The sequence below is a fragment of the Gadus chalcogrammus genome, chromosome 23 (assembly GCF_026213295.1).
Source record: "Gadus chalcogrammus isolate NIFS_2021 chromosome 23, NIFS_Gcha_1.0, whole genome shotgun sequence".
Classification (NCBI taxonomy): domain Eukaryota; kingdom Metazoa; phylum Chordata; class Actinopteri; order Gadiformes; family Gadidae; genus Gadus; species Gadus chalcogrammus.
Genome location: NC_079434.1, coordinates 2,129,309 through 2,201,397, shown reverse-complemented (window position 1 = coordinate 2,201,397; position 72,089 = coordinate 2,129,309).

Sequence of the window (72,089 nt, the reverse complement as noted above, 5' to 3'; positions counted from 1 at the left end):
TATAGCAGCAATACAGCTCCACAACAATATTCAAAGTACATCAAACAAAATCTTCAGTATAGTAGGTCTTAGTGTCCTGTCTAACAGACTGCTGGAGAGTCTAGTGAACCACAGATTTATATAAAGGATTTGCCTCCAAATCCTTACCATAGGGATGAGATCTGTCTGCATGTGCTCAAGGCTGCAACGGAGGGATTCAGTGCGAACCCTAAAGGGACCGATAGTAGGATAGTGTTTGAACGCAAACAACTATTGCTGGTCTTTTGTGAGATATATCCACAAAGTGTCAGTGTCTCATTGAGGGAGTCTGCACTGAACTCTGGCCTATTGGATGCTGCGGTGAGGGAGAGCAGTCTGTGACAAACCTAACAGCTCTCGGGTTCGGGGTCCAGCCAATGCCAGCATCGGGCCGAGGCGAGTAGGCTACAACAGATCACCATAGCCATAAAGGGAAGGAATGTTTCTCAAACTATTTCTTCATGCCAGCGTAGGAAAAGCAGGATTTGGTTCTAAAACAAAGACAGAGCTTAAGCTTCAGTTTCTTTACTAAGTTTTCAATGTGAAGTTTTAAAGTTAAATGGTATCGATCAAATATCTAGATGTGACAACGGACGGCCCTGCAAGGTTAAAATGTTGGGGAGTGAAGCAAGTGTTTTCCTTGCATCCATTTCGTTTTAGTGAGATACAACACAAGTTACAGATCCAACAACCGTGCTCTAACCATGATTGAGCAAGTGTGGCACCACAGCAGTCTATTACAGTATCGCCGGCATATAGATGAAACATCAGGAACAGTTTGACCCAGGTGGTAAACATTAATAGTAAACAAAATGGACCCAAAGTAGAACCTTAGGGGACCCCTGACACAACAAATTATACACTGGAGGACAACTGATCTCATGGACGTTGAGGTTCAACATCCATATTATTACAGTTGCCCTCTTTTGTAGTTTTAACCTGATAACATTCAAATCAGAGTCTTAGAAATCCATAAAATCTTATATCCCATAAATTACACACACACACACACACACACACACACACACACACACACACACACACACACACACACACACACACACACACACACACACACACACACACACACACACACACACACACACACACACACACACACACACACACACACACACACACACTCCACTAACTGCAAAGGTAAGCTACTATCTAGCAAATACATCAAGAAATTCCGGATGGGGATTGGTAGAGCTTTGGCAGCTGTCAGGCCATTAAACAAGGGACACAAGGACCTTGGACAGCCCTCCTGATGGATTTTCTCTGAGCTGTTGTTCGCTGATTCTATATCTCATTATACCCATCCAGATTGAGCTGGTTTAACCGCTTGCGCTGAAGGAAAGCACCGAGGGCCCTCGACCAACGACGCCTCGGACAACGGAACACGATCCATTTTTGTGGAACCCTGCTGCCACCTAGTGGTGTACATCAGTCGCATTGTACAGTATATTATAAATAGATGAAATCATAATTAATGTATCCAATATAAACAAAAAATAAAACAAACAAACAAAATCATAACATAATTTAGTTATCCTAAAATAGTACAACGTATCATTAGCATTAACCTTTGCCAAGGATGGACATGCCTTGAAAAGTGACAGGTCCAGCAAATCCCAGGGGATCACAGTGGTTAATGGTAATGAAATGACATACTTCACTAATCCCCCTGGGGAAAAACTCATTCTTTGTATGTCATTCATCCTATGCAGGGAGCAGGGGGCTGCACACGGAGTGGCGCCTGCATGATGTGCATCATTGGGTTATGAGCAGATTTGTATCAGCCTTTTTATTATTAAACCTTTATTAAACCTTTACCAGGTAGGCCTAAGTTCCATTGAAACGAAGCTCCAATTCTCGATGTATGGAGTGAAGAAACCTTGAGAAGGTGCACAGAGTGGGGATGCCTCTGTCACGTTAAAATTGTACCTGGGGCGAAAATTGTACCGGCCTACGTCATCGTTTGTTTACATCCTGACAACCTGCCCGGCAACAGACGACGCGATGCAGAAAACATGTTTCCAAACGACGAAATAACATAATACAGATAGCGGATCGCTATCTGTATTATGATAGATAGCGATAACACTTGTTTTTACTTTATATTTGTATTGTATTTAATTGTTTAATCGAAACAATAAAAAAAATTGCCCGCGAAACGGGTGATCGCGTCAAATGACGTAGGAAGGTTCTTGAACATTCTAGACTATGAAACCTGCTAAAAAACACTCCGTTTACTAGCTAAATTCAATTAAACAATTCAATACAATACAAATATAAAGTAAAAACAAGTGTTATCTAGCGATCCGTTATCTGTATTATGTTTCAAGAACCTTCCTACGTCATTTGACGCGTCATTTGACGCGGTCGCCCGTTTCGCGGGCAAAACATTTGTCATTTAAATACAATAAATACAATACAAATATAAAGTAAAAACAAGTGTTATCGCTATCTATCATAATACAGATAGCGATCCGCTATCTGTATTATGTTATTTCGTCGTTTGGAAACATGTTTTTCTGCATCGCTCGTCTGTTGCCGGGCAGGTTGTCAGGATGTAAACAAACGATGACGTAGGCCGGTACAATTTTCGCCCCCGGTAAAATTTTAACGTGACACCTCCTTCTGGGGATGCATTACAGGGGCATAAATAGTGATGCTAGAATAGGATATTTGAGAATCAAGCTCATATACAGTGGAGGCTGCAAGTCGTCTGAAACAGTGCACAATAATAAGGAATCTACAGTAATACAGTAATGTTATACATGATTATTTAAATTAGCGTTATTTTCAGAATCTTCTTCAGTGATTGACAGATGGAATTTTGTAAGTGTGCTGTGTGTAGGTAGCTAGATTATATAGGTATTGGCTCTTTATAAAATCGATCATATTATACGCAGCTAGTCCTCACTCGCTGCGTTTCCATCCCCCTGGTTTTATGCAAAGTATTTAATCAGTAAACGGTGATGGAAACACCAACATTTGCATAAAAATCCTCTAATTCACCGCAGCCAATCAGAATCGAGCATTCTTAAATTAAGTAGAATAAATATATATATATATTGCCTAATTATATATATTGCCTATATATATATATATATATAGGCTATATATATAATTAGGCTATAATTATATTATTTAGCGTGTAATGAGACAATCTATAGCCAAATTGTCGAAGATGCCCGAGAATCTCCGGAAATATCAGCATGGGAAATCGGCGCATCAGACCTGTCACCCATGAAAGACGTCATCTCAGGAATGAGAGAAAGTTTGCGGTGCTGGTTTGTGTCACGTAAGTACAACTAGGTGATTGACTGCTATGTAAAAACGGTTGAATGCTTGAAATACTACGATTATGGAGTTGATAGTGCAAATAATTGTATTGCCGTTGTCAAAGAATATTAACAGGTATTAACAGCTAATAACAGATCACAAAAGCGTTGCTTCATAGGCTAATGTAGCATGCCACCTGTTCCTCGGGTAGGCTAGCTAGTTCGTTAGTAATTGAAATTGAACAATGAGAAAGGCTTAGATAAGTGCCATACACGGCATCATGTTAGTAATTTAAATTGAACAATGAGAAAGGCTTATATAAGTACCATACACAGCATCATATTGCACAATCATTTTAAAACGTAATTTACATAATGTAGTCGGCCATTTGTAAAAAATAGTTCGTTTTTAGTGATTTACTTTTTTTCTCCCTGCAGCTTCAAATAAGCATCATGCATCTTAACTATCTATCTGCCAATCTAATATTTTATATCAATCTATCTATAATCTTTCTTATCTATCTACTATCTGTGTATCTAATCTGTTTTATTTATCTATCTATTCGGTTTGTCTGTGTCTTTGTAAATTAGGTAACCTTTCAATATGCCAGGTAGTACAAGCAAGACATGCCCCTCCTGCCAAACCATTCTGCCTTGCGCCAAAAAAATATGCAGCCACTGCAAGATGGTCCAGCCAGTGAAAAAACGCCTCAAAATTGCATTGAGCAAATTTGAGGCAAAGCGGGAAGAGTGGGCGTCTTCCTGCAAAAAGAACCACAACATGTTACGGTACGGGTTACTGGGACCCAAGTGCAGGACGCAGGGAGGCGGAGACAGGGTAAAGGCAAAGGAATTTATTCGTGGAGCGTTCGGGAAGTCAGGCAGGCGGGGGTCTGGTAACGGCTGGCAATCAGGTGGTCACGGGCTAGACGGTGGACGGGTAGTCAGGCAGGCGGGGGTCAGGAACCGGGAGGGCGATCGTGTTGGAGGGGGCTAGGCGAGGTTCGGGCAGTCAGGCAGGCGAGGGGGTCTGGAGCCGGGAGGGCGATCGTGCAGGTGGGGGCTAGGCGTGGATCGAGTAGACGGGCAGGCGGAGGTCCGGTAGCGGGAGAATTGCTGGAAGTGTATGACGAACTGGCGCCGGTGTAAGTACCATATCGGCTCGGCTTCCAGATCGGCTCGGGGTCCGTCGTCTGCTGATTACGTTACACAATATCATTGGCTGTACGCTTGAATGGGCGTACATTGTGATTGGCTGTACGTCGGACAGTTAGGCATACATTTGGCCTCTTTGGGCTTGTTTTGGCACATGAGAAGCTCCTCTAATGGTGCGGCCACACCAACCGCGTTACTCGCGTTGGACAACGCGAGTACCGCGCCTAACCTGACGCTTGACCAGTTGTGTGGGGTTCAACGCTCCAACGCGTCAACGCGCCAACGCAGCTAGATGAGTCCATTGTCCATGCAAGTGAACGGAGCGTTCCCTCTTTCGTCATAACTATCAAACCAAACATCCTTCACATTCACTGAGCGAACATTATGAAAGTAAAATGCACATTTCTCGCTAGAAATGTTTCCATAAACCCATTTAATGGTGTAACTATGTTACTATTTCCACCCAGAAGAAAAAAGAAAGATGTCGGCCGTATGCTTCTGTGCAAGCTCACTACTCTCTGCCAGTGACGTCGGGTCAAGCTCCACGCTGATTGGCTACCGCGGCTAAGCGTCACGCGTTGGAGCGTTGAAAGTTCAATTTTCTGAACTCCGGGCGTTGGTGCGTTGGGCGCGTTACTGCGTTTACGTGCGTAATTACGTGCAACTGCCGCGCCTAACGCCCCCAACGCAACGCTTCAACGCTTCAACGCGTGTACCGCGGCCTAGACCAATGGTTCCCTATGCAAAAATGCCGATTTTCAACGCCCCTAACGCGAGCAACGCGGTTGGTGTGGCCGTACCTTAAGATGTGTAGGCTCAACAGTAGCCGCGTTTAACTTTACATGGACACATCTGATCCGTATAGATTTATATGCGGAATAGAAAGAAAGATCACTACAGATCACGACAGGCTGTGGTATGTGCTCATTATACCACTGTTAAGGGGCGTTGTTCGGCCCGACGCGCAGTGGAGGGCCGGCGACTATGGCGACACATTAGCGCCATAATTCACTAATGTGATAAAAGATGCATTCGGGCGAATTATATTATTTCACACGCGTAGATATTAACTGCGAGCGCGCAAATTATCTCTGCGCGCGCGCAAATTACCTCTGCGCACGCAATAACAGCCTCTCGCGAATGATGTTCTGCTCTCGCGCGCAAATTTAGTTTTGGCACTATGGGGAGGGAACCAAGGCAGGGCGGGCTTTCCTATGATTGGCCGTTTCTGAAGCGCGATATTTGATTGACAGCCCTCCTCATTCAATTCTGAATTGTACAGTAATGGCTGAAACGATAGTTAGGTACTGTAACTCTAGATTCTATGAGTATAGGCGCAGCCTTTTAAGGCTATCGCTATTGGGTTATCCCTAGGCATGAGCCGTAGCACTGAAAGATTTGCCCACCAACAGCGTGGGCCTCAATTACGTCCGCGTGCGGCGTGCCTCATTTCGCAGATATAGTCGGGCGCCGGCGGACGTTCTGTTCCCAATAAACAGCTTTTCTTCAGCTATTTAAAGGACAATGAGGCCGACACTTAAAAGGCTGCGCCTATAATCATAGAGTCTAGAGTTACAATACGTAACTATCGTTTTCAGCCATTTACTGTACAATTCAGATTGAATGAGAGGAGGGCTGTGGAGGAGGGCTGACGAATCAAATATCGCGCATTCAGCAACGGCCAATCATAGGAAAGGCCCGCCCTCCCTTGGTTCCCGCTCCCCCATAGTGACCAGAAAACTAACTTTGCCGCGAGAGGAGCAGACATCATCGCGGCGATGAGGCTGGTTTAAGCGCACACCCACACACCACGCACACAGCACAACCCACTCAGTAAAACATGCTCTTTATTGATTGTCAATCCGGACCCCTATGTTCAGTTATTTTGGAATCGTTCTTGTTGTTAAATTTGTGTAGGTTAGGCAGGCAAGGCAGTAGGGTTAAACTGGTTAACAGAGTGGGATTTTTGTTCTCATGCAGAAGACCAGCTATGTTTTCCGTTGTCTGCTTTGACAATTCCGAGGAGGTGGAGGTTGTGCCAACGCAATGGTACAATAATGGGGCGTGCAGGTGGCCCCCCCACAAGGCTGAGGGAGTCAATCGGGCCATAAGGCAGCTGGAAGAGCCCCAGGATACCTGGCCTCTATTTGACAATGCCAGGGTTTTTTTTTCTTCAGGTATGTATACTTAAATAATTAACTGATCAGTCATGATATCAATAAATACCATCCTAAATTTGAGTTCTGTTCAACAGATAACTATCTGGAGTGTCGCCAGAAGCTGCCACTGGCTCAAAACCAAACTGATTTGGCATCAGAGGTCGAAGACCCAACAACAGACCGGAGACCCAAAAGAAAAATCAAGTATGACTTTTATGCTTTAAGTGCCTTTTGTTCCAACAAATTGGCAAAGCGTCTCTTTATGAAACTCATTTCATTTGTCTGGTTGTGTATTTGGTCTGTCTCCTAATAAAGGCCAGTAGACTAGGTCCTATCGGACTTTGAAAAGTCCAGAACCCCTGCGTCCTCCAAGAAACAGGCCTTCCGAATCCTCCCAAGGTCCCCTGCTCCTCATGGACCGTCCAACACATCAGGCGTTCATACTAAGCGCAGGCCGCACGCAAAGTGGGCTGTTATGAGCCCTTGAACACCGAGCGAGCCTCAGGTTTGCAGGTAGTCGATTGCAGAAGTACATTTATTTGGCTTTTTTTAGTGGAGATGATAAGCTGATAAAATAAGTACATTGTTTGTTTACTAAAAGCTAGGCAATCAGAATTGAAAAATAAGTTGAAAGTTGAAAATAGGCAATTCCTAATAACAATAATGTTACAGCGCCCACCTCCAGCACTTAATGACCCTGGGGTCAACCCCTTCCCCAAGCAATGCGCGAGTTATGTGGAGGGTGACATGGCAGAAGACAGGTTCAGGAGGCCAGGTTGATGGTAGGGACACTTTATCAGGGCCAGTCTTTGTCAGTCCAGGGACCAGGGAATCAGAAGGGGGAGGCTTGTGTATTCAAAATTGTGTGGTTACAGTAAGAAATTAATGTGTTTACACTCCAGCCTTCCCGATGATATGATGATTATATATTATGGAGGATATTCCTTGTAATAGTAATAGATGGACTAGACACATACATCAAATAAATATGAAGTACATACAACATACATGCGTTGAGGATTTTAAAACTGCACTTTTTATAGGCCTACTACAGTGTTGTATTTTTTTCTTTTTCACTCTTCTTCTTGCGTGACCTGTTGGTTAAACCAACAAATACTGATGACCCCAAAAGACCATGAGTCGCATAGCCAAGACTCCACAGAAAACCCAGGGAGGGCGGAGGGGATGTCCCCACCTCCAGGCAGTACTGCCTATTTGGCCACTATGGGATAACAAGGCTCTGGATGCCCTGAGGCGAGGACCTGGCAAGCCAGCGGGACCTTCGTCAGGAATTGGTGAGCTGCTTTTGATTTCCTTTGTTTCCCATACATAGAACAATGTGTGGCACTGCGCCACAGAATCAACACTGAGCACCTAATGCACCGCTTCTTTTTTTTGCGATATTTAAATATAAATATCGTTCCGTTCATTCATCTCCTCATAGCACTCTTTCTCCCCTGACATTCTCGTTCACACACACACACACCACACACACACACAACACACACACACACACACACACAACACACACACGCACACACACAACACACACACACACACACCCAACACACACACACTACACACACACCGCGCACGAAGCGCGGGTAGGCTACACCAAACAGCAGATTCGCCCGCTCCTCCGCTCAACGCGCCTATCAAAGGAAAACCCAAAAGTTTTGTATGATATAGGCTACCGTGCTGAAAAACACCTGGCCAAAATTATTGTTAACTCAGAAAAAACGATGCGATTAATATGAAACACGGCCGTCAGAACCAGGCCTTCAGGACTACTCATCTACCCCCCCCCCCCCCCGTCAGACTCGCACGGCGTCGTTGTTCTCAAGACTTTCGCGCAGGGGGGCAGTATGGGCCTGAAACCCCCGGGGCTGAAAAGGGGTCCCACTCCGCCTCACTCACCACTACATTGCTTTCTGTCTGGGGAAGCATGTAAGGATAATGCCCGAGGAGGGTGTCCATTATCGGGAATTAATGGACGCCTCTGCGTCGTAACGGTTGCCGCAAATTACGACCATTCATTTATATTTTCAAGCGTTTTACAATCCAAATATGCGTTTTTTCCCAAGCCATAACTTTGTTTCCCTGGTAACGCCTGAGGGGTTGACTAATACCTGGAACAACATTATCCTCCCGGTAAGGTTCTTATTAGCAACGGAAACGTTGTTTCATTGGTTCAGACACGTCATATCGGACCGACCTAGCTACGACTTGGCAACAGGAGGTATTCTAGTCCGCTCAGCTATAAGCCAGAGAGCTAACGTAATACTCTAGGGTCTAAAGCATACCGTGTTGTCTGATTACAGTTTTACTTCATTTTTCACAATTCGTTTTAACTCTCGTTATAAAGACAGGCTGATACGATCGCCAGGTAGCGCATTAATTGAGACTGTGAACAGACAATATGAACGGAACGGACTTGATCAGGTGTCCGTAGTAGCGGGAGTTAATGCACACCCTGACAGCAATCAGATCGAGTTATGCCCCCAGACCGTTGAAATAAGGGTAATGCTGTAATGATAATTATACAAAATAATTGGGATCCTACTTTTCTTTTGGATAAATAATGCACTGGTTCGGTTTTTTATTTGTATTAGTTATCACTCTTGATTTGCAGGGGGAGGCTATGCCAAAGATACTGTGTGGCGCATTTGAAACAGGTCCCATCAAAAAGACTGCCTCGCCAAGAACATCTCATGGCGTGGGATGAATGGCAGAATTTCATTTGAAAATCTAACCCTGAAGGCAGCATGAGGGTATGCATTTTAACCTGTTCATCATGGGTTTTATAAAAGATCCTGTTCTAGTCTCTGATAACTCTTCTCCAAAGGACTCCTGTGTCACATATGCGGATTCTATCCAGGCTGAAACCATCAGTCTGAATCTGTGCTTCAATAGCGACTGTTGAAAATGTTTCTACGGAGATGCAAACCACACAGGGGGTGCGCACACATGCCTCAGCAGCATGACCTATCTCCCACCTGATGAGACTATTGGCAATGATTACAGTGGAACATTTGCATAGGGAAGGAAGATTGGAGCATGTGCATTACAGTATTGCTGTTTAAATCCAGTTATATCTGTTAAATCACAAACACACACATTCTTTGGTGTATGTCTTCCAATGCAGATGCCGTGAGACGCAATCCATCCTGCTCAACCGCCAACGGAATGTGCAGGATGCGGATGCCATTGATAGAGCATGGTTCCCCATGTACTGGGCTGGGGATCGGAGGGGAGGGAGGGAAAAAACGCCAAGCCGGCTCCAAAACCAGGAGCAAAACTGTTTGGATTAACTCTAATAAAATGTATCTACGTTTAACAATATTTTGTTTCATTATTCTGATGCATATATCACATAGAACATCAGAAATTAACAATGGTAACTTTGGGTCACTTTGTGGGTCAGTTATGGGGATCACTTTGGCTGGCAGTTATGGCATCAACTTTGGGTCAGTTATGGGAATCACTTTGGGTCGAGTTATGGGATCAATTTGGGTCAGGTTATGGGATCACTTTGGGTCAGTTATGGGATCACTTTGGGTCAGTTATGGGATCACTTTGGGTCAGTTATGCCGCGTTTCCACTGCAGGGTGCGGAACGGATCGGATCGCAAAGGTGCGATAGGGAGGGGGCGGTATAGCCCAGCTCAGTTCCGAGGGCCTGTTTCCACTGCCGACAGTACCCTTGGTGGTAGGCCGGATGTCGATCGCCGCGGAGCTACGTAAACATCGTTAAACAACGTCTTCCTCCGCCAAGAATGCAGACGAACGTCTCCTATCTCCTTGTATCGCCCAAGCAAGCTTTTTACGCGACATGTTATTGCTAAAGAATAATACCTCGAGGCTACTGTTTGTTTGTTTTTATCCCCCGCGGCACCCGGAATACAGTGACTGATTCTGTCGACCAATCAACAGGAAGGGGGGGTGTGCTAGCTAGAAATTTCACGGGACCCTTTCAGGCGTCTGGTCTCGTTTTTGGGTACCGCAACGGTATGGAGTCCGAGAATGGGGCCGGAACGGGTACCGGCAAAGTCCGGGTCACGCCCACTTTTGGCGGTGAAACGCGACCCATCCCGCACCGCGCTTTGCGATCCGATCCGTTCCGCACCCTGCAGTGGAAACGCGCCATTAGGGATCACTTTGGGTCAGTTGTGGCTTCTTTTTGGCAAGGTTCTGGGGATTTTGGCCACTCTTTGGGATACTTCTGGCTACATTTTGGTATTTCCAAAATTGGTTTTGGCTGGGTTTTGGCCTCCTTTTGTTTTCTTTTGGCACGCCCTAATTTGGCCCACATTTGGGTCCGTACATCATTCCAAAGCTTACCAAAATGGCATGCCAGTTTTGGCCCAAAATACTTTTGCTATCTGGGGATTGGCTGTTTTGTGCTGTAGCTCTGGCTGTAGTCATAGCAACCACAAGGCAACAGTGAGCACATGTGTGAGCGCGAGTAGGTCTATGTCTAGTTTCGGTTTGTGTTGCCAGATTGGGCAATATGTCGCGTTTTTCCAGCCTAACGTGATTCAAAGTAGCCAAATCCAGGCTGAAAAATGTGCCCAATTCTGGCAACACGGACGACTTATCTTAACAGCCAAGATGATTCGAGGGATGTTTGTTTTTAGAAGAAAACTATCCATACAGATAGTTGGGAATGGTCTATGTTCAAAATGAAAGATCATTACAGGCTCTTTAATTTAAGCCATAAAAAACCTTTGTGTGACGTAATCAGCAGACGACGGACCCCGAGCCGATACGGTACTTACACCGGCAGACTGGGGATCCCAGACTGAAATAGGGAACGTGGATTGCGGATTGCCGACAGCTGGGTTGCAGGAAGAGGAATCCGTTATCGCCACTGCCGCCGCTAGAGGGGTGTGTTGGGACCGAGTAGCGGGACGAGGCGTGAGACACAACATGGACTAGTACTAAAGCAGGATGTGGGTCCCCCCGCCCCCCTTCCTGGTATGTAAACAATTTCAGATTTGCTTGAGTATACCTTAACTGTCTGACATCCACTTATTCGCTTGAATAGTGGTATTTTTTATTGCTTACTACAGGCAAAACATTACATACTGTGATGTCAATTACTTACCACTTTTGAAGGTCACTGTGGACTTTAGTGAGTGTTATCTTATGTCATCTTAGATGGACATGGACATAGGAGAGGTGGAGGACAGGGCCGTGCAGGTTGAGGAGGAGGAGGGGGGTGTGGAGGAGGTGGCCTGCAGGTGGAGGAGGTGGGCCGGAAGGTGGAGGAGTGGCCCAGGTGGAGGAGGTTGGATGGTGGGACGGAGGTGGCCCTGCAGGTGGAGGAGGTGGAGGATGGTGGCCCTGCAGGTGGAGGAGGTGGCCTGCAGGTGGAGGAGGGTGGAGGGGGGGGCCGCATGGTGGAGGAGGTGGCCCACCCGGACACGGAAGGACCAGGTATGGATTTTTCAATTAAAGGATGCATGAGAAGGTACTAAGTGTCATACAAATAAACATCATTGCCTGAATGAGTAATATTTTATTTTCCATTCCAACAGCGGTCTCTACTGTGCAGAGGAAGAGGAGGAGCAAAGGTATGTACAGAATGTCTGTACAGATCGAATTGCTAATTGACTACTATTCCTTTCACCATAGCATTTCATTTATTGTAGTTATTTTGGAAAAAGAACAGTAATAAGAATGTTGGTTATGACCATTTGAGTCTTTGTTTGAATACCTGAACATGTCTTTCCTACAGAGCTTCACAGCCAGAAGAAGGGGCTTGCAACACGGAATAAAAACTTTACCGAAGGAGTAAGATGAAATAGTTTTGTAACGATCAGAGCACTGACAAACCCTTTACACAACTTAACAGCATATTGGAATTGTAAATTATTCTCCTGCGTATTCATAGCAGTGATTACAGCATTATTACAGTAGTAATAATTACTGTTATTGATTTTTATGTTTGCGATATTTAATATTTGCCAGTGGATAAGCATAGATGGTTTTGTTGTGAAAAACATGTTTTTTATATTTTCAGATTGCCCCTACAATATTGGTCGAGATGCCTTTGAAATAAGGAGTTACGTGAAGGAGAGGATTAGAAAGGTTTGACAGACCCATAAAGACCCAGCAAAAACACATGCGTGATTAACTGTAGGAATAACATTCTCGCTGATTGATCATGTAAAGCATGAATATTAAGTGCATACTGTAAATGTAATTTACTCATGTATACAAGTAATTTGCATAAATATTTTGGACATAGTTACCCTCAATGCCATTTTTGTCTATCAAACTCATAGGCTAACACTGAATTTATTATCTTACTACTGAATTTACTGTTCCCTTCCTTGATAGGGCATTAAAGAAGTCCTCGTCGATTGGCAGCCTTGCCCAGTTTAGTATGTATTTAATTTGGTTTCTTTCTGTTTCACAGTTTTTTTTTAAACAACTTCATTGCTTTTCCGAGTATTCTTTATTATACCATATTATTTTGCACCAACAGAAAAGTGTGTGTGTGTGTTTGTGCGTGTGTGCATGTGCGTGTGTGTGTGTGTGTGTGTGTGTGTGTGTGTCCAGTCCTCCCATATTAATGTGTAAACCACATAACAAGTACCGTATTTTCCGGACTATAAGTCGCGGTTTTTGTGTAGTTTGGCTTGCCCTGCGACTTATATTTCGAAGCGACTATATGCCAAAATTGTCGCACATAATCTCCGGCCGCAAGATGGCACCGTCATTCATTAGGCCTACACTGAACGCTTGCAAGCCTACTGCAACACCGAATAAATTATTTCTCTGTCGTCATCGTCCTCAATGTCCTCCGGTTCAACCCCAAAGCTAACCCAGCCTTAGCTGCAATTTTGTGCAACATAGGCTGTCACACCTATCACAGCGCATGACTTGGCCGGCGAAAACTGGAGCCCTCCGCTGGACTTGTGAAGGCCATCTCTACGCTCAGGTTTAGGTACCCGCGGCGCATACGCGTCCGGTGGAATCCGGTGTCAACTGAATTCGGTATACTCTCTGACTACGAGGGAACGACACACCTATATTGCTAGTGCAATTTTATTCAGTCTCTCCAGACCCTAAAACGTTCTTGTTTTAAATGTTTAAAAAAATGCGACTTATACACGATGCGACGTATATATGTTTTTTTCCTCGTCATGGAGCATTTTTGACTGATTCGAACTTTTATACTCGGGAGCGACGTATAGTCCGGAAAATACGGTAGTCAACAGAAGACAATGTTTTAATCCCACTGTATATCTCCTTGTTACTTTTAGATGAGTACCCCCGGCCAGCCTTTCGGACTGGGTGTCAGGCTAGGGAATTTAAAAACAGGCATCCTTGGTTAGAGTGGAGGGAAATAAAGTTAGGTAAATGTCAGCCAACATTTTTAAGGTGCAGTAATTTCACACTTTTACACAATTCAATTACTGTATGGTATGTTAGATAACAACAGTAAGAGCTAAAATTAGAGCAATTGAAAGAGTGAAACATTAGCCTCCTGTCATCTCCTTCTCATGCACTGGTTAGCCATGGTTGTAAACAGTTCATTAAATTATTTTGAGTAGATTTGTCCTGCTTAGCATGTGCTATTGCTACTATAGATATACAAAGGACAACTTGTCATTTTTGTGTTCTATTTGTTCATACTGTTATTAAAACTGATAAACCTATTCAGCTTTCCATGATTGTTGATAATCGTCTTAAATCAGCGGGTTGTAGACCCCTGCGTTGGTGTGATATATATATATTTATACAACGGGGGACCTAAATCAAGCGATCTGATTGGTTCCCAACTGTTGTATAATGAGCGTATACATAACTGCTATGACGCCCGATCATTTTGTGAAAGTTTGCATATCACTCCGCGCCTGGAAGTAGAAACAGTTACAAAGTAAAACATATGTTGGATGATGGAGAGCGTGTAAATTTTGTTACTCCGGGAGTGAGCAAGGCGATGGAGAGACTAACGAAAGCTTAGGCACACGGCGACTGAACTGCTCCATAGGATAAATTGCCGGCAAAACGCTCTATCGCAGCCTTCTCTCGGAGGGACGTTAAAGTGTGTTGCATAGCGACCGTCAATGCATAGCGGCAGCCAGGAGGGACTACTTTTTTGTATTCTTTAATAATACGGCTATTTTGACTTTCTTGGTTTCTTTTTAAATGTAGTGTGTCTATGACTTTCGTTTCGCCATAATAGTAATCGTTGTATAAAAGCAATAGATCACTTCAGTCAGTGGCATGTGCTCATTATACCACTGTGAAGGGGGTCGCCGGCCCTCCGCTGTGCGTCGGGGCCGGACAACGCCCCTTAACAGTGGTATAATGAGCACATACCACAGCCTGGCGTGATCTATTGCTTAAATATATGTACACCTCTTTATATTCTGAGAAACACTCCAAGATATAAAATATCCAAAATATATAAAAAATCGCGTGATACCGGGTTGTGTAATCAGAGCAGAATGGCACATTTGTTACCATCATCTCCCATAAGGCATGGTAAGACTTTTCCATGTAGTTCCTGAAGATTAATGTCTTCATGGATTGATACTCCTACCCAGCCAGATTGGAACCACAGCCATTTCTGAAAAGAGTGAAAGGAAAAACTTACCAAACAATCTAGGTTAAGGATCAAAGTAGATGTTTGAAATGTTGCTTTGTGTTATACTTTTTATATCTTCATGATAATTAAAAAATAGTCACTAACCTTGTTAAGACAGAGGACAAGTGGTCTAGCCGGAAGTCCAGCTCCTCTGCACCATCTGTCAGCTGATCTCGTTGCTCTGGCCAGGAATCATGACTGAAAATCTTGAATGACTTCACTGCCTTTGCTGTTGCTGATGTAGACTCTTTATCTATCAAGGAATAGAAAGAAAGAGTTGAGAGAAAGAGAAAGATGAATGTGTCATAATGATAGCTTATTTTATCTTCACAGATTTCTTTTTAATCTATAATTCTGTGCTTTCACTTACGAGGCAGACTGCTGAATCTTTGCTTCAAATGAAGCACAGTGCAGTCTATGGTTGCTCTCACTGCTTGTTGCAGCTTAGGTGTGCTTGCTACGGGGAGTCCTTCCTTTCCCAGCCAAGCAACTTCACCTTTGATGTGGATCCCCTGAGTTCACACTATGTTCAACATTTAGATAAGAAACAATTCAAATAATTGTTTGTTGTCTTCTCTGGGCCTGAAGGTCTGCCAGTAATTCTGCCAGCCTACCATCAGGCTTGCATCTCACTGACACGGCCTCAATAGTTGCAATGAGATTCTCAATCCCATTCACAGCCTGTAAACATTTTCCTTGTGAAACACATAAAGGGGAAAAACTACATATAACTTGATTAAAATTATTTGCAGCCTACTCTGTTTTAATAAGGTTCAACGATATTCTTAACATGTCAACATTGCCTGAGGCAAAATAACATAATTTCTTTGGAGAAGAAGGCTGAATTTGCTTATGACCTCAAACAAGTCAGCCAAGAAGTGACAGAAACCCACAAAGCTTCCATCTTCCATCATCTTCTTGACCTGCAAGACATAACCAATTAGTAACCACTAACCACAAATATTATTTGTTAAGTTATTTGTATGCCTCTTATATATTAAATATATATATGGGAGCCATGGCCAATGACCCTATGTATATCCATCCTTTCCTCCAGGTTTCAGCAAGGTTTACAGGGCCCGGTTCACATGTGGAAGCCAGCGTGTCCCACTGACACTACCCGGTACTTTGACACGCACACCCAACGCCTCTCCAAGTGCTCGTAGTTCTCGCATAGACTTGCAGCTGAAGTGGTATGTCTTCCAAACCATGTTGAGGAGATTGTAGACATGATCCACCATGGAAATCTTCCTGTGCACAGATAGCATTGCCAGCTCCAGTCTACAATTACAATGAATTCAACTTAAATTAAAAATGCATTGTTTAGGCTACGACCCTATCTTTATTCTGAAGGTTCCCATGTAACCTACCTATGTGGCATGCAATGAAATGGGACAATAAAAGCCCCTGCCTCAGCTTGGAGGAGGGCTATTACCCTTCCTTTATGCCCGAGATTGACAGCTGCACCATCAGCTCTCATGGCGACTGTCTTCTCTAATCACCCTGTTTCTGTCCCTAGATGCTGGAGGCCTCTTTGGTAGCATCATATACACCTTAAAGATAAACAGTTCTCATCTATCCCAACGGTTTCCACATGTGCGTGCATGCGTGAAACGAGCACGGAAGCGAGTTTCACGGGAGTGCACCCGCTTGTCGTGCCGTTTGACAGGACGCTGCGCCTCCTCTCTGCCCGCTCGTGTGAAAAGCCCTTCATGGCACCTGAAGTGATTATTTCAACTACAAACATATTCACAGTAAAGACAGCTACAGAAATGAGTGATCTAAACATAATTTGAATGAAAACATACCTTGAGCGTGTGCGTGTTTCACTTCGATGTGGCCAAACGAAATATTCCTTGGTTTCCCTTCGATTAGGATCCTTGCGTATATGATTTTGCATCTCTTGTTGAAACGTTGATGTCCCCATCGATCTTTGTGTAGGTCTTCCCCTTCAGAGTATCCGCAATTACTCCAACGAATTGTGCGCATGCTGTATCGTTGTTGTATGTGTCGTTAAATTTAAGCCATTCTTCCTTTGAAGGTCAAGCTGGCTTTTGAACTTGGTGAAGGGTAGTTCCTCCTTAGCAACGAAGTATGCCGTGTTAAATTTCACCATAATTTCTGCCTCATCTGCGCTATGATTTACAGCCTCTTGTCTTCTAAAAGCAACCGGCAGTTGCGTTGCTTTTTCATTTATTAACTTGTCTCGGCATACTCTATGCTTGAGGCCAAGATTGTGTTTAACTAGCGTATTGTGTTTAAACTGCGAAGTACCTGCAGTGTCGGCAAACTTGGCCTTCCCCGCAGTTCTGGGGTAGAGACTGCATCATTCGCAGTTCATGGAGTTCGTCTCCTTACAGTACCTTAACCAGATGAATTCTCGCAGACAGTCTTCCCTAAAATGTTGGGTTCGGCCCTTTTTAGCCACACGATCCTCTGAATCATCATCCTCCGACTCTGTAGACCAGGGATGGGCAGCTTTGATAAAAGGGAGGGCCACACAAATTTTCACCTCACTACCAGAGGGCCACGTATATCAACATGCACTTTCACCATTATAACCTTGTCACTTAATTGGCCTACTATAGCTAACTAATTTAATAAATAGAACAAATATACTGGCAATCAAAGTTTATTATACCAATTTTCAAACATTACAGACAATTTGGCTCTTTCAGTCAGGAACACATGACCCAAACAAGGCTCACTAGTGGGCCAAAATTTTGAACATTTCTATTTTTCATTAGAAAGATCAACATTTCACCATTTGCATTTACATATTTATTTTTTAAGAACAATCCATATTCCAACAATAACATTTATATTTTTATAAGAAAAATCCACAATTCACCATGGGTGAGTTGTGAACTTTACACATAAAAAAAAATCCACATTCTTTGAGTCATATATTATTTCAGTGCAATGGGGTCTCAAACAATTATCTAATATTGCTTCAAAAACCAAAACATATCTATCTCTAATAGTGCAATTCTTTTTTTTCAAATGATATTTCTAAAATTGTTACCTCTGTAAAATCCTGTCTTAATGAGACACTTGTGGCCTCTCCTGCTGGCGCACAATAGACTGAATGTCAATCTCAATATTGGTGCATCCAATCTGCATGAGCTGGAAGAGTGTCTCATTGGTCAGTCGGTTTCTTTCTTTGGACTTGATGTGCTTCATCATTGAGAAGTTGCTCTCGCAGATGTAAGTGCTCCCAAACATGCTGGCCATCGAAAGTGCAAAATCCCTGAGGATTGGAAATCGGGACTCTGGTAGCAGTCTCCAAAAGGAGATTCCCCTCTCGTTGCGGTTTGCTTGGAAAAACGGGTCTGCCTGTAGTTCGCACAGTTCAAGCTGCAGCTCAGGGGGCTGCTCGCTGACAGCAGCAGAGAGCGGGTCAGTGAACAACGCGATGCGTGGCTGCATGGCGTAGAAATCTTGGAAGCGGCACTTAAACTGCTGCTGCAGTTTTTCGATTTCTGCTTTGTACTTGGTTTGCATGGTTTCCTCGCATTTGGGAGCATCTTTGCGCATCTCTTCACATGAGGGGAAGTGTGCCAAATTCGGACGGTCGGATTGGAAGCCTTCTTTAAACAGGGCTAGTTTAGCATTAAACGCGTTCATGTGTGCATACAGATCCGACACAGTTTGGCCTCTACCCTGCAACTGCAAATTCAGGCGATTGAGATGAGATGTGATGTCTGCAAGGAAGGCCATGTCAAAGAGAAAATCCATGTCCCTGAGTTGACTGCAGTACACACTGGTGTCACATCGAATGCTCTCCTCGAGAAATACAGGGATTTCAGAGCGCAGCGCAAAAAACCTCTCCAAGCATTTCCCGCGGCTCATCCACCTTATCTCCGTATGCATCTGTAAATCCCCGTACGCCGCGCTCACTTCATCCAAAAAGGCTACAAACTTCCGATGATTAAGAGACCTGTTTCCTTACTAAATCCATGACATGGCTGAAGTTCATAGACTTGGCACAGAGGGCCTCCTGCAATATAAAATAAATTGGATACAGCAACATTGTAGTCATTATTTATTTTTAAATCTCACGAAGAAAAACACATTGATAATTAGGCCTGCCTCACAGGCGAACAAACGTTAGTCGACCAGAAAGGACGGGAAGAGAAGTGGAATCTGTCTCAGATTAAAATCGTGACTTTTAAAGCACCAAATGACTTGCTTTAACGAGTTTCGTTAGTTTATAATTTTATGAATGATAAAATATAATTTCCAGGAGGCTGTTCATTCAGAAAATAACGGATCATTAGTAAAAGCGTTTGCCCGGCCGCTCCGTGCCTGCCTCCGCCGCCGACACACACACACACACACACACACACACACACACACACACACACACACACACACACACACACACACACACACACACACACTCTGACAGCACCGCGAACCATTCTTCGATAACCGGAATAAAGTGGCAACGACTAGGAACGTTTTTAGTTGGGGGCAGCCCTATTTATCACCGATAACAATAGCTGAAAATAACGTTACCAACCTGATGTATGATGCAGTGCAGTATTGGACAGTCAACGCCACTCTGTCTGAGAAGCCCGGCGAATCCAGTGCGTCTTCCTTGCATTGATGGCGCACCGTCAGCAACAACAGCTGATAGCTTGTCAAAGCCTCCGTGCTCACTCACAACACTTTCAACAGCGTTGAAAATGTCCTGTCCTTTGGTAGTGTCATGCAAAGACACCAGTTTCAATAACTCCTCATGCACTTCAAATGAACTGTTTACTGCTCGTGTGTAGATGAGGAGCTGGCTTACATCCATCACATCTGTACTCTCATCTAGCGCTAAGGAAAAGTACTTGCAGTCGTTCATGATTTCCCTGAGCTTTCCCTCGACATGATTTTGAATATCAAAAATTCTTCTGGTCACTGTGCGTCGGGACAGAGAGACCCTTTCAAAGTTCTTAGCCATGTTGTCGTCTCCCAAAGCTTTCGCCATCTCAACTGCACATCGCTTCACCATTTCACCATCTGACAGGGGCTTCTTTGCTTTAGCAAGCTCAAGGGAAACAACATAAGATGCTTTCAGTGACGATTCCTGTGTGGTCGTGGCTTTGGTAAAAAAGCTTTGCTGACGGTGTATTTATCGCTTGAGATCAGCAACGATAGCGGCTCTGGCAGCTCCGGTGTACTTGTCATACTTTTCTTTGTGCGTGGCGTTGTAGTGGCGGCTCAAGTTAAAATCCTTCATTGCCGATTTTGTTTCCAAGCACACTCTCTCTTTCGTGTATCGTCTTCATATGTCCAACTTCGTGTCGTGTAGCCACTCCCTCGTCTCAGGTCCCACTTGGAAGAGGCCCTCCTCTGAGGGTGGTCTATGCCGGGGACAGGTGGTGATGATGTGGTCGGCAGTCTGCTCAGGCTCCCCGCACTCACACGCTGCACTGTCTGTTAGGCCCCACTTCTTCATAGACGCTTTGAAGCAGCCAACCCCTGTACGAAGGCGGTTCAGGAGGGTCCATTGCCGGCGAGGTAGATCTTCTCCCTCAACGCCACCTCCAGGATCCTGGATGTAATGGTGTAGGCGTGTCTGTCCTGCTGACTCCCACTCCTGCTTCCATGCCGCTGCCAGCCAGGCTTTGGTTGTCAAATCCTCCGGGATAGAAATAAGCATCTCTTGTGCGGCCTGATTGTATGGGTGGCGGGACTTGAGTCTGCTTGGAGGTGTTGCCATGGTGGTGGTTTCATGGAGGAGGTGCCAGCTGTGTTCCCGGGCTTTCCTTGCCAGGGCGAGGGTAGCGGCCTCTCGCCGTAGGCCGGCTGGCGCTATTCCTGCTAGGACTGGCAGGTAGAACACGGGGGTGGGTTTCAGGCAGCCACTTATGATCCGGAGGGCATTGTTGATGGCCGTATCGACCTTCTTGGCATGTGGGCTTCTACTCCAGGTTGGGGCACAGTACTCAGCTGCAGAGAATACGAGGGCTTGTGTGGAGATACGTAGAACCTTGGCCGAGGCCCCCCAGGTTGTACCAGCTAGACGCCGGATGAGTGAGACCCTTGCTGTTACTTTAGCCCTCACTTCATCCAAATGCTGTTTGTAGGACAGTGTCCTGTCCAAGCGTACGCCCAGGTACTTTGGGGCCTGCTGGAACTCCAGGGGTTTGTTGTCCACTGAGATCTCCAGCTCCCTTCTTGCTTCCCTGTTGCAGAGGTGGAATGCTGCTGATACAGTCTTTCCCTTACTGAGCTGCAGTCGCCAGCTTCGAAGGTAGGCAGCCAGGACGTCCATGTCCTGATTGAGATCCTCCTCAACCGCCTTCCATGTGGGCCGGTGTAGCATGATGGCTAGATCATCCGCGTATCCATACCTTCTAGATGTCGTCACCGGTAGGTCAAAGATGTAGATGTTGAAGAGCATCGGTGAGAGGACAGACCCTTGTGGGACCCCGTTTCTCAGCCTCCTGAGCCTGCTGCGCTGGCCGTCACTGGTCTGGAGAATGAAGCTGCGGTTTGACAGCATCTCCATGATGAAGTTGACCATATGACGGTCCGGGATTGTTCTCAGCAGCTTCAGGTGGAGTCCGCGGTGCCAGACGGTGTCGTAAGCAGCAGTCAGGTCCAGTAGAACCACCCCAGCTTTGGTTTTGGCCTGGAAGCTGTCCTCAAGATCTTGTGTGAGAAGGGTTACCTGGTCCACTGTAGACCTGCCCCGGCGGAAGCCAGCCTGTTCCCTCGGTAGCTGTGAGTCAACTACTGGCTCAATTCGGCTGTGTATCATCCTCTCCAGGATTTTAAAAGGGACGCACAGCAACGAGATTGGTCTGTAGGACTTGGGGTCATCCGCAGGTTTGTTGGGTTTCAAGAGGGCTATGACAGTGGCCCGTCGCCATGCCCTTGGGAGCTTGGACCTCCGGAGGCACGCAGAGAAGAAAGCACACAGCCAGGCGGATGTTATTTCGCTCTGGTGGATCACAAACTCTGGGTGGATGTTGTCGGAGCCTGGTGCCTTGCCTTGTTTGAGTTTGGCCATAGCGTCCTTGAGCTCAGCTGGTGTGAAATCTCCTGACAGGTTGGCATTGACACTGGCCGCCCTAGAGAGACTGGATACCTCGTGGGATGTTGAGCGGGCAAACTCTTTGTCTGCGTCTGGGAAGCGGACATTTTTCAGGAGTTGGGCTGCGATGGCGTTTGCTGTCACAGGGCACTTGGGAGGCGGTGTACTTCTTCCTGAGAGCTGGTTTATGGTCTGCCACGCTTTACGGCTGGAGTGGGTAAAGTCAATCGACTCGACGACCTCTGTCCATCTAGCCCTGCGAGTGGCGTCCAGCTTCTCAAGCAGTGCCGTTGCTGTCGCATCCACTTCAGCTCTTGAGCTAGCCTGCTGGTGGGCTCGCAGGAGGTGGTTGAACTCCTCGTTCCAACCCGGGATGTAGTTTGCATTGTAGCCTCGTGGTATGGTTTTCTTCGCTGCCCCTGTCAGCACTTCACAGTAGGCTGCATATGCAGCATCCACATTAGGAGTGTCTGGGTCCGGGAGGGTGACAGATCTTCTCTCTGTGTCAACAGAAAAAGCATGCCAGTTGGCCTTCCGGAAATTCCATCTTTTGACAGGCTTCCCTGCGACCGGCTGCACCAGTGATGGTATTCTGATGACAGACGGTCGGTGGTGTGATCGGGGGAACCTGTCAATGACCCTTCTCTCTGGCATCGGGTCCTTACTGTGGAACACAGCAAAGGCGAGGTCTGGGTTGGTGAAGGTGTTCCATCTGGAGGAGTAGAAGCTTGGTGGCTCTTTGGGGTCAAACAGGAGATGGGCGTTGGCATTGGAGGCCCACTCGCTCAGCGTCTCCCCATCCGGTGTTGTGTGGGAGTATCCCCAGTCGGTGTGCTGGCAGTTGAAATCCCCGGCGTAGATGGCGGGTGCCGGGGTAATTGGGAGGGCCGATGTGGACAGTACAGATGGTGGGGGCTTGTACACGTTCACAACCGTTGTTGTCTGTATCCTCGTGGACATCCACTCGAGACTAGCGCCTGGAGGGGATTGGCCTGTGGCTGTCCAGCTGAGGTCAGACCTGACAAAGGTGGCCATCCCGTGCTGCCTGCTGAGGATGGAGCCGGCGAGGTGGAACCCGGGCAACCTGAGAAAGTCTGCTTTTCCACAGTGCGTCTCCTGAAGGAGGACGGCCGCGACTTCATGGGAGTCGGCGAGGTGGCGTATGATGTCCAGTTTGGCGGTGGTGAGGCCCTCGACATTTAGCTGGAGCACTGCCAGGCCCTGGCGCTCGATGGTCGGGATGGCTGCCCGCCCTGACGTGAGCTTGCGTCCCCCCGGCCTCTTGCGCCCTGATCTGACAGCGTGACGATTGGGTGGCGACATTAGTTTCATGAGCTGGTCTTGCACCATATCTCATTACTTGCAGGGGAGGCCACGTGGAGGCTGTCGTCTTCTCCTCCAAGCACACTAAACACATGGGTTTTCCTTTGCAATCTGTAAAAAGATAATCTGTTTCCCATCTTGGCTGGAAAACGCGATTTTCTTCTTCTAGTTCTTAGTTCTTTTTTGAGCGCTCATGTTTGTAAAATTCTTTTTTTTTTGTAAATCCCGCTAGAAGAGGAGGTGAGGTTGACGTGGTAATTCCAAGACCATCCACTTGGCTACATACCTTTACATTTTCGGGGAGCGCCATCTAGCGGCTGACATAATTAATTACAGTTTGGTTCAAATGACGACTGAAAAACCAATGATATATACAAATGAACTTGCGGGCCGCAACAATTCGCCAGTTGCCCATCCCTGCTGTAGACTGTGGCACTGGCACACTACTAGCCGCAAGGGCCGCAGGTTGGAAGAACGAATCAATTGTTCGCTTGCTCATTGTTTGAATGGCAGGTATAGATCGTTCTCCTTCTCACAGACCCGCAGCGGTTTCCCTCGCTCGATAATCTCTATGACCCTCCCCCTCCACACATTAGCGCCATTCCCTATCTTTCTCACACTCATTTGCCTGCTACAGATTCCGGATTCATTGATGCGCCCCTTCCACGTTTAACGTGTAAAAAAAAAAAAGGGGCAAATTTGTAGCTGTAAAATTCAGTCGCGCATTCTCAAATTTTGGTCTTTGGTCGCAAAACGCGACCATTGGTCACAGTCTGGAGCCCTGCCTAACTGCTCCTTAGGAGCTGGCTGTCACCTTGCATGCATGGTTGACTCTGCCGTCGGTGTGTCAATGTGTGTATTAACCGATGTAAGTCGCTTTGGATAAAAGCGTCTGCTAAATGCCCTAATAACCTATATTCCAAACCTCTGTAGACACACACACAATCCCTCTGTCTTGGAAAACCTCCTCCATAAAACCACTACCAAAAATCCGATGTCCAAAAGAGCATAAGGATTATAGACCCATAGCCCTCACTTCAGTGATCATGAAATCACTTGAAAGAATACTCCTACAATATCTTGTTAGTTTAACCAAAGAGAAACTTGACCCCTGTCAGTTTGCTTATAAAAGGGCTGCGGTACAGAGGATGCGGTCGCCACACTGGTCCACCTGATTACAAAACATCTAGATCAGTCTAAAGACAACTATGCAAGGGTGTTGTTCTTGGACTTTTCTTCAGCCTTCAACACGATACAGTCTGATATATTGGTGTCAAAGATGGTCCAGTTAGAACTGAATCCATATTTGATTCACTGGTATGCATGTTTCTTAACCAACAGAGTACAGAGAGTAAAGGTGAACAGAACCCTTTCCTCAGCATTAACTACAAATGTTGGCGCTCCACAGGGTTGTGTAAGCTCAGCTGTACTCTTCACTCTTTATACTGACAGTTGTCGTACTGAAGAATGTCTGTCTGAGGGTAGGAGCAAAGGACCAGATCAGTACATTCTAAAGTACTCTGACGACAGTTTTAATTTCTCTTTTAAATAGTTTCAGTGACCCTGGACTGCACCAGCAGAGAGTAAATAAGGTGGTTGAATGGAGTGATAACAACGCTCTCATCATAAACACAAAAAAGACAGAAGAGATTGTTTTTGGTGCACCACTGGAGATATGCAAATCTCCTATTACTATTCATAGTGAACAGATCGATCAGGTATGTTCATACACATACCTAGGAGTAGTAATAGACCATCTTCTTTCCTGGAAAGATCAGATTGAATCAGTGTGTAAGAAAACAAAGCAAAGAATCTACTTCCTTCGCCGTTTAGGATCTTTTGGTGCCAGTAGAAGGATTCTTCTTTTGTTTTTCACTTCTGTCATTATGAGTGTTCTTCAGTACTGCAGTACCACCTGGTATGGATGTCTGTCTGTAGCCCTAAAGTCACAAATGTTACAACAACTAAACATTTGTTCAAAGATTGTTGGACAAAGATTGTTGGACAACCACTTCAGGAGCTGTATACTTCCACGTATGACAACAGCATGCTGAGGTTGGCAAAAAACATCACCTCAAACACTAGTGTTTTGTATAGTGAATACAGGTTATTGCCCTCAGGAAGGAGATACGAGGTACCACTTTTCAAGAAGGTTAGACTAAAAAGTATTTTGTCCATCAATCGACTTTGATGCTAAACCGGAGATAGGCGAAGTGGTGGACAATGTGCTCTCGACTATCTGTACCCATGTATGTCAATTTGTTGTGTTTCAATGTGTCATGTCAATGTGTGTAATTCATGTTTTCTGTTTTTACATGCAACGGCTGCTGGGTCGCAAGATTTCAGAACTGCTGACGAATAAAGTTCATATCATATCATATCATATCAATTGTAATTGTAAATTGTACCTGTTAAAGCGCAACACAAGCTACCTGTAAAAGTGCAAAGAGAGCAGTGAGTCTTCTCGTTCCCGTCCTTACGTCATTTTTTATTCAGGACATGGTTCTCAGCAGCTGGTTGAGGTCCCTGCCGACGCTCGGGGGCTGGGAGGCGGCGGCGCTCTGCCGCAGGCCGGGCCCCATCTGATGGTGGAGGGCTTGGCACAGGCTGGTGGTCGCCCGGTGCACGCTGCCGCTGGACAGGCCCAGCAGGCCCCACAGCAGGGGCAGCGCCTTCTGCTCCACCAGCTGGGGCCGGCGGGGGTACAGCTCCGTCACCAACTCTGGGGGGGAGGAGGAGATGGAGGGAAAGGGGGAGGGAAGGAGACAGAGGGAGAGAAGGAGGAGGAAACCAAGGAAGAGACAAAAGAATGGGAGACAGGAGGAGACAGAGGAAAGGAGGAGACCGAGGAAGAGGAAGAGACGGAGGAGATGGAGGTGGCAGAGCAGAGCGGATCAGATGCCTCTTGATTGGCCACACAATGGTATACGTATGTTTGGTGCTGGTCATAGTAAAAAACATAACAAACAAACATTTTAGCAATTAACAAACCTGCAACCTTCTCGGTCAGATCCACCTTTGCTTGGCCGCTAAGAACCCGTGCCTTGAAGCAGAACGGCTCCAGGAGGCAGGGCCGTGTCTAACGAATGGGCTGACCGGGCTGTAGCCCCAGGCCTCGCCGCTAGGGGGGCCTCCGGTCGCTGAAGGTCAAATGACAAAAATCCATATTTTATTTTTTTTTAAAAACGAGCGAAAATGCCGGGCCAAAGGTGTGAAAGTGGAAGAACCAGAGACGTCGCAGAACCCGACAAAGTCGTTTGTGATTCATAATATCGTCTGGAGGCGCACACAATATGATATAGATATCTATGTATTATATGATATTATTTAGATATAGAGCTCCAGGGCTGTAACGCAAGTGTTGTACACTTCCTTGTTATTTGGATAACCGTTCTGCTGTTGGTGTGATGGCGCATAACGCCGGACTCTCGTCTCTGGTATTTATACAACAAGACTCGTATTGGGGGTTATCTCAGCCAAGGTTGAGAATGAATTGGGGGGAAGGAACTTTGGCTTGGACTCCCTCAAGAACATGAACCACGACATGGAGGAGAAAGGGATTGTTGGCGGCGAATGTCTCCCGCTTGAGCCCCGCTGAGGGACCACCGCCGGAGGCGGAGGTGCATAAGCGCTGCCCGGCAAAGATCCCTTTCTCCTCCTTGTCGTTTATTTAACACAGTTTTTATCTTGATACATTCTGACTTAATGAAATAAAAAAGGGATTACGATATTTTTATTTTTAAATTATTATTTTAAAAAATCTGTCTCAAAATGTATGATTTTCAGTGCACTCTTCTCACCCCTCCCTCCCTCTCACTATCGGAGGTGGGCAACGTCACCTAAGTGTGACCTAGTAATGATTCCATACTTGTGCGCAACATGCCGGTAGTACACAAGCTAAAGTAAAGTTATGGACAAATGGACAAATTAAGGATCATTGAACATATTTATATCATCTGACTGTCACGGATGTTCGCCAACCTTACCGTGGATTTGACAATTTTGGCTCGTCTTGTGGAAGTTTCTCACGGAGATGTGCCATGCAGTGTTAATTTTAGCAGCAAATTCTGATTTTGTCTTAGTCTTATGAATAACACACCATTTAGTTTTAGTCCTATTTTAGTCATCTGAAATCTTTTAGTCTTAGTCTAATTTTAGTCGACTAAATATTAGCAGATTTTAGTCGACTAAATCTACAGTGGACTTAGTCGACTAAAGTTTTTTTTTTTATTTAATGGTATAAATGTTTGAATATGCAATACAGACACAGATTTAACGGTTGTAACACAACATGTATTTTATTCTTAACATCATGACAGAACTCTCCTCCTTCAATATTGCATCAATCTCAAGTTTGATCTTCTATGGACTTTGTGCATCATTAATGCATGAGATGTACAATGAGTTGAATTCTGGGGCTTATTTTTAACAAAATAAAAATTAAATAACTGCTAAGGCTACAATGCCTTAGAATACCTTGAAATGTCTTGCTACTCTGTGCAAAATCAACAAAATTTGAACAGATTAGTGCAATTCTCAAATGTAAAATAAAATATGTATTGGCTGTAACGCCATTGCACACAGTACCAAAGAATACTCCTTCCTTAATCTTCAAGTAAATAAAAACTGCTCTCAGCATTGAAAATAGTTAAATATCACATTAAACTAAAAAAGCACACAACTCTGTACACATCATCTTACTGTGCATTGTGTGCAAGATCAAAGATTTGAAAAGAAACACAAAAAATATGTAAAAGAAAATATGCATTGGTTGTAATGTCATTGCACACAAAATGAAATATTCTTCTGTTAATAAATAAAAAGTGGGATCAATGAGCTCAACTCAAGGCAAGTGAATTACATGCTAAGCTGTAATGCCATTATTGCAAGGAACAAAAAAATCTCTGCTCTCATATTAAACAAAAATGAGTTGAATTCAGGGGATTATTTTTAACAAAATAAAAGTTAAATAACTGCTAAGGCTAAACTGCCTTACAATGTCTTGCTACTCTGTACAAAATCCATACAATTTGAACAGAACAGATCAACTCAGTTACCATGGCGGCGCCCGGTGTGGCTGCGGCCAAGCCGGCTCCCGATAAAAATGTGTGTTTTATGTTAAATGTACCGTCAAAATCGTCTTCAAAAATCGCGTACAACAGGAGTACACTACTGGGACTTAGAAACAACAACAGCACAAAGGATATGTCCGGAGTTAACTTCGCCTCGGATCGCGAAACTCTTCTCGGTCTAGGAATAATGTCCCGTGACAACGGACCCTCCGTGACAGCGGGCTCCCCCGCCCCCACCAGCCGAAACTGGAAGCAGCTGATGCGACAGTGGAGGCCGAGCACAGGACGGAGGATAAGGCGAGGTTGCCGAGCCGGCATCACACACCGCTTGAAAAGAAACCCTCACAAAACAGCACTACCATCCATTCTCCTATCGAACGTCCGCTCGTTAGAAAACAAAATGGATTATCTCAAGCTGGATTTAACCACACATAGAAACGTAAGAGAATGCAACGCGATCATCCTAACCGAGACGTGGCTTCACAACAACGTTCCGGACAGCGTAATTAAACTGGATGGGTTTACAACATTCCGCGCTGACAGAAACCACGCCAGCACGGGTAAATCTCGAGGAGGTGGTGTGTGCATTTATATCAATAACAACTGGTGTACAAACGCAGCAGTCATTACAAGTCACTGCTCAGAGAACATTGAGTTTTTAACCCTCAACTGCCGTCCATTCTACCTGCCGCGTGAATTCAATACCGTCAACATCACAGCTGTTTACCTTCCCCCCAGCGCCAACACAAAGGAGGCACTCTCCATTCTGTACAAGTCTGTGAGTACACTACAAAACACACACCCGGACTCGGTCTGCGTAATCGCTGGCGATTTTAATCAGGCCAAATTGAAAACAGTAATGCCACACTATCACAAGTGTGTGAACTTTGCAACAAGGGGAGAGAACACACTTGACCAGGTCTACATCAACATCAGACAGGCCTTCAGAGCTGTTCCCCACCCCCACCTGGGTTCATCAGACCATCTCTCTGTTATGCTAATCCCAGCCTACAGACCTCTGTTGACGAGAAGCAAGCCAACTGTGAAACAGATCAGGGCCTGGCCAGAGGGCTCCACAGCAGCTCTACAGGACTGTTTTGAATGCACAGACTGGTCGGTTTTCAGGGAGGCGGCCACCACCAACCAGGACGTCAACCTCACCGAATACACAGACTCTGTAACTGGATACATAACAAAATGCATGGAAGATGTAACCGTCACCAAGGACATTACAGTGAGAGCAAACGAAAAACCCTGGTTCACCAGGGAGGTACGTGAGCTCCTGAGGGCACGCAACATTGCTTTCAAGTCTGGGGACAAGGAGGCCCTCAAGTCTGCCAGGGCCAACTTGCACCGGGGCGTGAGAGCAGCCAAGCGTGCATATGGACAAAAAATAAACTCATACTTCACTGACACAAAGGACCCAAGACGCCTGTGGCAAGGCATCCAGTCAGTCATAGACTACAAACCATCCCCCCCACCGTGTGAGGACAACACAGACTTCCTCAACTCACTCAACACCTTCTTCAGCCGGTTTGAAGAAAATAACACCACAACACCCAAAAAAAACCCCGTAAACCCTGACAGCACAACACTTCAACTGGACCCAGCGGACGTAAGGACGACCCTACTCAAGGTGAACCCCAGGAAAGCTGCAGGTCCTGACAACATACCCGGGCGTGTGCTCAGAGACTGTGCAGACTCACTCACCGACGTCCTCACAGACATCTACAACACCTCTCTGAACCAAGCCATCATACCAGCAAGTTTCAAAGCTACCACCATCGTACCACTACCCAAGAAGTCACCGGTATCATCACTGAACGACTACAGACCCATAGCACTCACCCCCATCATGATGAAGTGCTTTGAGAGACTGGTAAAGGCCCACCTAACATCCACCCTCCCCACTACTCTGGATCCATATCAATTTGCCTACCGCCCCAAGCGCTCCACTGATGACGCCATAGCAACAGCACTCCACCTCTGCCTGGCTCATCTGGAGAATAAAAACAGTCACGCACGGATGTTGTTCATAGACTTCAGCTCTGCGTTCAACACCGTCATCCCCCAACATCTTGTGGACAAGCTGAGTAAAATAGGCATCAGCACTTCACTGTGCAACTGGCTGCTGGACTTTCTTACTAACAGACCGCAGACAGTCAGAGTCGGAAACAACTCCTCAGCGACCACCATCATAAACACGGGGGTGCCGCAAGGATGTGTGCTATCCCCCCTGCTGTTCACGCTGATGACCCACGACTGCTGTGCCAAATTTGAAACGAATCACATCATCAAATTTGCAGATGACACAACAGTGGTGGGCCTCATCAAAGACAATGATGACTCAGCATACAGAGAGGAGGTACAGCTACTCATCAACTGGTGTGAGAGGAACAATCTGCTTCTCAACGTCAACAAAACAAAAGAAATTACTGTAGACTTCAGGAAGGAACAACCAACACACATCCCACTCATCATCAACGGCAGTGCAGTAGAGTCTGTGAAAAGCACAAAGTTCCTGGGAGTGCACATCACAAATGACCTCTCATGGACTACCAACACCACCGCGCTGGTCAAGAAGGCGCAGACACGACTCTACTTCCTGAGAAGGATGAGAAGAGCTGACCTCCCCACTTCTGCCCTCACCACCTTCTTCAGAGGTGCTATTGAGAGCATCCTGACCAGCAACGTCTCTGTCTGGCATGGCAGCTGTCTAGCTGCAGACAAGAAGGCACTGCAGAGGGTGGTGAGGACAGCAGAAAAGATCATCAGGTCACCCCTACCAGCCATTCAGAAACTGTACACTTCACACTGTTCCAAGCGGGCAATGAACATCATCAAAGACACAACTCATCCAGCACACAGTCTGTTCTCCCTTCTACCATCAGGGAAGCGGTACCGCAGCCTGCGGTCCCGCACAAGCAGACTGAGTAACAGCTTCTTTCCACAAGCCATCAGACTCATCAACACACTGAAGAAAACCACATGAACTTCACCATGTCACTGGCACTTTACTGTTGCACTTTACTTTACTGTTGCACCTTGTGACCACTGATTGTACTTCTGCTGCTATGTGTGTGTGTGTGTGTGTGTGTGTGTGTGTGAGAGATTATTGTCAATGTCTTATTTAAATGTTATATGTTTTTTTGTTAAATGTTTTTTAACTACACATTGGAGTCTGGCCAAACGCAATTTCAAACTTCTGTGCTAACCCTGTTACATAGATTTTTGACAATAAAGTACACTTGAACTTGAACTTGAACTTGAACTCAACTCAAAACAATTAAATTACATGCTAAGCTGAAATGCCATTATTGCATGGAACAAAAAAGTCTCTGCTCTCATATTAAACAAAAATGAGTTGAATTAAGGGGATTCTTTTTAACAAATAAAAGTTAAACAACTGATAAGGCTACAATGCCTTACAATGTCTTGCTACTCTGTGCAAAATCAACAAAATTTGAACCGAACAGATCAACTCGACTCAAAACAAGTAAATTACATGCTAGGCTGTAATGCCATTATTGCATCTCATTTTAAACCAAAAACAAAGCAAATACCAATCAAGTCGTGCATATATACGACCACAGGAAATGCTGTAAATAACAGAGTTATCAACAGTTTTATTTCTCTTTGTTCATTTTAAGGAAAGCACTTCGCTCCAATGTGACCCTTCCTCGGTTGCGCCGTCCTCTTGTGAGGTCACCTGTGATGCTGAATACCCTCTCTGCAAAAGCTTGAGAAGCTGGCATAGCCAACAAGTCTAACGCAAAAGGCTTTAAACTGTGATAAAAACTGTCACTCTTTTCCAGCCAGAAGTCTGTTCCTGTGTCCTCAGTGATGGGATGTTAAAGTTCTTCCTTATACTTGATGATCTGCTGCCTGATGCTGGTTGGGGAGGTTTTCTGTTTAGGCCTTGTGGTGCGGCATTTTGAGAGGAACCTAAACACTGGCTGCTTTGAGGATGTCGCTGCTTCTGGTTCCTCAATAACCTCTTCTTGTGCATCATGTTCAGACTGGTCCTCCTGTCTTGTGTGTGGGAAAGTGCATTTGACCACATAGTCTTCTGCCTGTTTCAGCAGTTCCTGGATATTTCCATCAGCCACATCAACATTAACAAGGATTTCACAGACAGTTGGGTTGACGAAGCAGGCAGCCGCTGCAAGCGGTGAGAACTTTTCATTGGTTGAATCCAAGAAGCAAGCAAAACGCTGGTTCAGATTTGCTCTCATTTTCCCTGCAAGAGTGGCGAGGTCTCTGTACTGAGTGCTCTCTTCAAAGTCAGTGAGGTGACTTCAAAAAGTCAGTTAGCAGATCAAAGAGGGCAGGAACCACTAGGGACATAGATGTGGTGTCACTCTGGAGGGTTTTAGGGTGTTCCGCAAAAGGCAGCAGTAGGTCATGCAATGACGAAAGCTTTTGCCACTCACTAGTAAGCAAACTGTCCCATCCCATGTCACTTGCGATTTGACAGACTGCATCTTTGACTGTGAGGAGTCGTGTGACCATGTTGAATGAAAAATTTGCCCGATACGCGTCTCTAAGTTCACTTTGTACGGGATCTTGTCGCCCCGTCGCATTTGGTGTGAAACGCACAATGCGCTTCTTCCTCGGCGGCGCCATGTTTGCAGCGTGTGTGTGAAGTCATGACGCATTTGCCGCGACCGAAACCGATAAGCGGGCTTGCAGATGATTCCAAGGAATCGGTTGACTCTGCAACGGTTCTGAACAAGAACCGGTTCTTGATTCCCATCCCAACATATTGGCTGTCCTTATCACCAAATGTGCAGCAAGATTATGGAGGATTATGGAGACATTTGTAAATGCACAACAGCGTTTGCCAATTAGAGGTTTTTGCTGCAGAAATCACAAGGCTGGTTCTGGAGGCATTCCCGAACTATGGTGATGCAGCTATGGCCATGGAACGCTTCAGAGGATTTGTTGCTGGTGTAGACCCCGCTCTTGGAGTGAAATATCATGAGCATGGCTCAACTACACTGGAGGAGGCTTTAGCTGTTGCATGTAAATGGGAACGTGCACAGGAAGCTTTCAAAGTCCTTTCTCCACCGATTTCATCAAATGCTACCACACAGCGTGCGACTCCCACACCACAAGGTGAGCCACTTCTAGCTATGGTTTCCACCGCACATGAAAGCCCTCGTCCGGATCCATCTGCTGGTGTAATGGATATTGTCTCGCAGCTCTCAAAAGATGTTCAAGTCCTCAGACATCAAGTTACTCAACTAAGACAAGACTATAGCCATTCTGCTTGTCACCGTACTCCTTGGGCTGAAACCTCCAAGCGTGAGTACCATCCTCCAGCTGAACCGAGGGGTGAGCGTGGCAGGGACAGACATCGCCGCTCTCCATCTTTTTTTCCTAGACCGTGTTTCCTACTCCTTTGCTGCCGACCATCAGAGATCCGATCGTCATTCCCATCTCGGATGCGTTCCTGGTCGACACGACAGGCGCTACTCGCCTACTCCTCCATCTTCACCACATCGTCGACAGGATCCTTATACTAACAGCAGTCAAGGTTATTCCAGGCACCACAGCCCAGGCGGGCGCTACTCCTCTGCACCTTCATTTTCACCCTATCGTTGACCTGACCCGTATTCTACTGGCGCATCGGGCACTACGGCCCGGACAGGCATCACTCTCTTGACCGCTTGGATTCAAGAAAAATTCACCGCAACGACTTCCGCCAGCACACCTCCTACTCTTCTCCATGTGGTTCAACTGCACCAAGGTATGACTCACACCAGGCCTACTCTGCTAGGGAGGGACACCCATCGCTCAGAGAGAGGAGCCATCATGTGAGCTTTGGTGAAGAGACGCTTATGTGCAGGGAAAGGACTCGTAGCAGATGCTGAGGACCAAGTGTTTGCTGCTACTGGTGATGAGGTCCCACAGCAGGTGATACCATCTGCACGCAAAACCCCCACACGTTATGTGATGACTGTAATTGAGAACATTGCTACAAAGGTATACCTAGACACAGGTTCAGACATATCGCTAATCAGTGAAGCCTTTAGGATGTCTCCCATCTCTGAGAACTAAAGCAATGCAATACTCTCAACTTCTTCCTAGAGCAGTGACTGGTGACTATTTAGACGTTCTTGGCACACTTCCTATCAACATCAGACTAGGTAGTGAGCAATTTACCCACACTGTTCACGTTGTCAGAGACGTTAAACAACCTGCGATCTTAGGTTGGGACTTTCTACTTGTACTTTCCACTTCTACTTGCACATTATGCAGTTGTTGATTTGAGGGGAAGGTGTTTTTAAGGTGGGCAGCTCAACTAGCGTCCCTCTCATGCGTGTTACTGATGCTGCCCCTTTAAGTTGCAACGCTGTTACTTTATCTCCTGTTGTTTTCCCTGCTATGTCACAGATGACTGTTTTGGCGAAGGTGCAGCCCACAATTGGGGTACCAGATCTTGAAGCCGACTACACAGGTATCCTAGAGCCAGGCTCCTGATTTGTCTCAGAGTAATGAACCCGACTACAGCTGATTTACAGGTCCCATGTGACACTAGCTTGGGTGACTTTCACCCTGTGGGCGATACAAGTGAGGATGGCTACTAAATAGCTGAAGCAGATGTAGCCACAGTTACTGCGTTAGTCAACTCCTCCCCTCTGCAGAAATTGCCTGATGTTCAAACAAAGAGCATACAGAACCTCACCTAACATCAGAGCAGAGATAGACCGACAAGTACAGCAGCTCCTTTCTAACGATGTCATTGAAGAAAGTTGTAGCCCCTGGTCGTCCCCTGTTGTATTAGTGAGAAAGAAAGATGGCAGCTATAGGTTCTGTATTGATAGAAAAACTGAATTCAGCCACCATCAAAGACTCTTACCCTCTACCACACCCTGCAGCGGCCCTTGACAGCCTGTCAGGTGCATGCTGGTTCAGCACAATGGACTTAACCAGGGGGTATTGGCAGGTTGAGGTTGAGCCACAAGACATGGAGAAAACGGCATTCAGCACAGGCAGCGCACTGTACCAGTTCAAAGTAATGCCTATGGGCTTAACCAACGCTCCACCCACGTTTCAAAGGCTCATGGAGCTGGTGCTCCATGGCTTACACTGGAAGGAATGCTTGATTTACCTTGATGATGTCTTTGTGTTCAGTCGCTCCTTTGCGGATCATCTACAGAGCCTTGAGGAGGTTTTCAGCCGGTTCCGTGCAGCTGGACTCAAGTTAAAACCCCAAAAGTGCAAACTTGCGAGAACACAAGTGACTTTTCTTGGACATGTCATCTCCCACCATGGGCTCCAACCAGATGGAAAGAATCTTGAAAAGGTGCGTGGATGGCCTACACCCAGAACGACCACACAGGTGAGAGCTTTCATTGTCATGGCAGCCCCCCTTCACTCACTCACACAGAAAGGAGCAATATTCACATGGACTGATGTATGTGAGGATGCATTTCAGTCAATGAAATATGCTCTTACGCCCCCTCCTATTATAGCACACCCCATCTTCACGCAACCTTTCTTGCTGTACACGGATGCCTCACAGGGAGGCATTGGCTCTGTGCTTGCTCAACGGCAAAGCAATAAAGAACGTGTTATAGCATATATTAGCCACACACTCAGACCTCCGGAGAGGAAATGGTCTACCTTTGACCGCGAGCTCTGGGCAGTTGTTTGGTCTGTGAGGCATTTTAAACATTTCCTGTCTGGCAGTTTTTTCACAGTGGTCACAGATCATAAGCCCCTCATGAATCTGAGGAAAGCCCCAGTGGATAATGACCCGACTGGCAGACGTAGCCGCTGGATACTGGAGCTTGATGTGTATGACTACAACTTCCAGCATAGAAAAAGTAAACAACATGCCAACGCAGATGCCATGTCCAGGAGTCCGGGCCCCAAGACACCCAACAAGGCTGTTTAGTGTCTCATCTCTTACATCACCTCGACAGATGTGGATGATAACCCCACCTCAGATATTCCTAAAATCAGTCACACACTGTCTATTGATTCGGAAAAACGAAAGGAACAGCAAAGTGAGGATGAGTGATTTCATGGCTGGCGAGCAATGCTCAGAGACCACCAATAGGTCGCCTGAAATACTCTTCCCCCATACTGAAAGAACTCTGGCATGAGTGTCCCAGATTGACTGTTCGACATGGAATCCTCTGCAGGAAGGTAAAGAAAAGCCCACACACACCTGCAACCTTTCAAGTTGTCCTTTCTGCAACTCTTGTTTCCACAGCATTGTCGGGATTGCATGGCATTAGTGGACATTTGAGTGCAGAGCGCACACTGCAGACAAATGGCACATTTGTTATTGGCCATACATGACCCGTGACATTAACAAGTTTTGTGCCGAGTGCTTACAATGTGTAACACGCAGTTCCCCAGCTCCACAAGATAGTGCCCATTGCAGAGAGACCATTTCAAAAGATTGCTGCAGACATCACTGAGCTACCTATCACTACACAAGGCAACTGGTATGCGCTAGTTGTAATGGACTATTACACACGCTATGCAAACCTTTTTCCACTGAAAGACCAGCGTGCTATAACTGTTTCGAAGTGCATTTTTGAGGACTATATAAGGCAACATGGTTTGCCTGAGTCAATTCATACAGGCCAGGGCCGCCAGGACATCGAAGGATCAGCTTTGTAAATACATATCACAAAGTGGGGGTGAATGGGACCAGTACTTGCCACAGTTTGAGCTTGCCTATAACTCCAGTGTCCGTTCAAGTACAGGTTTCTCTCCGTTCTTCCTTGTGCATGGGAGAGAACCGAACTTGCCTCTGGATGTGATGTTGAACTGCAGTCCAGCTGTGACGACTTCAACACCTGGAACGCCAGCAGCGTATGCCCAAGACCTCAATGCACGCTTGTCACATGCTTTCAGGGATGCGGCCCTAAAATCTGATCTGTCCAAACGGCATCAAAAGACTCAATATGACAAAAAGACTGTGTTCCAACCTCACCAGCCAGGAGACCTTGTTCTGTTGGATGATCCAGCACAAAGGATGAACAAGCTTGCACCCCGAGTGAAGGGCCCTTTTGTGGTCCAAAGGAGAATGGGTAGAGACGGACAACCAGATCTATGAGATCACAGATCCAAGGAGTGAACGCCCACGTTCATGGGTTGTTCACCATAATAGAATAAAATCCTACAAAGGGACTCTTCCAACTACCCCAGTTCACAGTCAGTCACCCTCAAGGCCGGCTGAGACGGGCCCCTCGGAGACATCAGTCCCTCTCCTCACTGCTTTGTCAGGGGCCTTGCCTTTTCACCCCCCTACCCCTCATGTGCTTTCAAGAGCTGGGAGGAAGCTCTTACCTGCTACTGACAGTAATGCCACACAGCGCAGTGCTCCCCCTTCCCCTCATTCCCCCAGTCATCCGCCCCTTTCCCCCTCCGCACCTGATGGACATTCCATGTCTCCTCAGGGGCCTCTGCCTGTCCCGTCCCATGTGGACGCATTGTTTTAATTGTAATTTGCATGGTACTGTTGGGATTGATTATTGTTGTTTGGTACATATGTATTGCGATGACATGATATTGGTTCCGGCCCATCTTTTGTTTTTGGGGGACAGTTGAGGGGGACGTCTTTCCAATTTCCAAATAACGACCGGCTGATATATGGGCACCTACTAAGTAATTCCAGTCAAATTGTATGTTCCACCTTCAAAACGAGAGCTGGTAAATTGTGGAAAATGCATTAATCTGTGATCAGAAAACGCGGTTATATGCTATAGACCCTAGAGTATCTGTGGTATAAAGGCTGCAACGAATTTCGAATTAAAAATATGTACAATGTATCCTTTAAATACGACCATGGAGCAGATGGCCAATGTGAATTATTTACGTGTGGACCGCTAAACAGGTAAAACTTTTCCTTGCTCTCATTGAAGAAATTAGCCTACAGCTATTTTAGATGGAAAACAACGCAATTCCACTTTATATCAGGATCTAAGAGAGCGCATGTTATCAAAAGGATACAACAAGCCCTGAATGTGTATAGTTTTCCGCTCCAACCACTTGATGGAAACGCACCTAATTAAAAAAGATTCGCTTCACCTTTTAGATGGAAACGTGACTAGTGATTGACTTTTTGTAAGCCTGAGGACATCCTTTATTCATGTGAATTTCAGGATGGGCGTATAAAAACCAGGGTCAAATAACACGTCTTTGGTTTATTTAAACTTCCCCAAATGCTGATTATTAAGCCAGTATACTATGTTAGGGCTGAACGATTTGGGGAAATAAATCGAATTGCGTTTCGACCAATATTGATATAGCTATTTAGTGTGTGATTTCTTTTTAAAGTTCCTTATGTTCTGTATTATTCACTAAACAAGCACTAAATCTTGCTATAGTATAAGTCAACTTATAAACTGCTCTTTCCTATAGGCCAGGCCTGTGTGTTGAGATGAATTGATGCATGAATTGATGTAACATCTTTATTTAACTATTGAATTGTAAAAGAAATATGAGTCTTACTGATCTCCAGTCAGTAACAGTAACAAAACACAAAAAAAACATGTAACTGTCACGGTTTGGTAAACAGGAAGCTAGGGTGACTCAAGTGCGAAGCAAAAGCAGGATACGATTTAAGGTATTTATTCCTCAGACAAATAAAGTTCCAGGAAAGCTCAGAAGATCCAAAAACATAAATTTAGTCCAAGAATCCAGAAAGGCAAATCACATTGAAAGTAAATCCAAGGGGTAATCCAAAAGGCAGGGTAAACAGACAGGCAATGGTTGGCAACAAGATCAATCCAGAAAGAGTGAACAAGTCCACAATGTAATCCAAAACTGAGAGTAGACAAACAGTCCAGGGTCAAAGAACAAGAAGGCAATCAGCAAATCGATAGTTACGTATGTAATTACGGTTCCATGAATCCTGGATGATCCATCTCGCTCATGCGCAGGTCGAGTGTTAATACCAACAAAGTCACCTCTGACCCCTGATGAGCTCCAGGGGCACGCCCCTCAGGGCAGCCCATGAGGTTGAGACAGCCTTGGTAGAGTGGCACCTGACCCCGGATAGCAGGGGGTGACCACCTCTTTTATATGCATGGGTTATGACGACCACAACCCAATGAGACGATCGCTGCTTGGAGAGAGCACAGCCCCTCCTAGGACCACCATAGCAGAGGAAGAGCTGGTCCGACCGTCAAATGCCTGCGGTCGTAGCTACGTACGCTCTCAAAGCCCGCACAGGACACAGCAATTTGAACCTGTCCTCCCCTTCTGAGGGGATAAATTGTGCCAGGCGGACAGGTCGGTTGTGGTTTGACGATGACATAAGCTTCGGGAGAAAAGCTGGATTCGGCCACAGGGTAACCCCTGAGCCATCTGAGTTCCACCTCAGACATGAGTCACTCACGGACAGAGCATGAAGCTTCCTGACGCGCTTTGCTGACGCGATGGCGAGGAGAAGGGCAGTTTTAGTAGAGACCCACTTCAGCTCCGCCTGAGCCAGGGGTTCAAAAGGAGGCAAGCATAAAGCATCGAGCACCAGGTGCAGATCCCAGCTTGGCGCCCTTCAGAAAACCGCAACGCGCCCTTCAGAAAAAGGGACACCAATCTGTGGCCCCCCACTGTGTTATTATCCGCCCAAGCATGTCTTGAGGAGATGGCTGCCACGTATACCCTCAGAGTAGCTGGTGACCAGCCACCATCCAGGAGTGACTGGAGGAACTCCAAAATATTTGGAACTGAAGAATGCACAGGGTCCTCAGCCCTGCCTGAACACCATGCTGTAAATAGCTGCCACCTATTGCCATACTGCACCCGGGTAGAAGGCGCCCTGGCGTTCACTATAGTATTGCAGACATTGTCTGACATTGTGAAAGTAACTGTTTTTCATAATTTTAATTGCTGTCTGTATGGAAGTTAATCTGTGCCATCGGATTTTGAAAACTTACTTAACGCCCTATCTGTCTGTAAAATGCTAATCAAATCAAATCATATGTATTTATTAAGCACATTTAATAACAAGGTGGGGGGGGGGAGGATCTTATGTTTAATTTATGTTTTTGTTATAATGCACACAGTTTTTTGTTTTTTTTACTGCAGTACTAAGTATACTAATGCCTGTATGTGAAGTTTGTGTGTGTGTGTGTGTGATTGCAGTGACTTGGCTGGATTTACATGCAACGTAAGTGTAATTGTAGTGGGTCAAGGAGCCCAATTTATTAGGGCACCAATTTGGGGCAATCCGCCGAGGTCACTTTGCCTACGTTTGGTGTGATGCTGGGGCGATCTGTGATGTGATGCTGAAGCCCGCTGCCCACTGTGGAACGAGAGGGCAAAGCCGACAGTATTGCGCAACTGAAGCGGCAGCAGCCTGTAGTTCCAGTGGAAGCACGGCGTACCTCGGGCGGAGGCACCCGACAGCAACCTGCTTTTAATTTGTCATCCTCATATCTGTAGCCTATCATGTCACTCGGTGCAGAATAGTGTTGGCTCTGCGCGCTCGTTGCGCTCTTGTTATGCCACCACCGAGGCATATCAACGGTTTTGCTCCAGCCACTTAACATGCATCCGGTGTCACAATAAGAATACCCTCAATCCGAGTGATCGATGACTATACAAACATTAAGTTTTAAGCTTCGGGATGTTTCGGCGTGTGAACGACTTCATGCCTGCCTACACTTCAAACTCATGCATGTTGCAGAAAATGGGCAACAGCGCCCCCTAGGGTGACACTTTTCGGTGGCTTCTCTCCCCATCAAAAGCTACAGTCAGTGTTTAATGACGTTGATTTACCTTTGAGCATTTCCTATTATAGGCTACTGTGTAAAATGCTGTTTAGAATTAACGTTTGTATCAAGAAGGAAAGAACCAGCGAGTGAGGCTCTTATTCCCACGCTCCTTGCTTGACCGCGATCTAGTATCTAGGATCGATGGCTCTTCCTTGGGCCCCGGTTGTTATCACTGAATTTTCTTACATAGAATTTTGCAGCTGAATTTGGCATGTTGAATTTGGGGACGTCGAAAATATTTACGTTGAATTTTTTAACGTTGATTATTTGATTTAGAATTTTTTAAGATTGAAAAATAAAGGTGGATATGATTTATTGAGTTAAATTCAGAGGCAAAAAATCCAGATGCTTCATTTCAATGCATAAATATTCAGTGCTTAGAATTCAATGGCTTTTTATTTTCAAAATCCGATGGCACAGATTTAATTCCATATGTCTGTATGTTGTAACTTTAACTTATTTTGCTGCCTCTTGGCCAGGACTCCCTTGAAAAAAAGTTGAACACAAAACTTTCCTGGTTAAAGATTACATTTTCTTTTTTATATACTATACCTATACTTTCAAGAAAAGTCTGTGTTTTGCGACGTCTATACAGCGCAAAGCTCAGTCTGCGCCAGTGTTAATTTCGTTAACGAAAAATATGACGAAAAATGTTCGTCAACAACCTTTTTTCCGTGACTAAGACAAGACGTTGACGAGCTAAAAATAGATCTGTGATAATAAAAACGATGACGAAATGTCATTTTGTTTTCGTTGACGAGACGAGACAGGACGTAAATGTTAGTGGTGTGCTATTTGGACATTCAAAATGCACGATATTTTCCAATCAGTACACTCCCGTAAGGTTCAACTGTTCACTCCTCCAGTAAATAGGACGGACCGTAGCTACGACTTGGCAACGGGAGGTATGATCCACTCAGCTATGAGCTAACGTTATGCATTGTACATGATTCGAAATTCTTCCCAGCTTTTATTCCACAGATACTAGGGTCTATAGCATATAACCGCGTTGTCTGATTACAGTTTAATTCATTTTTCACAATTTACCGGCTCTCGTTTTGAAGAAAATCCCCGCGCCATTCGTTTCAATGGGAATCGCCACGGTCTATACTTCAACATAAGGTGGACTTTGAAATTCGTCCCAGCCTTTATACCCAAGATACTATAGGGTTTATAGCATATAACCGCGTTTTCTGATTACAGTTTAATGCATTTTTCACAATTTACCAGCTATCGTTTTGAAGGCTGAACAGACATGAGTACTAAAGTGTGACGTCACGTTTCGAGAGCAACAGATTTTCGGTTCTACACAAACCAAATTAACAAGGGGAAATCATATGCCACACAAACCTTTTATAGAAAAGGAACAATCTTTTTGCGAATTGATTTGTGAGTTTGCTTTACCAATGATGTAAGTAATATTGAGAATAGATTGTCTTCATATTAAAAATAAAACTAAACTAAACTAACGTTTACAAACTTTTCCTTTTAATACCCCAGGGGACTACATGAACGCCTCGACATTTTTCGATTGGTAGTGATTTTCACCTCTTGAAATTGATTTACTTTAATTTTGAAAAAAACAACACATGGAAGCAATGGAGAACGCAATCTCTCATTCGGTTGTTTAGAACTGAAAATCCGGTTGCCAGGACAACGTAACGTTTTCACTTTAGTACTCTATTTGAGTGGAACAACTTAGCAGGTGTCCATATAGCCTATAGGGTTAGCCTAATTGAACTAGTTTAAAAAGAGAAAACATTTTGACTAAAAGTAATGACTAAAAGTTGACTAAAATGTAAGGACTTTTCGTCAACTAAATCTAGACTAAAACTACAAAGGAAAACAATGACTAAAATGTGACTAAATATACTAAGCATTTTCATCAAAAGACTAAGACTAAGACTAAATCTAAAATAGCTGACAAAATTATTAAAACTGGTCTGCGCTAGCCTAGTCTCGCAAAGCCAGACCAAACTACAGCAAGTAGAATGGTCTGGAGCCACGCTACCTCAAGCCGTCTATCCGTGGGGAAACTGGGCGGGCCTGTTTTTATTTCTTTAAACCAATCACAATCGTCTAGGGCGGGGCTAAGCCCGGGAAGCAGCAGTTGTGTCCATGCAAAATAGTGCCGGGGGGGAAATTATTTGGACGGAACTTCTTGACGTTCAGAGGCTGTCAGAAATGGCTCAATCCCAAACGCCACAAAAAACCATTAACGATGTATGTCGCTTATGTGGAGATAATTTTATAGATAAAAAGAACAAACATCGTTTGATTCTTTGTCACGATGATTTCAAGCCACCATACACTTTGGCCCTTGAGGAGCTCACGGGACCTATAAAAACGAACAACGTTTTAACATTTATATGTCGTTCTTGTAGAACACTACTAAAGAAATACCGTAGGAGCTATTGTGAAGTGGAACGGATCGGTTCATTGGTTAAATCCATGTCAAACGCTCATGCCACTGTCAGAGTGAAACGATGCGCCAAATCCACACCAACCGGCGATAGTCGTGACCGCAAACGCATCGTCCCCGGGGAGAATCCTGCCAGACGGAGTCTCCAAGGTAATGTCAAAATAGGCTATGTTGTGGTCCTACCATTGTGATGAAATCAGATAGTCAGTAATCAGTAATTACATTATATTAAAATTAAACAAGATTGGATGTCTAGTTCCACAAACAATTTCGAAAACTTGTCTGTAGGCCTATAGCCATTTACCACCAACTGCTATTCATGTGTCTCTTTGGAAAACAATGTTATACTGTCCAGAGATGTGTCCACGGAAAGAGCCAAACATGCCAACTTTACAGCGCCGTCAAAGTCCTCTTCAAAACTCGCCATACTGCCTAGTTTTCGAGTTTGAGGGGGAGCACAATACGGTAACGCCAGCAACCGGAAGGGGAGGAGTCGCGGCCAAATCGGCCGCTAAGCAATAGACGCTGTCCACTTCCGTTCAGCCAGACTAGCGCTAGCCTAACTGAGGTGAGGGATGTTGTTGGTTTGGTCGTCATATTTGAGCATTTAATTTGTTTTGTAGACGTGAAAATGTGTAATGTGCAACTTAATGTGTTCGAATTAAGGCTTGAACATGCAGCAGCGCTGTCATATCAACCTACACTTTGTAAAGGCACATTTTAAGAATTTTATTATCTACACATGCGTCTGAGTGCTACAGGGTTCCCCATGTGTTTCTTTGATAGGAGGGGAATGCTGACCCGTGTACCGTGTACTAGATGCTTAGTGACAATTTTATTTTGGCTCTTGCAGGTAAGAATGCTTTATCTGTTCTGTATGTCATATCAATTCTGGTCATATCGTTTGTGGGAATGCAGCCAATCAAATTTTTCTTTTTTTTGTTCAATATATATTTCTATATATTAACGCCAGTCTGCACTAACCTAACTGAGTTGGGGAATGCTGACCTGTGTATCAGTGACGTGCGGTGAAGTCAGTAAGTGGGTAGGCACTGAGTTATGAAAGCCAGATTACCTCATTTATTGTTTAGGCTAATAGGCTACGTGACAACAGTAGGCTATGCACAAGCGCGGCGCACAATCCGTTTGAAACGAGCGAACAATTTTCGGTCCCTTTTTCTGCAAGAGTGCATCAAGTGTTGGCATAGGCCTCCCTTTTGCCAGTAGCTCATTTTTGCTAGTAAAGTTGAGTTTAGAGAAATTTCTTAGCTCTAAAATATCGGTAGATGTTGCTGCTGTCATTTTAACTTTTTGAGTTTCGCGGGGATTACGTGTAGCCGGTGTAATGACGTCAGCTGCGCAAATGTCCAGTAATATCTCGATTTCGATTGGTCCATGTTTGATACGTAGCGTAGATGATTACTGGCATAACATATTTACGTACAAAGGCACAGCAGAGTTGTGCCTTTCGGCGTAGATGTTAAAGAATACAGGATCGAAGTGCGCATGCGCCACATTAGTTTTTCGTTGCCGTTCACAATGAATGGACAGTAAAGGCACTGCTTATTCTACCGGTTTTTGTATTTGATGTTGCGTAACTGATACAATTGTCATCGTAACGTCTAAACAATTGGAATAACGTATATATTGCATATATAAAACACAAGAATACTCGGTACAAATACAAATACAAGTTTATTAAATAAAATTATTTAATAAACATTTTTACGTTTGAATTTTGTCAGGGTAGGCTGTGCCTACCTTGCCTACCCTGACTGCACGTCACTGCTGTGTATGGGGTACTAGATGCTCGGTGACACTTTTTTATTGGCTCATGCAGATCTAAATAAATGTGAACAGCCAGCCTCCGTGCTGGTCCTGTCCATCTTCCGCACAGCGCAGACCAATTTATTTGTTACATTGTCATAATAGTGTCATGACAGCCATTATGACTTTGACTATATGATTCTGAGGGCCTTCTTGACACACGGGCCTTAAACGTGTCCTGGATGGAGGGAAGCTCACGTCCGCTGATCCTCTCAGCTGTCCGCACTACCCATTGCAGTGCTTTGTGGTATTGAGCACTGCAGTTCCCATACCAGGCTGTGATGCATCCTGTTAAGATGCTGTCCGTTGTGCCTCTGAAGGAGGCCCCCAGGATCTTATGGCCTAGGCCAAACTTTTTCAGCCGCCTAAGGTGAAATAGGCACCGCTGTGCTTTTTTCACCAGGTGCTGGTGAAAAAAGTCCTCCAGGTGAGGTCTTTGGTGATGTGGACCCCCAGGTAGTTAATGCTGTCTACTAAGGATCGGCCCAGGCCCGGCCCTGGGCATAGGCAGTATAGGCGAATGCTAAGGGCGCATCCATCGGCAGGGGGCGCCAAAAATATGTCTTTATTTTATTTATTTTTTGCATACTGTATTCATCTAACTTTAACTTCAATGTTTATAGTACTTAGTACCAGTAGTTATGTCGAAATAAATATTAGACAACATAACATAACATGTAAAATAAAAGAGCGCCCTAGTTTCCGTGTCCCCCCCCCATATGCCGCTTCTCCACCGCACATGTAGCTCGACTCGACACGACACGACTCGACACGACTCGACACGGCAGCAGCGCGGGTCCTTTTCCACCGCAAATAGTACCTCCGGGACGTGGGCGGGGTCGGCTGCGCGAAAGGGCCGTGACGTATTTTTGTACGCGACGCAAACAACACCTACGTAATCCAAACATGGACAGAACCCACATAACAACAATGGAGAACATCGATGCGATGGTATTCGTGTTCGTATTATTAGCTGGCATGTTGAAGAAGTGGAATATGTTGGCTGCGGCGCTGCTATGGCTGTTACCAGCATGGTTGCCATGTCGCTCTCGTGACTTCGTCACACTCTCTGGCCAATCAGTGGCCGGCCGTCTGCCGACGTCACCTTTTAGCATCGGCTCAGCCGCTTGGAACCTAGAGCGAGGCGGTACTAGAAAAAGCAGCCACTTCAGGTACCAGATACCATGTTTTCGCGGTGGAAACGCAAAAAAGGCGAGCTGAGTCGAGTCGTGTCGAGCTGGTACCATGCAGTGGAAAAGCGGCAATAGACTCTACCTGAATCGGGGGGTTGGGAGGGGCGAGTTACCTTAATTACCCACTTGATACATCATTCTGACCGGAGAGGAGAAAGCTATCTCTTTGCACATCACAATGTCAAAGAAACCTAAACACTCTGGCGCCCAAGGGAGGAAGAGAAAGAAAGGAGAGGAGGAAAATACATTTATCTTTAATGTAGGCCTGGCTGGCTATAGCCAACTGGTCACTTTGTCGGGCTCTTGTTCACCTTTCTATCTTTATTTCTCTGAATCTGAACTCGTATCTATTATTTTTCTTATGAATGCCTTTAGTAAACATCATGCATTTCTTTGCAGTATTTTGTGAATACCTTATTGTATGACTGATTCATTGTCACTTGTTTTGCAAGACTTTTATTACTGCAAAGTGTTTGATTATCAAAAGTTCTAACGTCTGCAGTATCTTGTGCATACCATATTGTATTTATTATTCATTGCTTGTTACTTGGTTTGTAATACGTTTTGTGTGTTTAATTTTCCATCTAAAATAAGAGTCTCAAAGACAAAGCTTTGCATTTTCTTTATGAACATTGGTAGACAGATTTAAAGGTTGCATAGGTGATTTGCTTTTTTGGCCATTTTTGCAAAATTACTTGAAATCCTTATCATAACCCGCTTACAGCCACTGAGTTAGAAGTACTGACATGAAAATTAAACTTGTCAATCATCTGTGGAACGTGCAGGGCTCGAAAAACTCCAGCCAATCATATCCATTGCCACCGAGTTTCATTGGACAGTAAGTACGTCAATCAAACGGTCGTACTGCACTCCCCCTCCCCCCCTCCCCCGCGCCCCGCGCGCGACCCCTTCGTGAAGTACTCGTGACCCAGAGCTCGTGACCCAGAGCAAGCTCACGTTTGTCGAGCACATGTTAGCAGTAGCAAACAATTTCAATGGCAGACAAGACGCCACCATCCCCACCACCACCACCACCTTCAAAGAGAAAGAGAACTATTTTTCAGAGAGTAGTTGATAATAAAAATGCTGAAAAAGAAAAAATGAAAACAAGAGTACTCATAGGCGCTTCGTTCGAACGTTGGCGGAAACTGAAGGACGAGAAGGGCCTTAAAACCGATGCTTGTGTGGCATTTCTTCTGCTGGACAGGTAAGCCGATAATTGCTGAATTATTACATGTCATGGAGTATTTTTGTAATTTACACGCCAGTAAAACCACATGGCTAACGTGTCTTTATGGGATCTAGCTGTTAGCATATGGATCTGGCTTCGATAACACAAACAATTGCAGTGTTGTGGTCCTGGCGATAGGCTTGTAATCTTTTATAGTTCATAAATCTGTATTTCCCTAAATGTATTTCAAATCAAGCGCCTTCGGGCATTTGTGGAACTACCCGTAGTAAGGCTGTCAGTTTATATTAGAATTTCGAATATTCGTTCAAACAGGGGTGGAAATATCCCCAGGGAAACGATACATAGTTGATCATACGACGCTGAAGTTGGCATCCGATTCGCAGTATCCGATTCGGCAGCTGGTCCACTTTAAATCGGTCCTGATTGAAAACCACTACACCTAGACTCTTCAAATCTGGACTAAATTTTCACAGTGAGGCTATACATTATATAAAACATAGTTACAGATTTGTGAAACCTTTTTTCTATTTGTGAAAATGCAATACAGGCTCATTGTAATGCTTTTTAGGGGTCCTGACTGCATTAGAACGGGTCCTGATTGAAAACCACTACACCTAGACTCTTCAAATCTGGACTAAATAATCACAGTGAGGCTATACATTATGTAAAACATAGTTTCAGATTTGTGAAACCTTTACCCTATTTGTGAAAATGCAATAAAGGCACATTTTAATGCTTTTTAGGGGACCAGACCGCATTAGAACTGATCCTGATCAAAAACCACTACACCTAGACTCTTCAAATCTGGACTAAATTATCACAGTGAGGCTATACATTATGTAAAACATATTTTCAGATTTGTGAAACCTTTACCCTATTTGTGAAAATGCAATACAGGCTCATTTAGGGGTCCAGACCGCATTGCATTTTCACAAATAGGGTAAAGGTTTCAAAAATCTGAAACTATGTTTTACATAATGTATAGCCTTTGAATTTGAATCAAAATTAAAAAAAATAGCGAGGAGTACAGTGCTGAGCGGACCATCACGACACGATCCCATTGATGTGAGCGATTCTGTAGAACAGTTCAGTTGTTAGGTAGAACTATGTATGTATGGAGACTAGAGCTTGTGTAGTCTAGTGCTAGTGGAGTTGTTCCACATTGCTCTGAATCGTGCAGTTTTGAATAGAAGAACGCTGCAAATATACACTTCTTTTTTTTGCAGTTATGAGAAAATCAGCTCAACCCCTTGCAAGAGTGGTATGCGACCCCCTCCTCCTGCTCTGTCAACAATTTGCTCTGAGACATCTGACAGGTGAGTGCACTTTCTGACCAGTGAGTCTAGAACACTTGAAACATGATCAGGAAAGTAAAGACTGCTCTTACTAAACTATACTTTGTATACATTATGCCAATGCCTTGAGTTATTATGGCATTGAACTTGTGAGAATGTTGTGAGAGATTTATCTTGCCAGAAAGCTTGCTCTGATTATGTCTGTTGTACATACGTTTTGGTGGTTGGAATGACCATTTCCTCTGGCATCTCATGCCAGGGCAGGTTGTTTCCTGCTGTCTGGCTCATTGTTGCTAGATGGTAGATGATCCAGCAAGAATACACTTCCTCTGCTGATGTCACAGGGAACAGTCATTCCAACACTCTGGTGGATTGACTCATAAACACACTGTGTTGGTTGACAGTCAAAACGGTTAGGCTATTACCAGGAAAGTTTACCTGTATGTCCCAAAAAAAAGACTCAAAAGTGCTTTGGTGTTAATGTTTTGTAGAACACGTCTAGCCATGTGTTTCTGTGGCATTGACATTGTGGTAATACCAGGCCCTCATTTATTGTCAAGTCCATCTAAATGTGCTGCCTACTAGTTCATATAAAAAAAGAAAAAATAACCCATTGCATATTTTTTATATATATATTTTTTTCTGCTGACCAAATAATATATTTTACAGAAAATTCAAACAAATGTGGTCAAAATGGTATTGTTTTCAGGATCTGTTATTTTATTTTTTTTCTATTTTTTTCATAGTGGTGAGAGAGATTTTGTCTCAGAAGGGATTGAAGAGGTGCACGAGAGCTCCTACCACGAGGTTCCTGTTGGGGAGTTTGATACAAGGTAACCTAACACAAAGACATTGTTGACAGTAGTAAGGTTTTCAAATAACTGTAAGCTTAGATATGTTCATTTTATTACATAAAGACTCAACCTTTCCTGGTCATACCTACACAGTTTTTATTGATTAGAAGTGTCATATGATGCTCTGATTATGTCTGCTCTGATTATGTCTGTTGTATATGCGGTTTGTCGGTTAGAATGAATGTTTCCTCTGGCATCTCCTGTCAAAACGGTTAGGGTACTACCAGGAAAGTTTTAGCCTTTATAAGGTAATGTACATTGACACATTTGCCACTAAGGTGATAGCTAATATGATGTCATACCACACCATCCTTATCCCCTTTAGTATGTCGCCGCTGGATCTAAAAACCAATTCAATCAATCCAGAAGAATTCAACGACATTGTCAATTCCACGTAAGTCATAGTCTACTTTTATATATTACTCTTTTAATGCTTGCCCTTTGTTTTCCTGGCTACTGCTTGGTGTTTTCTCCCTGTTGAGGAGGTTCAAACTTATATAGCAAGCACTTTCCCAAAAATATACTAAATTACAGGAAAGAGCAGGACTGAAGTCAAATGGATAGGAACAGGGGAGTACTAAAAAAAGGTGGATTGCTGAAGCACTGTAACCCATTTATTTTACCTGTCCTTACCAGGATTGACTGGGATGATGTCACATGGCAATCAGGAATGGACAGTGCCTCTGTAACAACCTTAGAAGAAGGTGACACTAAGGACCTAGACTCAGACGACGATGATGATGGTGACGATGTAGATTTTGTCCCTCGTATCCGTGTGAGGTACATGTGCATTTCAAAGGACTTTCTAAATGGATATATTTGTCATACATTCAGTATCTAGCACCAATTTATCCTATTTCTACTTTTATCTGATATAGGTATGGTGGCACTCTAGAAACCAACATTTGCTTGGAGGAACTGCCAGCTATTAGCCTTGAGGAGGCGGTACATGGAACAGTGCAACACAACAGTGCAGAAGATGTCGATGTCCCATTGCCAGAATCTCTGAGGGTTGTGGTTGAAGAAGACATCATAGGCCGTGGGGCATCCATCGCTTACCATGACTGTCTGAAGCAGCTTACCGACTACCTTATCATCCCTGTCAGTATGTGCAAAGCAAAGGATCCACAAACCAATACAATTTGCGGTGCAGAAAGACCATACGAAGTCAGTGTCAGAACCAGGGGCACAGCTGCCATCATTGAATGGGTAGGTTATTTTCTTTTTTTTACTGACCCATTTCTGAGTTTCATAAATGACTTTTAGCTAAACTCTGTATATCCATGCTTTCTTGCGTGCGATTTAATGATGTCCTGCAAGCAAATCAGGACACACAAGGTTTCAAATCATTAAACGATAGGGGTGTCTATTCTGATTTGCGGAAGCGTGTTGATCGCATTCATTCACTACAAATGAACAAACACACTATTGAAGCTAAATTTCAAATGAGATTGCGATAGTATGTCCTAAAGTTTATGTTATTGACTGCTTTTGCTCTAATTTTCATTTATTTATTTTTATGCTATCATAGATGTGTCCACGTGGCCACACAGTATGGCGGTGGAGCTCCCAGCCATCTATGAAGTATGGAATGTCAAGTGGAGACTTTATGTTGGCCACCAACATACTCTTATCAGGCAATAACTATTCCAAAATTGAACTGTTGTTCAAGTTTTTGAACATGGGTATGGTCGGTCGATCAACGTTCTTTGCCATACAAAACAACTACTGTGTTGACAGTATTACAGAGTTCTGGAATGAGAAAAGATCTGCCATAATTGCCCAGCTACGTTCAAAAGGGCCAGTTGTTGTCTTGGGTGAGTCACAAAGTAGGTTGTAGTCAGTAAATGTCAGTCATGGACAACAAAGTCAACTGAATTTTTCGCAAGACATGTACTCTGTGTGAACTAGACGTCTATTTACTACTCAATAGTTTGTGGTTTCATGACCTTTTGCATTTTCCTACCCCCTTCAGTGGTTGGCTTGTCCTTTATCTCCCTTTTGTGTGTTTACAATTTTTGCCATTGATATTTGTATTCAAAGGTGATGGCCGCATGGACAGTCCGGGATTTTGCGCACAGTACTGCACGTACACGGCAATGGACAATGACTCAAAAAAAATAATGTCAATTGTCAACCTGGACAAAAGGGAGACAAATAGAAATTCTGTTGCCATGGAGAAGGAGGGCTTCATTCGCACCATAGATGCTCTACGTAAAGATGTGGAAGTTCAGGAAGTGTGCACAGATGGCCACCTAGGGATAAAGGCCCTGTTCAGTAAGTTGAAGTGTTATACACCAATACCCTTTTCTGAAAGTTGCTGGCTACACATAAGACAGTGTTTTTTCAGTGTTAGATTGATTATGTTTTACAGTGGTTGCATTGTAATTTTTCTCTTGTAGGCAAAGGGATGTACAAAGACATCGGGGTGGTGCACTGTCTGGACATCTGGCATGGTTCCAAAAACCTGAGTAAAAAAATTGTAGCGGTAAGTCATTGACCAATAAAAAACTGTATAGAACTACATGTACCAGTAAGTGATGAAATTATCTGTGTTTCTGTATTGCTTCTATGTCCAGGCAGGGCAGCAGAAGTCATGTTCAATCTTGCTCCAGTGGGACCGAGACATTTGCAATCACTTTTGGTATTGCTGTAAGATTGCGGGCACTTACTACGAGTTCTTTGTAAGTACACAGTTATGCACACAAAGTTGGATGTATAATTTGTTGGTTTTACAATCTGTGCTGTAAATTGAGGTGAATGATCTAGAATAAAGCAAGGTTAAAAATAAACTTGGGCCTGGCCCTCACTCAAACTTTGGATAAAATCACAATTCATGCTCATTGCAGATTTGTGCAGTTCTATGAAATCTTTTCTACATTGAAATTGATAATGTTTGAAACTGATATGCAGGATATGTGGGCTGGACTGTTGCACCATGTCACGGGTGAACACGAATGGGCCCTCGGTGCTTGTCGTCATGGTCCTCTGGTGGACAGCCGTGAAAAGGACTGGATTGTCAAGAATTCGCCTGCACAACAGAAACTGCGGGAAATCATTATGGACATCCGCTGGCTGAAAAATGTCCACCTGTATCTTCCTTTCAGGTAAATCGACCAACTCAATGTGGGTCAGTAGTAGTCCTTTTCTGTGTAGGAACAAGGATCTCCTGACCACCGGCTGCAGTACGGACTGTACGTCTGGAGCTTTCATTATAATGCATTTGGTCTGTAGACTCAAACAACAGTAGTTGTGTAGTAGTATAAAGCCAGTCTCAGTCCTCCACATGCACGTCTTGGCACTATTGGCCCATTTCTAAATGTGTGGAGATCTGATCTTTTGATTGAATTTGCTTTGGTGACATTCCATCTAAACCCTACTTCTGATTTATTTTTCACCCTCAGGTCAACAGCAGAATTGGAGTCATTCCACAACCACATACTCATGTACGCTAGCAAGCGCCACAGCTTCTCACCACAAGGGTATAAAGCTCGGACATTGTTGGCTGGCCTGGATTACAATCACCATCTTCACAGACCGGCCAAGAGAAGACAAGACGGCTCAATACAGTATGTATAGTTCTATCACACTCCTCAGCAAGATTTCAAATATTGAAAGATGCTGTTGAAAATAGTCTTAGCACCAAGGTAATCTGTTCATAGGAGTGAAATGCATGAGTTGGGACTCATGATGGCTTTTTATACATTCACTAAAAGCTTAGCTGTGTAATGCATTGCTTTCCTACCTTTTATCTACAAGTTCTCGCTCTGCGTCGAGAAACCTTTCTCCTGTGGATATCCCTCATCTGTTTAGGACCTAAAACCATAACTTCAAGACTGGACCCCTCCTTTTCCTGTAAATGTGTAGCTTCATGTGCAGACTTGGGTTGCTGGGTGCCTAGTGCTTGGCATTCTCATATACATGAGACAATGTCATGATAACTCTAATTATTGGAAATATTTGTTGATTTGCTTCCTTCATTTGCCTTGGTGTACACGTGACGTGTCATCAGTTTGTTACTCACCCGTGGTGTGTAACAAATGTTATCACTTGTTACATTCAGCTGAAAACCTTTCTCTGATGAGTCCCATCTCTCTGTTATCAGGTTTGGAAAGAACTACAGTAAGAGGTCGAGGACGTGGCGGCTGTGCACACTTAAAGTGGACAAGGACTTCAGCTACATTCCTCAACTGCAGAGCATCATCCTGCAGCGAAGGCTGACTGCTCCGGGGGGGTTTGCACGGTCCAGACCCTCAAGACCAGAAGATCCACGCAGGCTGGGAGTCCTATCTGGTATCCCTGCCCCAAGTGTTGAGGAACTCTTGCAGAAGCAAGTCAGCAGAGGCTTAGGTTAGTTTCTTCAATGGCATTGAAGTTTGGAATAGTAGCTGTGTATTTGACATTCACTTTTTCTCTATGCCGATATCAGTTCACTTTACTACTTACTGTAAATTTCAGCAGATATGGGAAAGTGACAAGACATGTATTTCTTTGTAAGAAAATAGTCATGGTTTAATTATTGGAATTTGGTGTTTTCTGTGTTACAGCACAGTCCCCGCTTGATCAGAGCTAGCCTGGAGCCATCCTCAAAAAATTGAATAATAAAAAAATCTGATAACTCCCCCAATCGTCTTTTTTAGTATTTTGTGTAAGTTTATTGTTCTTATAGGCTTCTGTCATGGTGTAATTGCAGTAAACATTTTTTGTTTTGGTTGTTATTTGTTTAGTAAAGACGAGACACAAATTATGTTCAGAAACAATAATTTACTTGCAACTTGTGAACCGGTGTAAAAAGACAAACAGTAACATGATCATATAACAGATATAGAACGGAAGCAAAAACTTTTGAGGCATACGACCCACTACACCCTGCTAGGGAGGAAGCCTGTGTAATGATTAAAAGGGTCTGGGTATTTGTCCCGAATCCTCCGTACACAACAGCTGGGAATGACCACCCTTCGCCCTTCTCCCAAGGCGCCGTGTTGCCAAACCACATACTGTCTGTACGCTGCGTATCTGAACTGTTTATTGGCTTCCCCGGGTTCAGCAGCATCTTCCTCAGCCCGGACATCGTTCCATATACGCCTGGCCAAGCGCAGGACACCTTCCTCCAAGATGAACAAGTCCATGTGTGGCAGCAAGGACATACAGTTCTCTGGGGTCTGCCCACAGCACTTTCTCTCTGCGTCTGTGGGCATATCCTTGCAGTGGGTGCAAACACACCAAGTGGGTTGCTCTGGGGTTGGCAAAGGGGTGCTGTCATGAGGCGGTGTTCCCAAGATGAGGCGGTGTAAATCGAAAATCATGCTTGGTTCCCTATTCAGGCACTGCTCCAGTAACTCATGTGACTGCTCCAAGGTCAACTGTCGAATTCTGGTCTGAAAAATGTTGAAAAGTTATTTGAAAGCCATGTTCATTATCATTTTAATACTAACATATATTTGGCAACTGTTTTAAATACCTGTTCAAGTGTGGTTCGCTGTATTTGGAGCTGTTCAACTCGATGGATGTCCTCTTGAGTGAGGTTTATCAAGCCTCTGCCACGTCCTCTGGTCTGTCCCCTGCCACGTCCTCTGGTCTGTCCCCTGCCACGTCCTCTGGTCTGTCCCCTGCCACGTCCTCTGGTCTGTCCTCTGCCTTCTCCCCTGCCACGTCCTCTGCCTCTACCACGTCCTCTTCCACGACTGTCTGTCTGTGGCTGGTGGACAGGTGACTCCGAACCTGCGGTCTCTACCTGCAAGCTCTGAAGTGAAAACGAATAAATAAACATAATAAATCAAAGGAAGGGTAGTGGTGAATAGCACACAAAATGTAATCTTTCACAAATCACCATTGTTAAACAAAATAGCGATGGAGCACAGTAAACTATGCTTACCTAGTGTTGGCCAAAGCATTGCTATGATGACCAGGCTAAGGCCATCTAGCTCATTTTGACAGGCTATGATATTTTGCCATAAACTTGGGTGAAAACTAGGGTTGCCGCTGTATACAGTGTTACCGGTGTTAGTGGGAAGAGGCAGTGAATGAAGTATTGATTAGACAGCGATTTATTATTAACCATAGCAACGCTGGTAAACAAACCTGCAAAGCCCAATCCTTACGAGAGCTCACCGTGCTACGGCCATCCGGAGGCGCAGAGCTTTTTGCCGTGATATTATATACAATTATATTATATACTATTATATATAGAACGTAAGACGCTGTCATCGAGAATTGGCGCGCTGCCAGACGCTGTCACAGTGTGAGAGGGGAGTTGACGGAGAAGATGGCGGTTGACCTAGTTTCAAAGTTTATACCGTTTATAGGCCTACTCGGTAATACCGGTGTTGAGACTGTGTGAAAATGTCCACACCGCGGCAACCCTAGTGAAAACCAGGACTTCCAATACAATTATATGAAACAAACATACATTTTCTAAAAATAGTAATGATTTTTTTGACCGTTTAATGTTTATAATATCTGGTGCAACTTACAGCTGAATGTAGTGCCATGTTGTTTAACGAAAACCTACGCTAGCCTGGCTCGCTCTCGCGCATCTGTGTTTGCGCTCGTGCATCATTGCGCGTTCAGGTACTTGGAATGGGTGGAGTCAGAGTCAGCGTTGAAGGAGAGGGGGTAGGACCATTTGAGTTGTGTATTTTCAAAATCTGCTGGCGTTTCGAAAATCGCGTACCCTACCTTTAATGTGCGATCCAAAGGGGTAGAGGGCGCCAGCAAAAATCTTGCTTAGGGCGCCAAATTGGTCAGGTTCGGCCCTGGTTCGGCCGATGCCGATACCGATTTCTTTTTCATCAGCCTTAACCGATAACCGATACGCCGATACCGATTTTCTTGAGCCGATATTTGGAGCCTTGTGCTTCACAAGAGTTCTTGTGCTTCACAACTATATATTTGGAGCCGATAATACCCTGGAAATGCAGAGCTCTCTCGAGAGCACAATTTCAATTTGCTCAGCGAGTCACTCTGGGAACGAGCAATATACTCGTGTATATTCTGGGCCTCCCCTGGCCCAGAACATTAATCAATCACATCGATGTATCAATATAGGCAGGCCAAAAGCCAAGTCTTATCTATTGGTTAGCTCCACTGGTCTGGATACGTCAACCCATGTATTCTTCTGATTGGTCATAGTGTTATCCAATGTGTGCTATCCAGTGATATTTTCAAATGCATGCTTGGTGCCGCTGTCGCACCAAGCATGTCGTTGTCCGTTGCCAGGCAACGGACAACAGATTACGCAAGGGGTTGTCCGTTGCCAGGCAGGTTTCAAAAAACAATCGCGCTCAAAGACTAAACTAAACTATCTGTATCGAGTGTTTAAAGTGTATCATAGTCTAGCTAGCTTGTGTTAATTAAATTTCCTTAATTTAATTTAGAGAATAGATTATAGGTAATAGATAGATAGATAGATGGGTAGATAGGTGAGCAGGCATTTACTAACTGGTAAATGTTTTTTATTATTATTATTCATGTTATCCCCATAACATTTAGCTATTACTGTGTAGGGAAATAGATAAATACAATGCAATACAATACAAAAATAAAGTTAGGAACGCTAATAAATGTAGTTTTGTAAAATATGTGTTATCTGTATTGTCGCGCTCAATGAACGAGTTCGCAAATGTTCTTGAACCTTCCCACGTCATTCGACGCGATCGTCCGTTGCCAGGCAACGTTCGAAGCGATCGTCTGTTGCCAGGCAGGTTTGGAATGGATTACGTATGGATTACGTACCCGGTACAAATTTGGCACCCGGTACAAATTTTGTGTGACACCGCCCCTTGAGTTGGGCCATTTTAATTTCTCGTTGCCAGACCCTACAGCTTTCTAGATGTGGGTCTGGATTTCCAGGCTAAGCCTGCCTCAATTTACATCATAAAAATGACACAATGATGGTAAAAAATGTTACAATGTCTGGATTTATGTAAAAACAATTTACATTTATTGAACTTTCTGTAAATCACACACTAAAAAAATAAATAAACGGCCGATACTGGAAAAAATATCGGCCGATAAGATACACGTAAAAAAAACTAATATCGGCCGGCCGATATATCGTTGATCACTACTGTCTACCCTCTCCATAGCAGACCCGTTGATGGGGATTGGGTCTTGAATCTGTCTCTTCCTCCTGAAATCCACCACCAGGTCCTTGGTTTCATCGGCGTTGAGAGCGAGGTTGTTGTCCTGGCAGTACTGAGCCAGGCGGTCGACCCCGCACCTGTAGGCCGTCTCGTCTCCATCAGTGATCAGGTCGATAAGTGTCGTGTCATCGGCAAACTTGATCACTGCATTGGAGCCGTGTGTAGCCGCAGAGTCATGGGTGTACAGGGAATAGAGGAGGGGGCTTAGGACAAAGCCCTTGGGGGCTCCTGCGCTGATGGTCAGGGGGGCGTAGATCTTGGGTCCAATTTTCACCACCTGTTTCTGATCGGACAGAAAGTCAAGGATCCAGTTGTATAGGGTGGGCTCAATGCCTAGGTCCCTGAGATTGCTGTCGAGCCTGGAGGGGACTGTGATGTTAACGCCTCGTTTCCACATGCGTACATTCTCGTATGCGATCCAACTGTCTCCGACCGAAAGTCCATTCATTCCTATGTGATTCTCCGTAATGTCAGTTTTTCCTCCGAGACTCCTCCCCTCCGTAAAATTTCTGTCCGGTATGTCTGTAATATACGTTCAAAAAATGTAACTTTCGCCGTCGTTTTACGGAGATACCGTATGAAAGCTTTTATGTTTTTCACAAAACATGCAAGTACCTGGCAGGCCAAACTCCTCGCCGATCTCTTTCCAAGCCTGGTTGGTTTTGTTTTTATCTCTGTATGTGTCGATCCTCATGTTCCAAAGTACCGGTCTCCTAAAAACTGCCATTATCATACGTTCCCCCATCTTTTTGGCTGTCCGTAAATAAATTCATGTCCGTACGTAAAACACTAGCGACCCCTTACGTAAATTTACGGAAGCACGGATACGAAAAACATACGTATGTGTAAACGAGGCGTAAATGCTGAATTATATTCAGCATTATAATAAGCATCCTCACATAGGAGTTCCTCTTGTCAAGGTGGGTGAGGGCTGAGTGGAGTGCTGGGGCAATGGTGTCGTCTGTCGATCTGTTGTGTTGATAGGCATGTTTGTGAATACACCTGCAAGCTGGTCCGCACATACTTAGTGCACCCTGCCTGGTATCCCATCCGACCCGGGCTGCTTTGCGGATGTTGATGCGTTTGAATACCACATGCACGTCCTCTTCTGCAATGACAGTGAGTTCTTCCTTCTATGTTTCCCTTTGTAGATTCCCTTTTTTGGCATTGAACCAGGGGGATGGATTACCACGAGCGTTGGCCTAACATACAACTGCCCAATATGGGTTGTACTGGAGATGGAGGCAATCCACCTCTTCCAGGACTTGATTCCCCAGATGGATGACTTCAGGAGTGTGCATCTGGAGGGGGCTTTACCCCAGTTTCTTCACCAGGGCACAGGACTCTGGGAAGAAGGGAGGAGGGCAGGAAAGGTATATGAAACCATTTTGAATCAGGTTATGACAAATAGGTTTTCAGTCATTTAACCTTAAAGGTCTAAAACATTGATTCAAAATCCAATGCTTTTATACCACCCTTATTGCCTTAATATCATATTCTTTAACTAACTGTGATTTTCTGATTTAATAGGTTTGATTCCTCCAAAGGAACTTGAAGATAATTTAGTTTTTCTTTTTTTTAACATTAGTGGAAGAGACTCAGGGCCATCGGGAGGTTACGGGCGATTTCCCCAACGGCCAGATGATTTCAGGCCTAAACAATAATTAATAAAAAATAATAATAATACAAGAGTAAACTAAGCCCTGACTTGGGCTTGCCTGCTGGATATTTGCAAAATGCGCGTAACGGAGCTCTGTCCTGGTGGCGATGTATTACTGTCAATTTATAGGTGGGCTAACTTTTAAACACAATAACAAAATATATTCCAACTTAGAATGTTCCGTGACCTGTCAGATCTGATCTCAGGCTGACACACGGCCGGGACCGGGTCACTTACTTCCCGTTTTCCGCCGACTGAAGCTAGTTAGTTATGGCGTGTTCACATCGCTTATCGAAAGTCTGAAGTAAATAAAATCCTGATTTTTACAATTGCACCAAATGTTGATGTTTGAGTAGATTTTTCACTGTTCCTACGTTTTTAGAAGTATAAATATATTTTTCAAAATTATGTCTAAATGTGTGTTTTTGTGCTTCACCGCTATAACATTGTATTAACAGTATATGTTGTTTTTCTATTCACATTTTATCAACCTTGACAGCATATAGTACTCATTAACTGTTAATAAGTGAATATTAAAGGACTTAATAACCTTAATAAGCATTGTTCCCACTTTAGATCCTGTACCTGCAAAATGCCTAATTAACAGTTTAATAAAGGACTTAATAACCCTAATAAGCATTGTTCCCACTTTAGATCCTCATCTCATCTTCATCCGCTTATCCGGGGTCGGGTCGCGGGGGGAGCAGCTCAAGCAGGGGGCCCCAGACTTCCATTTCCCAGGCCACATTGACCAGCTCTGACGGGGGGATCCCGAGGCGTTCCCAGGCCAGTGTTGAGATATAATCTCTCCACCTAGTCCTGGGTCTTCCCCGAGGTCTCCTCCCCACTGGACGTGCCTGAAACACCTCCCAAGGGAGGCACCCAGTGGGCATCCTTACCAGATGCCCGAACCACCTCAGCTGACTCCTTGACAAGTAAAGGAGCAGCGGCTCTAATCCGACTTCCTCACGGATGGCTGAGCTTCTCACCCTATCTCTAAGGGAGACGCCAGCCACCCTTCTGAGAAAACTCAACTTGTACCCGCAATCTCGTCCTTTCGGTCATCACCCAACCCTCATGACCATAGGTGAGGTTAGGAACGAAGATCGACTGGTAGATCGAGAGCTTTGCCTTGCGGCTCAGCTCTCTTTTCGTAACAACGATGCGGTGAAGCGAACGCAATACCGGCCCCGCTGCTCCGATTCTCCGGCCAATCTCACGCTCCATCATACCCTCACTCGCGACCAAGACCCCGAGGTACTTGAACTCCTTCACTTGGGCTAAGGACTCATTTCCTACCCGGAGTAAGCAATCCACCGGTTTCCTGCTAAGAGTCATGGCCTCAGATTTAGCGGTGCTGATCCTCATCCCAGCCGCCTCACACTCGGCCGCCAGCCGATCCAGTGAGTGCTGAAGGTCACAGGCCGATGATCCAATGAGGACCACATCATCTGCAAAAAGCAGTGACGAGATCCTCAGACCACCGAACTGCAACCCCTCCCCACCACGACTAAGCCTCGATATCCTGTCCATGTATATCACAAACAGGATTGGTGACAAGGCGCAGCCCTGGCGGAGACCAGCACCCACTGAGAACGAAACTGACTGGCTGCCGAGGACGCGAAGTACACAGCTCTCGCTTTGGGAGTATAGAGATTGGATGGCCCTGAGGAGAGACCCCCTTACCCCATACTCCCTCAGCACCTCCCACAGTTTCTCCCGGGGGACCCGGTCATACGCTTTCTCCAGATCCACAAAACACATGTAGACCGGATGGGCATACTCCCAGGGCCCCTCCAGGATCCTTGCGAGAGTGAAGAGCTGATCCGTAGTTCCACGTCCGGGGCGAAAACCGCATTGTTCCTCTTCAATCTGAGGTTCGACTATCGGCCGAACCCTCCTTTCCAGCACCTTGGAGTAGACTTTACCAGGGAGGCTGAGAAGTGTGATACCCCGGTAATTGGCACACACTCTCTGGTCCCCCTTTTTGAACAGGGGAACCATCACCCCGGTTTGCCACTCCTTTGGCACTGTACCCGACTCCCACGCGATGTTGAATAGGCGTGTCAACCATGACAGCCCCTCAACACCCAGAGCCTTTAGCATTTCTGGCTGGATGTCATCAATCCCTGGGGCTTTGCCACTGCGGAGATGTTTGACTACCTCAGTGACCTCCACCAGGGAAATTGATGACGAAACACCATCAACCTCGAGCTCTGCCTCTAACATAGAGGGCGTGTTATTCTGATTCAGGAGTTCCTCAAAGTGTTCCTTCCAACGTCCGACGACCTCCTCAGTTGAGGTCAACAGAGTCCCATCCTTACTGTACACAGCTTGGATGGTTCCCTGTTTCCCCCTCCCGAGGTGCCGGATAGTCTTCCAGAAACACTTTGGTGCGGACCGAAAGTCCTTCTCCATGGCCTCTCCGAACTTCTCCCACACCCGCTGCTTAGCCTCCGACACGGCAGCAGCTGCAGCACTTCGAGCCTGTCGGTACCCTGCAACTGAGTCAGGAGTCCTCCAGGATATCATATCCCGGAAGGCCTCCTTCTTCAATTGGACGGCTTCCCTGACCACCGGTGTCCACCACGTGTCCGAGGGTTACCGCCCCTTGAGGAGCCTAAGACCCTGAGGCCACAGCTAGCCACCGCAGCTTCAGCAATGGAGGCTTTGAACACCGCCCACTCCGGCTCAATGCCACCAACCTCCACAGGAATGCCAGAAAAACTCCGCCGGAGGTGTGAGTTGAAGATACCTAGGACGGAGGCCTCGTCCAGACCTTCCCAATTCACCCGCACTACTCGGTTGGGCTTACCAGGTCTATCCGGAAATTTCCCCCATTCCCTGATCCAACTCACCACCAGATGGTGGTCGGTTGACATTTCCTCCCCTCTCTTAACCCAGGGGTCCAAAACATGCGGCCTCAGATCAGATGACACGATCACGAAATCAATCATCGATCTTCGGCCTAGGGTACTCTGGTACCAGGTACACTTATGAGCACCCTTATGTTCGAACATGGTGTTCGTTATGGATAATCCATGACTAGCACAGAAGTCCAATAAAAAATGACCACTCGGGTTTAGATCAGGGAGGCCGTTCCTCCCCACCACGTCTCTCCAGGTGTCTCCATCGTTGCCCACGTGGGCGTTGAAGTCTCCCAGCAGAAATACAGAGTCCCCTACTGGAGCCCCATACAGGACTCCATTCAGGGTCTCCAAGAAGGCCAAGTACTCTGAACTGCTGTTTGGTGCATACTAGAGATGCGCGGATGGGCTATTATTTCATCCGCAACCGCATCACAAAATGCTTGATCCGCCCGCCATCCATCCGCAACAATTTTTTTGACCAATTTTCAAAACCGCACCCGCCCGCCATCCGCCTGTTGTTTTTAGGTATATGCGCTGCTGACGCGAGGCTAGAAAGTTCTTGCCTGTTCTTGAAAGGAGACTGATCCAATGCCGCAAAGATATTTAAAGGATAAAGTCCCTAGTATGAAAGCCTATTGGCTATGTTGTAGCCTATCCCCAGAATATTATCAGCTAAGTGACGTCTGTCTCCAATCGATGCACAGGGAGAAACTTTAAAATAGCCAAGCACATCGGCAAACCTGACCTTACCATAGGCTAGTAGGCCTACACCTTTTTATCATTGTAATAAAACGCAATTTGGTACACTATTTTAATATGGTAATATAGCCTACTGTGTTGTTTTTTTTGCAAAATGAAAGATAGCCTTTTAAGGAAACGCCGACTCGAGCCTATTAATTCCGAAATTTCACCGCATTGAAGGCTATATAGGCTACTGTAACAAGCCCAACACTTGCCTGCTTGCCTTGCAAATCAAAGTTTTCCGACTATTTTTCTTACCTTCTTTCTTAGGTGTTGATGTTACTGAGCTAGAAGTTTAACTTCTTCTGCACATCTCGCGCTGCCAATGCCTGATGTCACTTCTGAGTCAAATCACTCCATCATCTCTTTGAAATTCCATATTCCACGAGTGGTAGGCTACAATGCTGTTTTAAAATATAACTTATACGAAACAAAATAACCCAGGCAGTTTCATCTACGAGACGTTAAAGCTTCTTCCAATACTGACAGCTGTCTCATAACTTGCAGGTTTGTGGAGACGCGACATGGGACGGATCGTCACTTAATTTAAACTTTTTTGCTTCCGTTAGTGTGTGTGTGTGTGTGTGTGTGATAGAGACAGAGAGGCCAATTTACTGCCTGATGAGAATTGGATTATTTCAAAATGTGCTTGGAAGTAGGTAACGACATTTAACAATGTGTATATATTTTTGAATTTCGTTGGTTAAACCGCCAACCGCCCGAATTTAATTAAAATATTATTTTTTGTCACGTCACCCGCCCGATCCGCGGTTTAACCGCGGAGTCCGCGGTTGCAACCGCCAACCGCGCATCTCTAGTGCATACGCACAAACAACAGTCAGAGTTTTCCCCCATACAACCCTTAGGCGTAGGGAGGCGACCCTCTCGTCTACCGGGGTAAACTCCAACATCGCGGCGCTCAGCCGGGGATTTATGAGTATCCCCACACCCGCCCGGCGCCTCACGCCCTCGGCAACTCCGGAGAAGAATAGAGTCCAACCCCTATCCAGGAGTACGGTACCAGAGCTGAGACTGTGCGTGGAGGTAAGCCCCACCAGATCTAACTGATGGCGCTCCACCTCCCTCACAAAGCTCTGGTTCCTTTCCCCACAGCGAGGTGACATTCCACGTCCCCAGAGCCAGCTTCGCTGCCACCCATGTGGCTGCGCACCCGACCCCAACGGGTCTTCCCACAGGCCCATGGGATGAAGAGAGGGGGGGTGCCACGTAGTTTGTTCGGGCTGTGCCCGACCGGGCTCCGTGGCAAACCCGGCCACCAGGCGCTCGCCATCGAGCCCTCCGTCTGGGCCTGGCTCCAGACGGGGGCCCCGGGCTTCCTCCTCTTCTTCCGTTATTCCACTTTAGATCCTGTACCTGCAAAATGCACATTAACATTTTAATAAAGGACTTATTAACCTTAATAAGCATTGCTCCCACTTTAGATCCCGTACCTGCAAAATGCATAGTTAGCCGTTTACAAAATAATTTCTTAACCTTAATAAGCACTGTCCCATAGAGCTTATTTACTGCTAAAAAATGAATAATGAATCTGTTTTTACCTTCATAAAACAAAAAATGCTTAGTAAAGGTTTAACAATGACATAATAGGTAAGTTAGTAAGACTCAATAAATGGGTTTGTAATGCGGTTATTAACACCTATAAGAAACTCATAAGCCTATTATTAATGTTATTAAGCAATCAATAAATAGTTAATAAGTTACTTATAAGTGCTTATAAAGGTCTTATAATCTCGCAATAAACATTTATTGTGTTATTAACCATTATAGATAGTCTTACTAACCCCAATTAATGTAAATAAGCATATAATAAGAGTTTTATTACCTTTTAACAAAGGCTTAATACAAAGAACTTAATATAAAGTGTTACAGTGTTAAAGTGTTACTGTCCATCTATGTTCAGTGTTTACACTATTGTGTTTATATGTGTGTCCTGTCTATCCATGTTCAGTGTTTACACTATTGCGTTTGTATGTGTGTCCTGTCTATCTATGTTCTGTGTTTATACTATAGTGTTTGTATACGTGTCCTGTCTATCTATGTTCTGTGCCTGTTTGAGACAACCATGGAAAAATCATTCAGTAAGTGGTATATACTTAACATCTTGCCTGAAACCTGTGCCCATCCGTATTACACATGTAACTCATCCACTCTTACACACCCAACATCCACCTCACACACACACACCTCAATCCTCCTTTTCCTCTCACCTCTATTTGTTCCTTTTCTCTCCCCTCCTTCCCCCCTCTATATTTCACGGGTACCTATTGTTGGTACAAATAAACACATACTACATACTGCATACATACTATCATGCAAACACTTAACCTGATAACATGGAATGTACGTGGCTTTCACACCACCTCTAAGAGAATCAAAATCATTAACCACCTCATTAAATTAAAGGCAGATATTTGCTTCTTACAAGAAACTCACTTAACAAATAAAGAATCACAGAACCTCTATTGCAAACAATTCAACAAAATCTTCTCATCCACATTTAACAGCAAGCAAAGAGGCGTCTCCATCTTAATAAACAAAAACATCAGTTTTACCCTCAACTCATCCATCATAGACCCAGAAGGAAGATTTATTATCATTAATATATCAATCAATCAGTTAACTTTTACACTCGCGAACATTTACGCTCCCAATAATGATGACCCACTTTTTTATCATAAGCTCTTTTCTCTGCTGTACAATTCCACAAACCTCATTGTAGCCGGAGATTTCAACACCGTTCTCAACCCGTTGCTTGACCGCACACACCACCACAGTAACACGCAAATTTGTCATTCATCAGATGTAATTAAACAATATATGACTGACTATGGCCTTGGTGATAGCTGGAGAGCAAGGAACCCGTCACTAAGAGAATATTCCCATATCTCCTCAGCCCACCGATCGTCTTCTAGAATTGATTTTTTCCTCGTTAGCAACTCCCTAATCCAACAGATCTCAGAAAACATTATCCATTCAATTATTATCAGTGATCATGCCCCTGTATCCTTAACATTAAACACTCCAGTACAAAAGAAAACTTCCACAAGATGGCGTTTTAACACCTCTCTCCTAGAGGACCTCAATTTCACCTCCCTGATCAAGAGAGAGTGGGCAGCCTTTCTGGAGATGAACGACTCTCCAGATATCTCACCATCAACACTTTGGGAAACAGGCAAGGCAGTTATGAGAGGTATAATCATATCATATTCATCACACAAAAAAAAACAGCAACAACAACTAGAAAATACTCTTGAACAAAAACTAAAACAGCTAAGCAACCAACAGTCTACCTCTCAATCCGAAGAAACACAAATCGAACTCAAACAACTTAAAACTCAATTGGATAGTATCATACACAAAAAAACACAGTTCTGTATACAACAACTCAAATATGATCAGTCTCACCTCAGCAATAAAGCAGGCAAGTATCTGGCAAACATGCTACAATACAAAAGAGACAAATCACTCATCCCATCTATTCTCGACACATCAGGCAAACCTACTCAGGACCCTCAAGAAATTAATAACACTTTTCACCAGTTCTACAGCAGTTTATATTCTCCCGGCTCCCAACCTTCACAATTTGAAATTGACTCCTTTCTTAACAATCTGTACCTTCCCTCATTAACCATAAACGAATCAAACTCTTTAGAACAACCCATCACCCCTGAAGAACTCGTCAAAACCATACATAGCATGCCAAACAACAAATCACCAGGACCCGACGGCTTACCGGCAGAATTTTACAAACACTTTTGGGACATCTTATCACCACTCTTCAACAGATTACTTGCAGAAATCCAAACCACATCTAACATTCCCACACATATGAACACAGCCCTTATCACAGTATTTCTAAAACCAAACAAGGACCCAACACATCCCTCTAGTTACCGCCCACTGTCGTTAATAAACACAGACTTAAAAATTATCACAAAGACATTATCAACTAGGATTGAAACAGTTATGCAAGCACTAATCCATCCAGACCAGACAGGCTTCATCAAGAATAGACATGCTTCAGACAATATTCGTAGACTTTTCAACCTCATCAGCATTGCACAAGGACAAAAACAAAAAACTATAATAGTATCACTAGACGCAGAGAAAGCATTCGACAAGGTCAATTGGACATTTTTATTTTCCACCCTCCGTAAATTTGGTTTTGGAGAGTCGTTCATCCAATGGATAACAACAGTATACACTTCTCCAAGGGCTACAATTGTCACAAATGGGATCACTTAACCAAGCTTCACTCTACACCAAGGAACCAGACAAGGATGCCCACTCTCTCCATCCCTCTTTGCCATATTTATCGAACCACTTGCAGCAGCAATACGTCAAAACAGTAAAATTAAAGGAATACAAATCAACAACTATCAACACAAAATTAGCCTATATGCAGATGATCTATTATTATACCTACAAACCCCATCCCTCTCACTCAATGAAACCTTCAACATCATTAACAAATTCTCAAAAGTCTCTCACTATACAATCAACTGGAACAAATCAACCATACTCCCGCTATCTGGAGACGGTGGGAACTCTGTAGCCCACGACCCTTCCCTCCCCCTCACCACAGGCAACATAAAATACCTAGGTATCACAATTTCCCCCAGGCTGTCAGAGCTATTCAACCTCAACTATGCCCCACTCATCAAGAAAATAGAAGATGATTATAAACGATGGAACCAGCTACCACTCACACTCATAGGCCGAATTGCTACAGTTAAAATGAAAACCCTCCCCCAGATTAATTACCTATTCTCAATGTTACCGACAACCCCAACAGACAATTGGTTAAAGAAATTAGACTCTCTCACCACCCACTTTTACTGGAAAGATAAAAAACCAAGGATAGCACTCTCAACACTCCAGAACTCAAAACACTTAGGCGGACTGGAAGCACCCAATTTCATGCACTATTTTCTGGCAAATCAATTACAATACCTATATAAATGGACTCAACAACAGACACATTCCAACCCATGGCTCGATCTTGAACAAAAATTATGTTCCCCCAACTCAATCACAGACCTCCCCTTTCTACCACAGTCAATCAAAAAAATGGACTTCTACCATAACATCACAATATCCACAACTCTGACAGCCTGGTGGAAAGCCCACAAAATCACCAAATCATCACTAGCCCCGTGCAGGCATACACCCATCTGGCACAACCCGGACTTCCGTCTGCACAATACACCGATCTATCTCCCCAAATGGCAGCAAAAGGGCATTACCCACCTCCATCACGTTTTTGAAAATCACGAATTTATGTCATTCAAAGCAATAATTCAAAAATTTGGGATTGGGACAGACCAATTTCTCCACTACCAACAGCTTAAAGCCCTAATCAAATGCAAATTAAAATTAACCAACACCCTACAACCTTCCAAAACCAGCGAACAGTTACTGGACATACCCAACAACTCCAAAAAACTTATATCAAAACTCTACAGAATCATCGCCTCATCTAACCCCACAATAACGCTTCCGAAAAACAAATGGGAGGGCGACTTAACTCTGTCTCCCGACCCCGATTTCTGGACCCAAATCTGCAGAAACGTCTTCACTATGACCACCAACACTAACTTACAACTCATACAATATAAAACTATCCACAGAACACACATCACTCAGAGTAAAATGTTTAAAATGGGATTATCTGACACAGACACTTGCTCACAGTGCACTTCGGGGAGCATTGACACCTACTTCCATGCAACTTGGCTCTGTCAACCTGTTCACTCTCTCTGGACCACAGTAACTAACACACTATCTTCGGTCCTGGACTGCAGAGTCCCACTGTCTCCAGCACTCTGTCTTCTAGGAGACACCTCAGATTCCCCCTTCCCCTCAAAATACAAAACCCCAGTCCTTGTCTCTCTAGCTATCACCAAGAAAATAGTCTTTCAAAACTGGAAATCTAAATCATCTTGCCACTTCAACCATTGGACCAACTTAATCACAGAATTCATCCTGACAGAAGAAACTGCGGCATATAAAAAGAACAATATCTCCGCCTTTAAAGAAATCTGGAATCCCCTTATAACGTTTCTACAAATTCAATAGTTAAGGTAAGCCATGTACATTCGAAGCCCCCCCCCCCCCCTCCCCTCCTAAAGGCCGATTTATGCTCAGGTACCTAAGCGCAAGCGCAAGAGGCCCTTGCGTGCCCTTGCGCACCCCTTGCGCGACTTCTCACGTCTTGCGTGCGTCGGGCGATTTTTCTAGACTTGCGTCATTTTTTACGTAAGCTTTTACGCGAGCCGCCCAGCCTGCAAGGCTGTGATTGGTCTGCTGGTCTGGTTACTACTTCCTGTCTGGAGTATCACCCGGCAGGCTCATATGCAAAAGCATTAACGTGAAGTGAAGTTAACTTTGCTGCCAACACATTATGTCGTTTTAAAATGTAGAGAGATATGCACATTTATACAACCCCAATGATCAACAACTTCATCACCCCTGTTCCTCTGTCTGTTGCCATCATTCACTGTGTATGGGGAGAACACGATCTGGCACATAAACAAACCAACGACTCCCACAGACAAAGATGTCATTCTCGAGGTCGTCTTCAACGAAAAACTTTCCTCCACATATTACTCCACCTACTGTTCTGGCGGTAAATTGCTTGGCAACACGCGCAACACGCGCAACCTAAAAGGGAGCATGAATTGCTTTGAGTAAATTTTGCGCAACAACGTAACACCAACGCTGAAGCATGCAGCCGCTTTAACTCTCTCCAGTTCCCCCCCCCACACACACACGTTCCCTTTCCCCAAACAACACCTTATAGCTACACACTTGCATATACCTACCCTACACACATAGCACCATACTCTTCCTTTCAGACCACATCTACCACTCCACATTTCTCCACCATTTGTCTCTGTCTGCCTGTCTGACTGTGCGTCCCTGTGTCTGTCTGTCAGTATGTATGTTAAAGCTTGTTTTCTGTGTTTTTCTTTCTTTGTGTCTGTTATTTTACTTTTTTTTTGTGTGTGTCTTGCGCACTTGGGTATATGGGTTCGGAGCCACTTCAATCTCATTTTTATTTTCTTTTTCATTATTATCATTATTATTATTCTCTCCTATTTCTTACTTTTGTAAATCAAATTTTGTTGAATAAAAATAAAGTTGTCCTCCGAAGAGGGGGGGTGGTGGTGGGATATTAAAAAAAAAAAATATATATATATATATATATATAAAGTGTTACAGACTGAATTAGTGACCAGAGCATCTTTGACACTTTGGTCGCTCCTGGTGTGGACGTACAGTAAGTGCTACCGCTAAATTTTGATTTCCCTTCAGTACCAAATGAAATAAAGTACGAGAGGACCAGGCTAATTTAGAGCAACATCGCGTGATTCATGGTGTGATAATATCTGTAATGTGATCTGATCAATACATAGATCCGTACGGTGACATGGGAGTCATTTAATTATAAAGCGAGCGTTTGATTCATAACCTCAAGCTTGCTCTATTCATTTGCACATGCGTTTTAGTCAATCACACGAACACTTTACTAAAATGCGTGTGGGCTTATGGTGCGTTTTAATATCCATCCGTCTCGGAGGTCCGAGGACGTTGCCTAGCGACACGCAAAAACACGCCCCTTTTCCTCGGACGGCGATCTCGCCATCTCGGTTGAACTCAGTGGTGACCGAGCGAAATTCCGAGACAGAATTCAAAATGGCTGCGCCCATTGTGACTTGAAGTATGAACTGTTTTCATTGTGCTTGGACCACTTTGGTGGTTTAAATGGTAATTTCAATCACTCGTATTACTGCAATACCTTACTGCGTCCGTATCTCTGCCTTTGTATACAAATATATTGTATTTGTGTACAGCACTTTGGTCAACTAAGTTTGTTTTAAATGTGCTTTATAAATGAACTTGACTTGACTATGGCCTATAGCCTACTTATATTGGATCGCCTGGTCCTCTGCCAATGCTACCGCGACAACAGCTTTCCGGGTGGCGTCCATGTTTTCCTCCAACGACCGAGCGAAATAATAAAACGTTTGAAGTGTGGGCGTGGCATCAGATCCGAGATCCGAGTCGGTTCGCAGAGAATACTCGAACGCACCATTAACCACCCTTAACACGGCCCCAGCTCCGAGCCAGAGCTCGTAAGTCCCGCCTCTTCCGGTGGTCCCCCATGGGACCTATGAGATCGTAAACTTGAATGGGTTTCAATGTAGAGAAAGTAATTATTTTCTGGTCCCAGTCTTTATATGCCCCGGATAACACATATGTTTGTGGATTTAAAATAATTGTTTTTTATATTGGGGGGAATCACTGTCCTACTTGTTGTCGAAGCACTTTATCGAACAAGCAAAACCGTCTCGGCAATATGGCCAAGGTGTATGGGAGAGTTCACTATTTGATATGGCTGTCTGTAGGGCCTACTAAACGCATGCGGCTCCTTTAAATGCGTCTGCATAATTGAATTGTA